Raw genomic sequence first — 70,038 nt, forward strand, 5'->3', positions numbered from 1 at the left:
ACATAGGATTTTGGCATTCTAGTGTTTAGGGTTTGGAGCTTTTTCCTAAACCAAGTTTCTAGTGTTTCCATGTTTCTCCTCTGTTACTAGCAGTTGTGAAGATGATGTAGAAGAGAAGACACAAGGATGGTTTGGCGAATCTCAGAGAGTTGGTTTCTATGGTTTCTTCAATGGTGTTCTCGGGTATGTCTTGTTAACTCTTTGGTTCTTGTCTTGTGTTGCGGAAAGAGCATGTAATGGTCTTTGATGTTAGTGGAAGTTTTTTTGGTGGTGTTAACCGTGGATGTAGCCTGGAAAGGTGAACACGTATATCTTGTGTTGTGGTTGTGTATTCTTATTTATCTTCTGTTTCTCTTATTATTTCTCCCACGTTTGGTTTAAATCGCCAATTGCCCTTTGTGATCCTGATTTCCGCTGCGCTCGGGGTGCCAATTTTCCCAACATGTTTGACAGTTCGACTACGTGCCAGAACACTCATATTATATTATGCATTACAGGTCATAGTTTTTCTTTTCCTTTCAGAGTAAATACACCAAGGTGCAGGTGTTTATCTGGTTTGTCTCTTCAGCTCCTAAAGGATGAATCTAGCTTTGTCGCATAAGACTAATGTGAAGGAGCAATTTCAAGAATGGTCTACTGACAAATGAAAGAATCTGGGATCGTAAGTGTGGCATTAAGCATATGTATTGGCTCTCCGGTGGGAGAGAAATTATAGAGTGAAGATGGACCAATAGAGGCTATCATACTAGTCTTTCGAAGGGGATCTCTACTGAAACGACTTTAGTTTGTCAGGGTGTAACCTTTAGAGAGTTAGTCACGTGCAGATATTTGGGTAAGTTTGAGCCTTGGCTATGACAGCACAAATTGTTCCAGTACTATCTACTGATATAAAAGAATAGAAAAAACAGAGTGCAAAAAGAGCCATTGCATTTCAGTTTTAATCATAAATGAAAGAATTTTTAAGAAGTTGGTTCTACTTGAGGGCTTTATGCTTTGTTGACTTTCAACATGTCTCTCTTTCGACCTTAACCCTCCTATTTGTTTTAAGCGTTATACCAACTCCTTCCATTTAAGGTTGAATAGAGAACTCTTCCCTGGAAAAGAATAAATAAAATCCTAACCCCTTCAAAATCTCTATCAGTAGCCATGGAACCTCTGGAGAGCTATACTAAGAGTGGTGATGAAGAAGAAGAAAAACCAAGAATTTTTCTTCCAACAAAATCTTCAGCTCCTCCCGTCGATCATACAATGCTTGCATTAACAGTAGCAGGTAAAAATGAAGTTCTTAATACGCCTATTATTGATCCAATTTATATGTGATACGTTGGGAAAATTGGCACCCCGAGCGCAGCGAAAATCAGGATCACAAAGGGCAATTGGTGATTTGAACCAAACATGAGAGAAATAATAAGAAATAGACATAAGATAAACAAACACACAACCACAACAAAAGGTATACGTGGTTCACCTTTACAGTCTACATCCATGGCCAACACCACCAGAAAAACTTCCATTAAATAAAAGACTATTACATGCTCTTTCCGCAACCCAAGACAAGATCAAGGAGTTAACAAGATATACCCGAGAACACCATAGAAACCAATTCTCTAACCATTCATCGAACCAACCTCATGTCTTCTCTTTTCCACGGTCTTCATAACTGCTAGTAACAGAGGAGAAACATGGAAACTAGAAACTTGGTTTATGGAAAAGCCCTAAACCCGACAAACTAGAACATCAAAATCCTCTCTCTACAAGTTTTTCTCTCACACCGATATTGACCTTCACGGTAGCACACGACCCTCCCTAACAAAGATACGAAAAATCCTAAGCACAAGGATTTACCACTCTTCTAGGTTGGTATCTACATACCTAGAGTTGTAGTCCTATATATAGAGACACAAACTTGTCCCTTAAGAACCCCTAACTTTGGGAACAAGTTTTCCTAACTTAGATCTTAAGAATTCCTGAAGTTTAGGAACTTTCTTAGAATAGAATTTGACGGCAAAACTAATTACCGACTAAGTCCCACAATTCTCCACCTCGGATCATGCTTTCAAGCATGAGACGATCACAGGAAACTACCTCCATCTTCAACCAGAGTTATTCACCATCTCTATATACCAGTAGAATTACTTTTGAAGCTCAGACATGAACTTCCATCTCCATAAAACCATCTCTTAGACCAAAAAACACCATGACATAGATAAAAGTCTTCAGATCATATTCTACTAGAAGAACACTTGTGAAATTGATCATGTTTCACAAATACCATGAAAATCTTCAATCACCATCAACGAATCCTTGCACAGACTCCACCATTTTTCACCAAGATAACCATCCAGAAGAATCACCGCTAGCTCCACCTAACCAGTAAGCTAACAAAATATTGAACTCTAACCCAGAAAGGAAGAATTAGCTTCAATATCATACTCCATCACATGTCAATATTACCGTGTATTTGAAACAAACAATCAGATATCTCACTGTCATTAACAAGCTTAATCCTTTAAGCGATTCTCAAAGCCATCACCAATCTAACATACTTTTACCACCATCACAACCAACATACTCGCTCCGAATACATACCGTGTGAATGACCATACTACCGTGGTACATTCTTTCGAGATTGGGAACATTCTTGATATAACGTGCATGCCATCAAGAAAACTTTAACATAGACTTAAGAACACAAATCTATAAAATCTCGTGCATAACTTAGAAGCGTTTGCTGTACTTGCTTCTACATGAGACCTCACGACCCCATCGTTACTTCAAACTTTGTAACCCATTATTTATAGTGTATGATTACTAACACTCTTCAAGAAGTATATATGTATTCCACCTCATTCCGCTTTATTCAACATCCCATACTACATCATAAAACCGAAACAAAGAATATACACTTCTACCAAGTTGAACCTCTGATTTGTAAATCACATCACAAATCCATCTTTGTGTAAACACGGGTTGAAACATCCTCTTTAAAACATATTTCTCCACCTGAAAAATAAATCATCGTTCAATTCTAGGTTCAATTACATCAGCCCGTCCTTGATCTTATACCAATTATTGGGAAAATTGGCGCCCCGAGCGCAGCGGAAATCAGGATCACAAAGGGCAATTGGTGATTTGAACCAAACATGAGAGAAATAATAAGAAATAGACAGAAGATAAACGAACACACAACCACAACACAAGATATACGTGTTCACCTTTACAGGCTACATCCACGACCAACACCACCAGAAAAACTTCCATTAAATCAAAGACCATTACATGCTCTTTCCGCAACCCAAGACAAGACCAAGGAGTTAATAAGACATACCCGAGAACACCATCGAAGAAACCATAGAAACCAATTCTCTAACCATTCCTCGAACCAGCCTCATGTCTTCTCTTTTACACCGTCTTCATAGCTGATAGTAACAAAGGAGAAACATGGAAACAAGAAACTTGGTTTAGGTCAAAGACCTAAACCCAACATACTAGAACACCAAAATCCTCTCTCTACAAGTTTTTCTCTCACACCGATATTGACCTTCACGGTAGCACACGACCCTCCCTAACAAAGATACGAAAATCCTAAGCACAAGGATTTACCACTCTTCTAGGTTGGTATCTACATACCTAGAGTTGTAGTCCTATATATAGAGACACAAACTTGTCCCTTAAGAACCCCTAACTTTGGGAACAAGTTTTCCTAACTTAGATCTTAAGAATTCCTAAGGTTTAGGAACAAGATTTCTTAGAATAGAATTTGACGGCAAAATTAATTACCGACTAAGTCCCACAATTCTCCACCTCGGATCATGCTTTCAAGCATGAGACGATTACAGGAAACTACCTCCATCTTCAACCAGAGTTATTCACCATCTCTATGTACTAGTAGAATTACTTTTGAAGCTCAGACCTGAACTTCCATCTCCATAAAACCATCTCTTAGACCAAAAAACACCATGACATAGATTAAAGTCTTCAGATCATATTCTACTAGAAGAAAACTTGTGAAATTGATCATGTTTCACAAATACCATGAAAATCTTCAATCACCATCAACGAATCCTTGCACAGACTCCACCATTTTTCACCAAGATAACCATCCAGAAGAATCACCGCTAGCTCCACCTAACCAGTAAGCTAACAAAATATTGAACTCTAACCCAGAAAGGAAGAATTAGCTTCAATATCATACTCCATCACATGTCAATATTACCGTGTATTTGAAACAAACAATCAGATATCTCACTGTCATTAACAAGCTTAATCCTTTAAGCGATTCTCAAAGCCATCACCAATCTAACATACTTTTACCACCATCACAACCAACATACTCGCTCCGAATACATACCGTGTGAATGACCATACTACCGTGGTACATTCTTTCGAGATTGGGAACATTCTTGATATAACGTGCATGCCATCAAGAAAACTTTAACATAGACTTAAGAACACAAATCTATAAAATCTCGTGCATAACTTAGAAGCGTTTGCTGTACTTGCTTCTACATGAGACCTCACGACCCCATCGTTACTTCAAACTTTGTAACCCATTATTTATAGTGTATGATTACTAACACTCTTCAAGAAGTATATATGTATTCCACCTCATTCCGCTTTATTCAACATCCCATACTACATCATAAAACCGAAACAAAGAATATACACTTCTACCAAGTTGAACCTCTGATTTGTAAATCACATCACAAATCCATCTTTGTGTAAACACGGGTTGAAACATCCTCTTTAAAACATATTTCTCCACCTGAAAAATAAATCATCGTTCAATTCTAGGTTCAATTACATCAGCCCGTCCTTGATCTTATACCAATTATTGGGAAAATTGGCGCCCCGAGCGCAGCGGAAATCAGGATCACAAAGGGCAATTGGTGATTTGAACCAAACATGAGAGAAATAATAAGAAATAGACAGAAGATAAACGAACACACAACCACAACACAAGATATACGTGTTCACCTTTACAGGCTACATCCACGACCAACACCACCAGAAAAACTTCCATTAAATCAAAGACCATTACATGCTCTTTCCGCAACCCAAGACAAGACCAAGGAGTTAATAAGACATACCCGAGAACACCATCGAAGAAACCATAGAAACCAATTCTCTAACCATTCCTCGAACCAGCCTCATGTCTTCTCTTTTACACCGTCTTCATAGCTGATAGTAACAAAGGAGAAACATGGAAACAAGAAACTTGGTTTAGGTCAAAGACCTAAACCCAACATACTAGAACACCAAAATCCTCTCTCTACAAGTTTTTCTCTCACACCGATATTGACCTTCACGGTAGCACACGACCCTCCCTAACAAAGATACGAAAATCCTAAGCACAAGGATTTACCACTCTTCTAGGTTGGTATCTACATACCTAGAGTTGTAGTCCTATATATAGAGACACAAACTTGTCCCTTAAGAACCCCTAACTTTGGGAACAAGTTTTCCTAACTTAGATCTTAAGAATTCCTAAGGTTTAGGAACAAGATTTCTTAGAATAGAATTTGACGGCAAAATTAATTACCGACTAAGTCCCACAATTCTCCACCTTGGATCATGCTTTCAAGCATGAGACGATTACAGGAAACTACCTCCATCTTCAACCAGAGTTATTCACCATCTCTATGTACTAGTAGAATTACTTTTGAAGCTCAGACCTGAACTTCCATCTCCATAAAACCATCTCTTAGACCAAAAAACACCATGACATAGATTAAAGTCTTCAGATCATATTCTACTAGAAGAAAACTTGTGAAATTGATCATGTTTCACAAATACCATGAAAATCTTCAATCACCATCAACGAATCCATGCACATACTCCACCATTTTTCACCAAGATAACCATCCAGAAGAATCACCGCTAGCTCCACCTAACCAGTAAGCTAACAAAATATTGAACTCTAACCCAGAAAGGAAGAATTAGCTTCAATATCATACTCCATCACATGTCAAGATTACCGTGTATTTGAAACAAAAAATCAGATATCTCACTGTGATTAACAGGCTTAATCCTTTAAGCGATTCTCAAAGCCATCACCAATCTGACATACTTTTACCACCATCACAACCAACATACTCGCTCAGAATACATACCGTGTGAATGCCCATACTATCGTGGTACATTCTTTCGATATTGGGAACATTCTTGATATAACGTGCAAGCCATCAAGAAAACTTTAACATAGACTTAAGAACACAAATCTATAAAATCTCGTGCATAACTTAGAAGCGTTTGCTGGACTTGCTTCTACATGAGACCTCACGACCCCATCGTTACTTCAAACTTTGTAACCCATTATTTATAGTGTATGATTACTAACACTCTTCAAGAAGTATATATGTATTCCACCTCATTCCGATTTATTCTACATCCCATACTACATCATAAAACCGAAACAAAGAATATACACTTCTACCAAGTTGAACCTCTGATTTGTAAATCACATCACAAATCCATCTTTGTGTAAACACGGGTTGAAACATCCTCTTTAAAACATATTTCTCCACCTGAAAAATAAATCATCGTCTAATTCCAGGTTCAATCACATCAGCCCGTCCTTGATCTTATACCAATTATTGGGAAAATTGGCGCCCCGAGCGCAGCGGAAATCAGGATCACAAAGGGCAATTGGTGATTTGAACCAAACATGAGAGAAATAATAAGAAATAGACAGAAGATAAACGAACACACAACCACAACACAAGATATACGTGTTCACCTTTACAGGCTACATCCACGACCAACACCACCAGAAAATCTTCCATTAAATCAAAGACCATTACATGCTCTTTCCGCAACCCAAATACAAGAAAAAGGAGTTAATAAGACATACCCGAGAACACCATCGAAGAAACCATAGAAACCAATTCTCTAACCATTCCTCGAACCAGCCTCATGTCTTCTCTTTTACACCGTCTTCGTAGCTGATAGTAACAAAGGAGAAACATGGAAACAAGAAACTCGGTTTAGGGCAAAGCCCTAAACCCAACATACTAGAACACCAAAATCCTCTCTCTACAAGTTTTTGTCTCACACCGATATTGACCTTCACGGTAGCACACGACCCTCCCTAACAAAGATACGAAAATCCTAAGCACAAGGATTTACCACTCTTCTAGGTTGGTATCTACATACCTAGAGTTGTAGTCCTATATATAGAGACACAAACTTGTCCCTTAAGAACCCCTAACTTTGGGAACAAGTTTTCCTAACTTAGCTCTTAAGAATTCCTAAAGTTTAGGAACAAGATTTCTTAGAATAGAATTTGACGGCAAAATTAATTACCGACTAAATCCCACAATTCTCCACCTCGCGTCATGCTTTCAAGCATGAGACGATCACAGGAAACTACCTCCATCTTCAACCAGAGTTATTCACCATCTATATATACCAGTAGAATTACTTTTGAAGCTCAGACCTGAACTTCCATCTCCATAAAACCATCTCTTAGACCAAAAAACACCATGACGTAGATAAAAGTCTTCAGATCATATTCTACTAGAAGAACACTTGTGAAATTGATCATGTTTCACAAATACCATGAAAATCTTCAATCACCATCAACGAATCCTTGCACAGACTCCACCATTTTTCACCAAGATAACCATCCAGAAGAATCACCGCTAGCTCCACCTAACCAGTAAGCTAACAAAATATTGAACTCTAACCCAGAAAGGAAGAATTAGCTTCAATATCATACTCCATCACATGTCAAAATTACCGTGTATTTGAAACAAACAATCAGATATCTCACTGTGATTAACAGGCTTAATCCTTTAAGCGATTCTCAAAGCCATCACCAATCTGACATACTTTTACCACCATCACAACCAACATACTCGCTCAGAATACATACCGTGTGAATGCCCATACTATCGTGGTACATTCTTTCGATATTGGGAACATTCTTGATATGACGTGCAAGCCATCAAGAAAACTTTAACATAGACTTAAGAACACAAATCTATAAAATCTCGTGCATAACTTAGAAGCGTTTGCTGGACTTGCTTCTACATGAGACCTCACGACCCCATCGTTACTTCAAACTTTGTAACCCATTATTTATAGTGTATGATTACTAACACTCTTCAAGAAGTATATATGTATTCCACCTCATTCCGATTTATTCTACATCCCATACTACATCATAAAACCGAAACAAAGAATATACACTTCTACCAAGTTGAACCTCTGATTTGTAAATCACATCACAAATCCATCTTTGTGTAAACACGGGTTGAAACATCCTCTTTAAAACATATTTCTCCACCTGAAAAATAAATCATCGTCTAATTCCAGGTTCAATCACATCAGCCCGTCCTTGATCTTATACCAATTATTGGGAAAATTGGCGCCCCGAGCGCAGCGGAAATCAGGATCACAAAGGGCAATTGGTGATTTGAACCAAACATGAGAGAAATAATAAGAAATAGACAGAAGATAAACGAACACACAACCACAACACAAGATATACGTGTTCACCTTTACAGGCTACATCCACGACCAACACCACCAGAAAACCTTCAATTAAATCAAAGACCATTACATGCTCTTTCCGCAACCCAAGACAAGACCAAGGAGTTAATAAGACATACCCGAGAACACCATTGAAGAAACCATAGAAACCAATTCTCTAAACATTCCTCGAACCAGCCTCATGTCTTCTCTTTTACACCGTCTTCATAGCTGCTAGTAACAAAGGAGAAACATGGAAACAAGAAACTTGGTTTAGGGCAAAGCCCTAAACGGCTAAACCCAACATACTAGAACACCAAAATCCTCTCTCTACAAGTTTTTATCTCACACCGATATTGACCTTCACGGTAGCACATGACCATCCCTAACAAAGAGACGAAAATCCTAAGCACAAGGATTTAGCACTCTTCTAGGTTGGATTATCTACAAATCTACAGTTGTAGTCCTATATATAGAGACACAAACTTGGCCCTTAAGAATCCCTAACTTTGGGAACAAGTTTTCCTAACTTAGCTCTTAAGAATTCCTAAACTTTAGGAACAAGATTGCTTAGAATAGTGTTTTACTTGTGGCCAAACTAATCACCGACTAAGTCCCACAATTCTCCACCCCGGATCATGCTTTCAAGCATGAGACGATCACAGGAAACTACCTTCATCTTCAACCAGAGTTATTCACCATCTCTATATACTAGTAGAATTACTTTTGAAGCTCAGACCCGAACTTCCATCTCCATAGAACCATCTCTTAGACAAAAAACCACCATGACATATATAAAAGTCTTCAGATCATATTCTACTAGAAGAACACTTGTGAAATTGATCATGTTTCACAAACACCATGAAAATCTTCAATCACCATCAATGAATCCTTGCACAGACTCCACCATTTTTCACCAATAGAACCATCCAGAAGAATCACCGCTAGCTCCACCTAACCAGTAAGCTAACAACATATTGAACTCTAACCCAGAAAGGAAGAATTAGCTTCAATATCATACTCCATCACATGTCAAGATTACCGTGTATTTGAAACAAACAATCAGATATCTCACTGTGATTAACAGGCTTAATCCTTTAAGAGATTCTCAAAGCCATCACCAATCTGACATATTTTTACCACCATCACAACCAACATACTCGCTCAGAAAAAATACCGTGTGAATGCCCATACTACCGTGGTACATTCTTTCGAGATTGGGAACATTCTTGATATAACATGCAAGCCATCAAGAATACTTTAACATAGACTTAAGAACACAAATCTATAAAATCTCGTGCATAACTTTGAAGCGTTTGCTGGACTTGCTTCTACATGAGACCTCACGACCCCATCCTTTCTTCAAACTTTGTAACCCATTCTTTATAGTGTATGATTACTAACAATCTTCAACAAGTATATATGTATTCCACCTCATTCCGCTTTATTCTACATCCCATACTACATCATAAAACCGAAACAAAGAACATACACTTCTACCAAGTTGAACCTCTGATTTGTAAATCACATCACAAATCCATCTTTCTGTAAGCACGGGTTGAAACATCATCTTCAAAAAATATTTCTCCACCCGAACAATAAATCACCGTTCAATTCCAGGTTCAATCACACCAGCCCGTCCTTTCTCTGATACCAATTGTTAGGAAAATTGGCACCCCGAGCGCAGCGGAAATCAGGATCACAAAGGGCAATTGGTGATTTGAACCGAACATGAGAGAAATAATAAGAAATAGAGATAAGATAAACAAACACACAACCACAACACAAGATATAAGTGTTTCACCTTTATAGGCTACATCTATGGCCAACACCACCAGAAAAACTTCCATTAAATCATAAACCATTAAATGATCTTTCCGCAACCCAAGACAAGACCAAGGAGTTAATAAGACATACCTGAGAACACCATTGAAGAAACCATAGAAACCAATTATCTAACCATTCCTCGAACCAGCCTCATGTCTTCTCTTTTACACCGTCTTCACAGCTGCTAGTATCAGAGGAGAAACATGGAAACTAGAAACCCGACACACTATAACACCAAATCCTCTCTCTACAAGTTTTTCTGTCACACCGATATTGACCTTCACGGTAGCGCACGACCCTCCCTAACAAAGAGACGAAAATCCTAAGCACAAGGATTTACCACTCTTCTTTGGATTATCTACAAACCTACATTTGTAGTCCTATATACAAACTCGGCCCTTAAGAATACCTAACTTTGGGAACAAGTTTTCCTAACTTAGTTCTTAAGAATTCCTAAACTTTAAGAACAAGATTGCTTAAAATAGAGTTTCACTTGTGGCACAAATTAATCACCGACTAAGTCCCATATGATCAACTATGGGCACCGATCTGTGGTCCAGCTCATCCTTATGCAAAGGATGGTCTAGCTCAAGCTATGAGATATCCTAAATTAGGGTTTGTTGAAAAAACCGCGATTGATACATTTGTTTTCGATGAACAAGTATGTATGTACCATAGCGAACAGAATTTTCTAATTTATTTGAAAATTTCTATAAAAACTAATAATCTGATGGTTTATATAGATCAACTTGGTTTAAAACACAAGTTTATTCTGAGTTTTGACACAGTTGTCGCTGATTGCATAGCCTGGCTATAGCTGAACTCATTTTTATTTCGCTCAATTGCAAGTATTGTCATGATAAACTTCACCAACATACGTTGCACGGATTGCAGAATCTTTACGTAGATCCTTGAGAACCTTTAAGCCAATAAACGGTAGTTTAGATAAAACTCTTTGCTTGGTAAGAAAACACCAAGTTTTATTTCTTACTAATAAAACGAACACCATAAGTTTGTTGGATGTTCCTTCCATGAAAAGAAATTAGACGTATGTAGAAGCCTGGTTTTTATATTTACGAAAATGAAAATGCAATTCATAAATCAGTGTGAGTTTTTGTGTCTTAGCCGGTATGAATGGTGTGATGTTATACATGATGTCCTTGGGGTTTTTAGTATTACATTTTTTTTTATCAGAAGGGAAGATATATAGAACTTACGAAGTACAAAGATCTTGAAGCTTAGCGAATAAGTTTAACAAGAATTCAAAAGAAAACAAAAAAAAACAATTTGCTTCGTTATATGCAGATATAATACTACGTTTTTAGTATTACGTTACGTGCAGGTGCAATTAATTACACACAGTCATGCATACCAAATATTAATCAAGCTCTTTGTTTTTTATTTTTATGTAATATATGTATGTATATATGGAATCATATAGATTTTTCTCTCGGTTCTAATCGATTGTAGTAATTGTTTCTTCGAAGATCTTCATGGCAGAAACAGGGAGACATAGACACAAGTTTATGCTTTTCCTTTCTTCTCCATGAGCCAAGAAAAAGACTACATTTGTTGGCAAAGTTGGAGGGCCTGAGAAAATAGGCCCTCCCCAACCAAAATCCATATCGTAGAATCCTATCCTAGCCCAAACACTTAGAAATAGGGTGTGATCTTTAGGTAATGGCGGCTCGTATTCTTCTAAGGAATCTATGGTCGATCTCATGTATTCGTTTGTAACCAACCTAATTAATTGTTGAATTCTTTCTATTGTTGATGACAATGGACTTTCTAGCATTTCACTCACGCTGCAGTGGCAGTTCTTTAACACGATTGCATTGCCAAAGTAACTTTCGGTAATGGCGGGTCGAATCTAGAACGAGCATCAACAGGAAAGAGTAGCCTTCCTTGTTGATCAGGATGAAGTCTTAATGATTTAGTTCTCGCTCTCCAAATGAAAGAAGTAAGTACTTCGAAAGTGGTTCACTTTTTTAGAACCCCATCGGATAAGAAATCCCCAATTACTTAGAATTCTTAATTAAAATTAGGGTTAGGGTTAGAAATCTCTAAATTTTCTTGTTTTAGGCATTAGTTTATTTTTGGAAATTGTTATGTTTTAAGAATTTTATTTTAGATTCCTAGTTATAGAAGTAGTTTCCTTTCTAGGTTACCTTTCCTTAATTTTATAGTTCAGTGGCCTATATAAGAAGGTCTAGTGTTATTAGTTTGATTATCTATGAGAATTATAAGTTTGTTCTAAGTTTCTGTGTTCTTTTAAAGTCTACTCTGTTGGTCGTGGGTAAGAACTATTAAGTTCTTATCAATTGGTATCAGAGCAGGCGTATCCTGTTTATGACCAAAACTCGAAAACAAAAACAAGTAATTATGGAGAAGCAATTAGGTGAGCTAACGGAGAAGATGGCTGAGATGACATCAAATCAAGCTTTGTTAATTGAGAGGATCGGCCAACTTGTGGAAAGCAAAGCAGTTGGGAATAATAAGGGACAAAACCAATCAAAAAGAGTTGGTAGACTCAGGATTAGTTAGGCCAAGCACGAGTCCTTTCTCTTCTCCTGTTTTGTTAGTTAAGAAAAAAGATGGCACTTGGCATACGTGTATTGATTATAGAGCTTTAAGCCAGGATACTATCAAGGATAAGTTTCCTATTCCAGTCATTTACGATCGGGTTATCATCAAATTAGGATGTATGAACAAGATATCTACAAAACAGCTTTTCGAACCCGTGACGGACACTATGAATTCCTAGTGATGCCGTTTGGATTAACTACATGGAGCTTTATTCTTTTCGAAGCTAGATTTACGATCGGGTTATCATCAAATTAGGATGTATGAACAAGATATCTACAAAACAGCTTTTCGAACCCGTGACGGACACTATGAATTCCTAGTGATGCCGTTTGGATTAACTAATGCTCCATCTACATTTCAACATCTTATGAATGATGTGTTCAGAAATCAATTAAGAAAATCTGTCTTGGTTTTCTTTGATGATATTCTGATCTATAGTCCTACCTGGGAAGCACATTTATTGCACCTTCGTGAACTAAACCTGATATTAGAAAGCCATCAACTTAAGGTCAAATTAAGTAAATGTTCTTTTGGTACTGAGAGGGTTGAGTATTTGGGTCATATCATCTCCAGAGGAGGAGTGGAAGCTGATCCTAGCAAGATACGGGATATGTTGGACTGGACGTTACCAAGAACTGTCAAGGCTTTACGATGATTCCTAGGTTTGACAGGATATTATAGAAAATTTGTACAAGGTTATGCTAATATTGCAGCACCACTTACAAAATTGCTAAAAAAGACGGTTTTTCTGTGGACAGATGAAGCAACAAACGCATTTGTTAAATTGAAAAGTGTAATGACATCCACACCCGTGCTAGCATTACCTGACTTTACAAAGACCTTCACTATTGAAAGTGATGCTTGTGGAGTAGGAATAGGTGAATTTTTGATGCAAGAAGGTAGGCCAATTGCTTTCACAAGTAAGCCACTTGGACCTCGTCATATGGGTTTGTCAACTTATGAGAAAGAGTTGTTAGCAATAGTTCATGCGGTTACTAAATGGCGACCTTATCTAATCGGGAGAAGATTTCTTATTCGGGCAGACCAACAAAGTTTAAAGTATTTTTTGGATGCTAGAGATGTAACACCGGCACAACAAAAATGGTTAACAAAATTATTAGGCTATGACTACGCGATTGAGTACAAGAAGGGATCGTCTAACAAGGTTGCCGATGCACTTTCTCGAAAATTTGAAAACGGTGAAATTTGTTCTGTAACTTATATTAGTTGTGCTTGGATGGAAGACCTATTGGCTGAACTAAAAACAGATCCGTGGATCACATATTTCATCTTTAAAGTGAGTCAGCCATCTTTCGGCAAGAATAACTTTACCGTACGAGATGGTTTAGTTTACTATAAACAACATCAACTAGTGATAAGTCCTACTTCAAGGTGGAAGGCACTACTACTAGCTAAGTTTCATGACTCTTCAATTGCTGGTCATGCTGGATATTTGAAGACAGTAAAACGTTTATCTTAGTTGTTCTACTGGTCTAGAATGCATAAAGAGGTGAGAGACTACATTGCTTGCTGTGATGTTTGCCAAAGGAATAAATATAGTACTCTTTCTCCAGCAGGATATCTTCAACCATTGCCGATTTCTATTACAATATGGACAAATATATCCATGGATTTTGTTGAAGGGTTGCCAAAGTCTAAAGGGAAAACTGTGATTCTTGTAGTGGTGGATCGACTAACTAAATATGCCCATTTTCTTGCATTAAAACATCCATATACAGCCACATCGGTAGCCCAGAAGTTTTTAGAAACAATCATCAAACTTCATGGATTTCCTCAATCTATAGTTTCTGATAGGGATGCTGTATGTACAAGTAATTTTTGGAAAGAGTTGTTTTGCCTACGTGGAACTCAGTTAAGAATGAGTTCCTCCTATCATCCACAAACCGACGGTCAAACTGAAGTGGTTAATAGATGTTTGGAAGGCTACTTACGGTGTTTCGCTGGAAATAAACCAAAAGGATGGTCATCTTGGTTACCATGGGCAGAGTATTGGTATAATACATCCTATCATACTTCAACTAATACTACACTGTTTGAGGCTTTGTATGGCATTCCTCCTCCGGTATTAGCAACTTATTTACCAGGAGAAGCGACAACCACAACTTTGGATGAGGCAATAACCAAGAGGAATAAAGTTTTATCAATGATTAAGGATCAACTTCAAGTGGTGCAGAATAAAATGAAGCTAAGGGAAGATGAAGGACGTCGGGACGTTGTATATCAAGTTGGGGATTATGTGTATCTGAAGTTGCAGCCATATCGGCAAAATTCTAATGTGCAAAGGAAGAACCAAAAATTATCTCCACGATATTTTGGACCTTATAAGATTTTGGAGTGTATAAGACCTGTGGCTTATCGATTGGACTTTCCTAAGGAGTCAAAGATACATTCGGTATTTCATGTATCGTTTCTGGAGAAGGCTTTGTTTCCTAACACAGTTGTTGGGGATAATCTACCAGAAGAAGAAGATGAGGTTGATCCAGTAATCTCCATGGTTGAACTGATCCTTGAGGTCAAGGAAAATCTTAAGGGGGAGGGAATGATAAGAAATCCCCAATTATTTAGAATTCTTAATTAAAATTAGGGTTAGGGTTAGAAATCCCTAAATTCTCTTATTTTACGCATTAGTTTATTTTTGGAAATTGTTCTGTTTTAAGAATTTTATGTTAGATTCCTAGTTATAGAAGTAGTTTCCTTTTTAGGTTACCTTTCCTTAATTTTATAGTTCAGTGGCCTATATAAGAAGGTCTAGTGTTATTAATTTGATTATCTATGAGAATTATAAGTTTGTTCTAAGTTTCTGTGTTCTTTTAAAGTCTACTCTGCTTGCCGTGGGTAAGAACTATTAAGTTCTTATCACCATCTTCCATGGCTTTGTTCTTTAGTCTTTCTAGCTTGCCGGGGTGAAAAATGAAGGATTTACTAAGGAGCTTTTCTTCCTTCCAAAGAGTATTTGTGATTGATATGTCTGTGATTTCCTCGAGTACATGGTTGAACTGTATCTTAAGTGGGGTTCGTGCTTTCAGTAAGGTTCGATCAAGGAACGGTGGTTTTGTTAATGGCATTCCTCTCGTAACTTCACCCAATGAACTCACGAATTCCATTGTACCAATTCCATCAGATACTGCGTGATTCGTGCTTAGTCCAAGAATAAATCCTCCGCGCGCACTTGAATTTGGTCACCTTCACACAGAAAGAAAAGACTAGGAAGTTAAGAAGAAAGAAAATACTCTGAATAATACATAACGTACTTAATGAAGACAAGTTCAAGAAATAATTTCGTAAAGGCAGCATGTATTATAAACCTGAACTACAATGAGAGGAGGATTTTCATGTATGTTTACTGGACCAGGATTGCCATAAACAAGTTTCTTATAAGTATCAGAATTGGGTTGCGTTAAATCACCGATCTCTTCCAACGTACAGTCGGCCTCAGACTCAATAGAAAGAGCACCCTCGCCAGTGCAATCTATTGCAAACTTATTTTTCTCATTCAACATAAGACGTCCAGCAAAAGGATAGTAGTGAACAAGAACTTTCGCTAAGCCATCTTTTAAGGCTTGAGCCGCATCTAATATTTTTTCATCAAATGTTTTTCTAAAACAATTAAAAGTTTGAATCATGTCGGCTCCCCTGTCAATGTTTGACAAGAAGTATATACGCTTTGGCGTCTCCTCTGCCGGAGGAACCAAAGTTGGTTCTCCTATAATCTTGACATCAAGATTCACAATATGTTCATCGTCAAAAGTTTCCACACAAACTTTCCGACAGTTGGAGTCGAGGTTCTCCCCCATTAGAAACAAAAACAATCGATGTTAGTTTCTGAAAAATATTCACCAAATGAAAGCTTAATGTATATTTACCTAGAATTTTATATACAAAAAGCAAAATGAAATACTTAGTTAAGAATTAGCAAAATGAATAGATAAAAGCAACTTTATTTATATGAATCTTGACAAGAAGTACAATTGTTTTCCTTGTTTATTCAACCACGCACATTAAACTCAGTTGGCGCTAAATGATATCGATACTTTTCTAATACCTTGCTTCATTAATATAGGTTGGTTACATCACATATGTGGATGAACCCAATTAATCGTAGTTCTCCTTGTGTAAATACAGTAGCACATCTGATTCAAGATAGGGTGGGGTGGCAACCTCAAAAACCTTACAGAGCTCAGAAGGTAGGGTTTCTATCCACCACAACTTCAACGTACTATAAATATAGTACTTATGAATATGATGTCGAATCTAAATTTGATTAGACAGACAGCAATCGTGCTACTTGAACAGCTGAATAATTAACGTGGCAGTGTATGCGTCGGAGAGAGACATACTTTGCTGTTACCACGTCACATTTATCAAAATAAAAAAATTAAGTAAATCTTCTTTTGTTCTTCTTCTTCACAACATGATCAGGATTTACCGAATAGTTACGATGAATACCAAAGAGTAGAGTATAGATTCTTTGGAAGCATACCTCGTCTTTTTTTTGTTCTTCTTCTTCAAAACATGATCATGATTTCAAACCCTAGACTAATCTTTCGCAGACAGAATTATCATCAAGCAGGATCGCAAACAGATGAACAATCTATGAACAAAGTTTAGAAACTGGAAGAAAAAAAAGGATCGTTTTACTCAAATTGACGATCCCACTTCTCTTAACCAATCAAATCTTTCAAACAGTTGTCATTCCGATTGGGATTTTAATGGAGGCTAAATTAATGGAGTTTTTCGTACTGATTTTGATTTTTATATATAATACTACATCAATCAATGGAGATGAAGATGAATGAGTTCATGTGGTTGGCCATTAGTGGTGGTGGAAGATAGTTTTAGCAGAAGAGAAACAGATCGAACGATGAAAGAAAGCTTGGTTGCTCATGACGTTAAACTTGATTTATCTCTCCGTAGGAACTCCAGTACTTCCATAACAAGTGCTGAGATGGCGTGCATGGGATTTGGAGGATGAAATCCTTCCATCATAAAACTTATATATATTAATTGCTTTTACATGCACATGCATGTTTGGTGGTGCCACAATTTAGGGTTGCTTTATTTTTAGAAAAAAAAACAAACACATTACAAACACTCCAACCCAAGCAAGAATCCAACGAAAGAAAAAACATACAACATTAGAAAATTAATTAGACAAGAGCAACCTACCAACAAACAGACCTAAGCAAACACAAAGATAACCATACATAAAGGATCAGAAAGGTCAAAACGCAAGAAATGAACTCTTAAGAAGCCAATGCAAGGAGTTCTTCGTGACGTTCAAATTCAACCATATCTTCCTCTTTCAAGCTTACCCAGGCTTCTATCCCATCCCCTGAAGGTGTATCGATGAACATAACACAATTTTTATAAAGTAGCTTAGAAATGCTAGCCCAACTGGGTTTTCCCCAACCAAAGTTTGCTTCATATATGGGGAACCTACACCAACTGCTGAACATTAAAAACGTCTTATGATCATCATTTGATGTCCCTTCCTTAAACATTTGATGCAACTTCATATGGTTGCATGAGATTGCAAAGTTGCTTTTCATGGCTTTCACGTGCTCATTGTCGACCAACTTTATGGAATCCTTGATCTTGGACACCAATTCTGGATAGTATTGCCTTTCATCATGAAAACCATTGTTACCGGTTAGGTTACGGGATACTTCTACAATTGCATTATCAGTCATATTCCCAAAAGTATTGTCTGGCAAAGGCGGAATCGTCCTAGTTCTCAAATTTATTGGAAAGGATGCTACGTACTGCACCTGCTTGGGATCACAAACAGCTTTTACAGCATTGTCAGGGATGACAGCATCGTCTATCTGTCTTACTTTGAATCGAAGATCCACATCCATGAAACACATCCATATAAAGGATGTTAACGCTTCAAATCGTGTCGGCATCTGCTGCTTGTTATGTTCTTGCCTATCGACCTGATCTGATCCGTTATTGGAGTTTACGTGGATGCACTTTTTCTTAAGTGTGGCTATACTAGAATCCTTGAACACAAATCTTTTAGTCAGTATCTCAATTTTATGAGGTATAATTTGGACTTCTGCAGAGTCTTTTTCTTCTTGGTGGCTGAAATTTGCTGGTGGGAAGATGGATGAAAATATGTAACAAGACTTATCAACCGCTGCAACCTTTAGTTCATCATCGTGAGTATCAGAACTAGCGCGAGCTGTTGCTGTCCAATCCTTCACAAAATTAGCGAACGAAGAGGCATCAATTATCTTGTGTGAGTAGGAGAGACAAATAACCATTCCACCACAATCAGATACATTGACTTGGATTTTTAAGAGAGCTTTGGAGTTCAAGTGTAGTCCCCCTCGCCTAAGCGCCGACGCCACTCCATAAGGCTCGTAAGGTAGGAATGGTTCCATAATCTCAATATCAGAACTGGCGAGTTGTATAACTTGAGAGACTACACTACCAACCACTCTGGCCTCGATATAATCCACACCCTCGTCATTACACTCAACCGATTTATCATCTTTTATCCTTCCAGCCAATGGATAGTATCTGGTTAATGTCTCAGCTAAAGATTTCTTGAGAACATCACAGCGACGACGAGATGGTACTGAAATGATCATGTTCTTACCGTCCTCCTCATCGCCAAGGCTGCTAGTGCTGTCATTAGTCTCCAAGTTTGGATAGTAAAGGAGGTGATCAACATACAACGGAGGAAAAAGCTGATCTAAATTGGATAAAGTGTGAGTTTTGACGTTATTGGGAGTCGGAAATGAGGGTTTAATGGACTCTTTTGATACTACTTCAATCTTCATGGTATCATTCATGTTGTGTAAATTTTTTGCACTAGGAGAAACCTAAAATTTGACGGTGAAGAGAAGATGACGAAGAAAATTTAGTGTTTCCGGGATATATTATACTAGTTGAACACCGCAAATAAACTTAGCGGACCACAGATTGGTTGGCTAAAACTTGGAAACCACTTAACAATGTTTGGACCTCATCTAATTACGGCACCTCATTTAATAATGTTTGGACTTTGGCGTCTACCTAATACATTTCAAGACTTTGGCATGGCATCGTATTTAGAAGAGGTCCATACATATTAATATTGGTGGTTGAAGAGGGTAACATGACACCTTAATGTGCTTCGACTCCGTAGCTATAATTAAACTCAAGGACTGCAAGCGGCCTGAATGAATCCACATTCGCTTAAAATTGGGCGGCAGAATATGTATGGTTCTGAGACAAGAATGGTAACATGGCACTAACTTAATCTCCATCAGTCGAAGAGTGTTAAATACTTTGGCCGATCTATGACGATACCACGATAAGATACACTGAGAAAAAGATAATTATACGCCTCTTGGCCATTGTTTTCTTTTAACCATGCATATGTCCACCGGCATGAAAAACATTCCCACCGGTAAAAAGGATGACCAAGCAACTTCGGACTGGTCTTTGCCTTTCAATAGTAAATATATCAATGAAGGCGCATACACATTGTGAGACCATCACCAACAGGGAGTTGTAAAATCTGAATGCGAGAATCAGATGCAAGTTTCTTGTTTAAATCAACAAAGACATCTTTAACGCTCTTCATATGTTCATCAAGCGAAGAATCATCTTCCCATGCAACCGTACCCGACCAAAGTGTGTTATCATAGAGAATCATTCCTCCGACCCTGACTAGTTTTAGTAGTCTTTCATGATAATTTTTGTAATTTCCCTTGTCGGCGTCAACGAATGCATAGTCAAATGATCCTTCATTCTTTGGCTGCACACGATTAATGAAAAAAGCTTAAGGTATATTAATTAATTTAAACCCGGGTATATGATGAACACTGTCGAAGACTATTGCATGTACTTACATCTTCTAGTAGTTTGTCAAGAACAGGGAGAGCAATAGACTCAATGAACTCCACCTTATGTTCTACCGTAGCTTTTTTAAAGAACGGAAGTCCAATCTCGAACTAACTTTGCCATCTTCCGGAAGTGCAAGAGCAGTGACAAGGAGTGAGTATCCAGTGTACACTCCAATCTCAATCGTCTTTTTTGCATTAAAAATCTTTAAAACTAATGACATTATTGGACCTTCATCTGCTGCACAAAGCATCACGCTCCTGCAATGAGTGTCATGCAAAGATTTGAAGATTGTTAGATCAAAATAACAAAATAACAAAACCCGGTAGAAAATAGTTGGTAAATAATATTCTAAAGATTTCATGGTCAGCCTAAAGATTTCATGGTAGGCCTAAAACACTTACCATGGTTGGGTAACAGTAATTTCTCTTAGCTCCTTTAGAACTTCAGCCTCATTTGGGTACACATTTGTCTCCAAGATATACTGTACATCAAAATCAAAAGGTAAAATACTCAAAAAGAAGAAGAAACTCGACAATGGCCAATCTTATATGTCTAGTACGTATATGTCACTCCCTCTCTGGTTTATACTCCCGCGTGTTTAAATATATTCAGGATCATAACTTTAAAATATCTCATAAATTCATCAGTTATGTGAACGAGTTACCTGATAAAGCTCTTTACTTTGCAATAAACCGGCATCAGCTTTTCCAATATCAAACACACTGAGTTTTGCTGGAGGTATTTCCATGGTTTTCTTCCAACTCTTCTTTGTTCCCACATAGATTCTCAGTGTTCCTCGTCTCGTTGTTTTTAAAGAGAGCATTCAGTCACATTTCTCAACTACTCTTCTCGGTTATGTCATGAATAAAGTCTGTTTTGCAAATGGACAATTTCGTTTTGTAACTTGTGTTTCTTTTTTAATCAGGCCAAAGTGATGACTCGGGTAAAAGTTAGTGTAGACCCGTGAACAATATTGCAAGAGTGAGTGAATCATTAAGTGTACGCCAAAGTTTATTTAAAAAAAAAAAAAATTTACTCAGTGTTCAATTATAGCACAGTTGGAGACACATTAGCGTTCGGAACTGGGAATAAAGCATACATGTTTTATTTTTATTGTTTTTATTTTGGAGCAAACTCTGTGTTTGTTTGACAGTTAGACTACGTGCCAAAACATTCAAATTACGTGCTCCAAGACATAATATCAAATCTCACTGTTACAGTGTTACTGACTTATAAAGAATTAAGAAGAAAGGATTAAAATGTTCTTCAAATGTTATGAACCAAATAAAACACGCTTAAATGTTATCGTGAAAGGATAATAGTTCCACGTAACTAGTTTCCACATAATGAACTTAAAATACAATATGGAAGGGTTACTTCACTCATTGCCAATTGGTTTTGAGTTGGATGCCCGTATTTAACATGGTATCAGAGCTAGGCCCGTACGCGGGGTGTAGACCGAATTAGTGGCTACCGTGATGATTACTGGCCATCGTGACCGAATGACTGGTCACTCGTATGACCTGTACGTGGGGTGGACCGTGACCGAATGTCACCTGCACACCCATGACTCACACGTGCGTAGGTCCACGTGTTAGGCCAAATGACTGGCTTTACACGTGAGAGAGGGTGTGAAAGGATAATTGATAGTATTTTTCAATGATGTTGTAGTAAGATGATTCGTTCACTCAGATTTGTTGAGAATTTGTTTTAAGACTTAATAAAGAAAATAAGGAAAAATATATATACAAAATTTGTCACAGGATGAAGAGAGACCGGGACTCGGGATTTCACTACTTTTCATATTTTTGTGGTTCAGTCATTACTTCTAGACAATATAGCTCAAGCAAAAGAAGTTGTGACTCTAGTTCTTTGCCAAAACTAGATTTCGTAAAAATATTATTTGTAAGTTAAAAGCATAACGCATCTGAAGTAATTAAAACTAAGCATGCGGCATCTAACAAAATAACAAGTAATTAGTAGAAATCATAAAGCAATTAAATCTATGCAAAAAGTCAATAAAAGAATTAATTCATTTACCACAATCATGAAAAGTTGCTTCCTCCATTGTCCCGGTGGTGGGGTTTAGCTTCTCATGGTGAAAACACACTCAAAGAAATTTTTCATTGCTCAAAAAGGTGCTTACAAGGATGAAAAGGGAAGAACAACAATTAAAACCGGGTTTATAACAATTATATTTGTTACAAACCAGAACGACCCACAATATGTGTCACTGATACTGTTGCTCTAATACTGCTGCCGCTGTGTCGCAATAACTGTAGCAAAAATAAGACTGTTGCCGTTGTGTCGCAAAATTTGTAGCAAAATAAGACTGCTCGGTGTGGGCCTTATGTTCTTCGTGTTCTTGGGTGCAGCAGCAGCAATGGAGGTTTCTGAAACTCTGATTTTCGTCTCTGTTGTGTTCTCTCTCTCTCCCCCAACTCTCCATCCCCTTCTATGATACCTTGTGAACATATTTATACGTAATTGCGACATTGAATCTCCTCCATTAACTCCAAATAATCTTCATTTGTTCGGGGTATTTTCTTTTCATTTTTATCACTGATATTGATTTTCACGCGTTCTGAAGCTTCCATATTGCCATATTTAACTTCTTCACACTCTAAATAGTGGTTAGGTTCTTCCAAACACGAGCAGCACACGTCTAACTCGTTGTAATCCCGTGAATATCTTCTTCCGTGTACGTGCTTCCCTGTTTTCTTCTCACGGATTTTTCAGCCAAATTCGATCGAAACAAACACCCATACCAGTTTTGTTATGACATATCACGTCTACCCACTAAGTTTCAGCCCTTTAGCCTACCCAGAACTCCTTCAAGAATCGATCGAAAACTCTGCCATTGTTGTTTCCATTTTTCCCGCCCTTTTTTTTTTCATTTTTGAATTTTGGGAAGAAGATGTCCTCCCCCTAATTCTGTACGGGCATCCCTTTAGTACTTGTCCTGGGGTGCAAATAGTATTTTTGGGCGTAAATAATAATTTTTCTGGGATTCCTTCAGCGCATTTATGTGGTGCCTTTAATACATTTCGGGGGTGCCTTTAGTACTTCACCATGGGGTGTAAAACACCAGTTTTCGAGCCAATTTCGCCGCAAGAGCTTATTTTTTCAAAAACATCTACAAAAACATAAAACACCATAATAAGTACGAAATCGAGTACTAACAATACAGAACATTGAACAAATTAGTCACAAAAATATGTCTATCAAATACCCCTAAACTTATTATTTGCTAGTCCTCGAGCAAAATTAATCTATAAAATAAAATCGAGTTATTCTCGAGAGGGTTTACCAGAGGTGTACCCACAAACCTTGACTTCTAATTGGTCACAAGTATCCAAAGAGCTATGAGGACATACATATTCTCAACCTATCTCCAAGTAACTAGAATACCAGAGAAATTAAAGGTGTCATCTCTAAAGCTGACTAAAGCAAAGGGGAGACACATCTGCAACACTGCTAGATAAAGAGATATCCGCTACACAGCTAGATAAACATTGTAAGATACGTCCACTGATTTACATCTCGCTAAGATTAGGAGAGAGATAAAGATGAGAGGGACATCTGCTACACAGCTGGACTAATTACGTGTGATGAGTTGAACCAGTGCTAGAAAGATCTTGTGCCAGATGGAAAGCGGACTAACAAAGCAACCAAAATGCATCTCTCTTCGACTCTCTCATAATTCTCAGTAGAAATAACGTCTTCTTCGGCTTCAACTGTTGATGATAAACTCTCGAACCTCGTAGAACCTTGACAATAAACTTTTCTCCTTAATTTCTTGCTTGAAACTTCTTTGTAGATTTCTACTTCCCTATGGCCTTATTGAACAAAACTTAACGATGATTTTTTTTTTTTTTTTTGTAGACAAAAATAACAAGACAAAAATTTAAATGACCATGAGAGAAGGACTTTAGAACTTGGATCTTCGCAACTTGTGATGTCTTGGTATCATGAACTTCAACAACTTATATCATTTGTTCTTATAACTTTTTGTAACTAAGTCTTCAACTTTGATTTTTGAAATATTCTTTTCTATTGTTACTTCTAAACCTTAAACGTCTTCAACTTTCTTCATATATTTTGATGTCGCTCCGCTTGTTGATGATGATAAGTTTCTACTGAGAGAGAGTCGTAATAATCCAGTAACTAAGACTACATTGTGAGGTTACTTTGTCTTTCTGGCATTTCCTCCTGACCTACTCGCCTTTCCATCATGGATGGTTAGATCCATCACGGTTACTCTCTAAAAGGAACAAGTTCTCTCCTTAATTTCAAGGATCTCAATGTCTTTTTCTCTAATGTCTCAATAGTTTGTTATCTCTAGCATTCCAATTTCTGTCTTTTCGGTGAGAAAAAGTATGTAAACTTAGCTAACCGGGTACTATGTGACGCTAGAAGTTTCAAAAATGCGACTAAAATGTTTCTCCCATACCCCCAAACTTAAATCTAACATTGTCCTCAATGTTCTAAAGATAAAATTAAAAGCATGAACAATGAGAAACTGTAACCACTTGAAGCAAAAGAGATAAGGAAAGATATTACCGTGTCGCAAGAATATTGGGTTACCTCCCAAGAAGTGCTAAGTTTAAAGTCTTCAGCCAGACATCGGAAGGAATTAGTCACCTCATAGAATCATATAGAAGTAGTCGGAATAACTGTGGGTCATCTGGATCAAAAGGTATTACCCACAAGAAGAGGAAACTGCAACAGACCAAAAAGATATCGAACATACCCTTGTTTAAGACAACTACATCTAGTTGTGTCTCAGGTTCAGGTTCTATAACTGGGTCTAGATAACAGGTTTTCATCGGTTGGATTTCCTTAAAGATAAGATCTGGTTCAGGTATTAGAGTCTGGAAAAACTCAATTAAGAACTTAGAAGCACATAAAAACAACTTGAATAATTGGGGATCCTCTAAGTCAATTAGATTTGACTCACATAGCTGACCACAATGAAAGAGGTGGTCTTCCTTAAGAAAATGTGTCGACCCTAATATCCTAAAGTGATTAGGTTTAGTCTCAAAACTTAATAACCGACACATCTTAAAATCAAAAGTTCCCACAATTGGAAGAAAATTTTTTGGTGGGAAAACAAAGTCAATCTTGGTATCATAGCCTGGGTTAACCACATCAACCAGAGGATGGGTTTCTAACAACTGAGCTTCTTTCTGGACATCATTAGGTTCGGGAAACGTGTATGAAGATAATCTTGTAAGATGGTTGAGGCACAAATGTCAAGTCCTACAGGAGGGTACTTTCTAAGAGTTAAAGCACACGGAGAATGATAATCACCCCCAAACTTAGAGTTTTCTGTGTCTCTAGAAAGACTAGTCACAACTTCCCTAATTTCTAGGTCATCAGATTCCTGAAAATGGTCAATTGCTTCTTCTAAGTCTGGTTCATCCTCACTCATCTCTACGAGTTTATCATCTTCTAAGCCTAGTGTTTCTAAATCACTAGATTCTAAAACAGTATTCTCAGGGTGAACTCTTTCCTATAAACCATCATCACAATCATATAAAGGATTATCAGAGAAAGTTTCATATAAAGGCTCATCAACTAAGGTTTTAATCATAGTTACCTCCTCCGATTCACTGATAGGCACATCAAATAATGGATTATCCGACATACTGCAGTCTAAAGGATCATGAACTACATCGTCTAAAACGGTGGTATCTCTAGTCAAATCCACATCCTTTTGAATATGTGAATAATTATTAAAATTATTTGGATTTGTACTATAAATAACACGATCATTATAAAGCTCAACCGGAGTAACAAATTCCTGATCACTATGCCTACATATTTCATGTTCTTCATCAATACTATCCTCATCATAATCATCACTATAATAACATGAAAATGATCGAACCTTATCAAAACAAGTAGTGTTACCAATTCTAACCTCGTCATCTTGATTATGTGAATAAAAACTATCCTTATTTTCGAGGGTGGTATTGGGAAAACTACACTGGAAATTAAGACTATCCTGAGCAAGTTTTTCCACAATCCTATTTGTATTCTCAGTAAATTCTTGAGGGTCTCTTCTAGAGATATCTTAGTTGACCGCTCTACGGACTCTTCTGGGAGAAGAATATTATAAGTATCTTTCATAAATAACTTCCGTGCTGACTCATTGAAACTCTTGAGAGACTCTTTTAGAGAAATAGAAGGATTTTTTTGCTCGTATGACATGTGGGTATGTGGATAGTAATTGGGCTCAAAATGGTATGGACCATAACCTTCAAAGGTTTCGCGTTCCCAATCACTATTCATACTATGGTCATAAAAAGGATAATGTCTAAGCTGCTCATTCGGATACTCATTGTATTGGCTATTATAATACCAGTTCGACATCCTAACTGCAAGGGAATTCTAAACAAACACAAATAAGGATGACTCGACCACAACAAGCCTATTTTATCTAGCAAACAAAAATCATAATGGCTCCACTTAGATTGTTTGTAGACCATCTTCTAATCCTTCGAAAGGAATTCGTTACAATTTAAGCAAACCCCTATGGAATCAATCCGAGTCAAAGTAAGTTGAATAGAGGCGAGGGAAGCTGTGTGGAGCTTTCATACCCAAGGCCTCACCGCATTACAAGGCGGCGCAGTCACGCATTCAACTCACAGAAACCATCATGAACTTCGAAGTATGCTTAAAAGAGTAACCAATATTTCTCGAATGACTTTCCTATTAAGATCGTTACCCTATCAGTCTCGTTCTAGTCCAAATTTTAAGGCTTAGGTTCGCGTAGGTTACGTGTTCCTAAGGCGGGCAAGAAGGAAACGGTGATGAAATCCGAGTCCTTATCTTGATTTGGCCAGGCCTTGCCCTTTACTAGGAAATTGAAACAACCATATTCAAATCCTCAGCATATATGCACCTTAAGGAATACAGTAAACCTGCTGACAGGGGATTCGCGGGTGTTTCGAAAAACTTACCTCCCGTACCAGACGGGCGAAGAACCACTGAAGTCGACTCGGGCCACGACTCCTATGTCATGTGCGAACCCGAGGGGCCGAGGCGATATCGTAATCGCCATCCTTCTCTGCAAACAGTTTATTTAAAAGTACCCTTCCATAGGGTTTTTAAAAAAATAAATAAATAAAAATGTCCAATGTCCAAAAATAAAAATGTCCAAAAATAAAACTTTACAAAAATAAAAAAAACTTAATTACTGTTTCTAAAAAAAAGTAAAATAAAAATTATTTACAAAATCTTCTTCTTCAATCCTTTTGGATTTCTCTTTTCTTTCCTTTTTGGGCTTCGCCTTTCTTTTCAGCACTTCTCTTTTTCTTTAGCTTAGCTCCAAATCTGAAAGCAAACAAAAGTACCAAAACGCGTAAAAAAGAACAAATAAAATAAAACCTAAAAACAAATATATAAACAAATCCGCGTCGGCGGCGCCAAAAATTGATAGTATTTTTCAATGATGTTGTAGTAAGATGATTCGTTCACTCAGATTTGTTGATAATTTGTTTTAAGACTTAATAAAGAAAATAAGGAAAAATATACAAAATTTGTCACAAGATGAAGAGAGACCGGGACTCGGGATTTCACTACTTTTCATATTGTTGTGGTTCAGTCATTACTTCTAGACAATATAGCCCAAACAAAAGAAGTTGTGACTCTAGTTCTTTGCCAAAAATAGATTTCGTAAAAATATTATTTGTAAGTTAAAAGCATGACGCATCTGAAGTAATTAAAACTAAGCATGCGGCATCTAACAAAATAACAAGTAATTAATAGAAATCATAAAGCGATTAAATCTATGCAAAAAGTCAACAAAAGAATTAATTCATTTACCAAAATCATGAAAACTTGCTTCCTCTGTTGTCCTGGTGGTGGTGTTTAGCTTCTCATGGTGAAAACACACTCAAAGAAATTTTTCATTGCTCAAAAAGGTGCTTACAAGGATGAAAAGGGAGGAACAACAATTAAAACCGGGTTTGTAACAATTATATTTGTTACAAACCAGAACGACCCACAGTATGTATCACTGATATTGTTGCTCTAAGACTGCTGCCGCTGTGCCGCAATAACTGTAGCAAAATAAGACTTTTGTCGTTGTGTGGCAAAATTTGTAGCAAAATAAGACTACTCGGTGTTGGTCTTATGTTCTTCGTGTTCTTGGTGCAGCAGCAGCAATGGAGGTTTCTGAAACTCTGATTTTTCGTCTCTGTTGTGTTCTCTCTCTCTCCCCCAACTCTCCATCCCCTTCTATGATACCTTGTGAACATATTTATACGTGATTGCGACATTGAATCTCCTCCATTAACTCCAAATAATCTTCATTTACTCGGGTTATTTTCTTTTCATTTTTATCACTGATATTGATTTTCACGTGTTCTGAAGCTTCCATATTGCCATATTTAACTTCTTCACACTCCAAATAGTGGTTAGGTTCTTCCAAACACGAGCAACACACGTCTAACTCGTTGTAATCCCGTGAATATCTTCTTCTGTGTACGTGCTGCCCTGTTTTCTTCTCACTGATTTTTCAGCCAAATTCGATCGAAACAAACACCCATACCAGTTTTAATATGACATATCACGTCTATCCACAAAGTTTCAGCCCTTTAGTCTACCCAGAACTCCTTCAAGAATCGATCGAAAACTCTGCCATTATTGCTGCCATTTTTCCCGCCCTTTTTTTTCATTTTTGAATTTTGGGAAGAAGATTTCCTCCCCCTAATCCTGTATGGGCGTCCCTTTAGCACTTGTCCTGGGGTGCGAATAGTATTTTTGGGCGTAAATAGTAATTTTCTGGGGTGCCTTCAGCGCATTTCTGGGGTGCCTTTAACACATTTCGGGGGTGCCTTTAGTACTTCACCATGGGGTGTAAAACACCACTTTTCGAGCCAATTTCGCCGCAAGAGCTTATTTTTCCAAAAACATCTACAAAAACATAAAACACCATAATAAATACGAAATCGAGTACTAACAATACAAAACATTGAGGACAAATTAGTCACAAAAATGTGTCTATCAATAATAGTCCCAGATCACTAGTTTCCGCATAATGAACTTAAAATATAATATGGAAGGGTTGCTCCACTCATTGCCAATTGGTTTTCAATTGGATGCTCGTATTTAAAAGTTATGAACCAAATAAAAACACGCTCAAATGCTCCTCTATTAGCAGTGGTGATCTCGTCAAGAGAATTAATGCTTGCACTAATGGCATAAAGAGGAGAAACATCCCTGTAGGAAAGAAATTTGCTCCAGCAGTGCCAGAGCAAATATGATCTAGCAGCCCCATATTAGGCCATGTGGCAGTTTGGGATGTCATCAAAACCATCCTTTAACCCCAGTTATATCCTAATCGGAATTTTAGTTGATAAAAATATTCAGGCTTATTTAAAGAAAAACCTATCTATACATATTGTTAACTCCTTTTATCTACCGCTAATGTAACTCATGATCTTCAAATTGTTCACTGGGGTCAATGTTCAGAACATATTGAATAAGTAATCCCCGTCTTCTTATCAACTTGAGTGAGAAAAACTTAAGTCCCAGAAACTAAAGCAAAAAAATCCGAAGGAACTTACATCCAGACCAGCAAAAATTCATCACTCCAAAATTTGTCATAAGTTAATCCCTTCCAAAACTTCCCTGTGCTTGAACCAATAATAATTAAGATTCTTATTTATCAACTTGTTATGACATTGGCTTTACTGGTGCAGCTTGCTTGTTGTCTTAGTCCACTCGATCTTGGATCTAAAACACTCAACTAACATCACATTCCAAGTAGAGAGACTCTCTGATGACGTGGCAAGGGATTTTTGGGGCGATTTTTTAGGGCAAATTCTCTTCATCTTCAATATGACTAGGGGCGCAAAATCTCCGTCAATTCCTGCAATAAGCGTAAATCGGAGAGGAGAATCTGATAAATCAGCAACTGGTAATGGTTTCAATATTGGGTATGAAGAATTTCCAAGATTATCAAACTCATCTTCAGAAATTGGTGGGGATTCTAATCCTGACGTAGGCCTTAGTGCCGAACCACGTAAATCATCGTCTCTTTATATTCTGTTCTTTACATTCCGCACTTTACATTATGTACTCTTCGTGCAGGCTTTGATCTTTATTTATCTTGTTATATGAATCTCATCAATGATAGTAGCGACAAGACAAGGATGATTCCGAAGGCTTTGAGTCGATGAATCAATACAATCACCATCCCTTGTAGTCATCAAACATATTTCATACTGTTAACTGCATACGAGCATTGTTTGTGAACACGTGGATGCCATCGTGATTCTTGTGTTTACAAGATTCGCATAAAAAAGAAGAAACTTTCTGTTTGAATCCTTTCAACATCTTAGCGTCTGACTTGGGAGCTGTAGATTTGGAGAATTTGGAGAGAATCTCATCCCCTTCTCATGAAAGAGCTGCAGCTAGAGAAGACTTTGATGATAATAATGAAGACATTGAGAAAACAGATGAAGAGATGGGAGTACAAAAGGTTAAATCTCTTGATGATATTCCTCTAAGAATACCAATGACTAGTGCTCAACAAGTGGAGAATATTAGCAAGTTTGCTGCTCTTTTAGGAGCATCTGGTTGGTGTTCGGAAGAGGGGAAAAGAAAAATCTTTGGTGAGTTAAATGAGAAATATCAAAAAACTAGGCAGGAAAGAGAAATGGAGCAATTAGGCTGGAAAGGTGATCCTATCAATGAACAGCTTGGAAGGGGCCAAAGGAAATCTGCCAAGAAGAAATAGTTTTTTTCTTAGTGTGGTGCTAATGTTGCATTCTTTGCTATTGTTTGAGCTTGGGCTTTGTTTTTTGAGCTTAGACTTTGGCTCTTGTTTGCACTGTTAAGTGCTTTTATATTTGTGTATGTTTTCTTTTTTCTTTTATCAATATATTAACCTTTCTACTCAAAAAAACTAACATCACATTCATGAGGAATTTGTTATATTTTGTGTGAATTCTTTTCTGGGATGAGATAATGAAGTATCATTATCACGATGAAGCTTCCTTAATTTATTACTAGTCTGTTGCAGAGTTTGAGAAACTTGAGTATGAATCACTGGAGAAATTTGTAAACATTGACTAATGCTGTCTAGAAAAACTCCAGCTTCCGAAATCTGATAAATATCTGTCTATATAGAAATATGCAGTGAATCAGTTAATTTAGTTGAAGGGTGTCCATATATGTTCTCTTCTAGAAAAAAAAAAAAAAAAAAACCCGGTAACTTACCGTAAATTAAATTACTTGAATCATGATTTCCTTCACAGTTGGCACATAATATGACAGACACTATTATTCCCATTTTCTCGAAGCATCAAATCATTTCAAATTTTCAACCAATTCTAGCACGAAATTGCAAGTTTCAGAAAAAAAGGTTTCGTTGAGTGTGATATTTTGAAAGTCCTAAATGGTTGCAATTTCTTAAGAAACCTACTGTGTCTAATATTTTGAAAGTCCTAAACTATTGAGTCCAATATTTTGAACGATTAACTTTGAATCGTTCTTCTGATGAAATTTCTTCTTCTTATAATGCAGTTGCGATGACGGGAAAAGTCTTCTTCTTATAAGAGATACGAAACGCGGACTTTGGGAGGGAAGAACCATAAACTACGTTTGAAAAAATTTATCAGCTAAAAATTCGATTACGATGTAACTGGGATTAAAAGCTGGGTTTGATGACATCACAGACTGCCACATGGCCCAATATGGGGCTGCTAGATCATATTTGCTCTAGAACTGGTAAACAGTTACATATTGGGCCAAAGTGGCAGTTTGTGATGATCTAAGCACTCCTAATAATTAATGTTCCTACTCCACCTACATTTTTTTATGTGAAAATTATAGGGAAACCCATTCTTACACATTTTCCTACTGTGAAACCCACTCTCACAAAATCTCACGGACGCATCCAAAATCAGCCAAATTATTTGCAGGCCCAGAGTTTTCAAAATTCGTTTATTTTCTTTTTTATTTCCCAGTTTAGCCTCACTTTCAGTTTCAGTATATCCTGTTTATTTTCGAGAGATTGATTATCGAGAGATTGATTCAATTTACTCAGCAAGATTTAGCCTCACTTGTCCTTGATTACCGAGAGAGATTCAATTTACTCAGCAAAGCTTCAGGTTCGTTCGTTTTTATTCCAATCTTGATTCTGATTTTTGTTTAATCTTGATTCGATTCTATGTTTTAGTTCCTGTAAGATTAGGATCTATTATTTTAGGTTTCCGAAACTTAATTTAGTTTTTCAATCGTTTTTTAGATCTTTTAAGCTTGTTTTTGAATTTTTGTTTATTTTCTAGGTTTTGAATTTGTTAACATCAATGTAGATATTTTCGATTAAATTTTTTTGTTTCGATTTCATGTTCCGATGTTGACATACCAATTTACTAGGTTTTTCTTCTGTTATGTTGGATTTTTTATTTGATTTGTTTTTCCATTCTTATTTTTGATATGTTATCTGTTATTGATTTTGACATCCTGTTGATTTCTCATCTGATTATGGTTAATGTAGATTGTTTGCTGTTGTTGATTTGATCTTTTAATTTTGAGTAGGGTGAAAATGCCTGTTGGTAGTGCACTAGCTGTAATTCACTAATTCAGTGAATTCTTAGCACATTTCGTTGATGTCAACACAACTTTGGAGTCTTTGAAGACAGCCGTTTTCCAGAACTGGACTCGTTTATTACCGCATCATGTCATATTTTCCTTTAATGATGGAAGCAAGTTTGTGCGAGTTGATTCTGATATTCTGCTTCAATGTTTTGTATCTCGTTGCCACTGTAAAGGTCAGAAGAACTTTGATTTACTTGTCGAAGTTGGCTGTAATTCTTCCAGAAGTCGTAGTAGAGCTTCAAGTAGTCGTGTAATAGAACCTGAACCCGAACAAGCTATGGTGAATTTCCTTGAAAATGGTTATGTGCCTGTTAACAAGGTTCTTAGGACTGAAGGTTGGGATAAATTACTTGGTGAAGTTGGTAAAGTGTTTTTTGGAGGTGTAGTAGAGGTATGTATCGTAGTGAAGAAATACGAGTTAAAAGCTGGGCGTGTTCTTGTATATAAGAAGAATGAACCTAGCAGGTTCTATGCAAAATGCTCAAAAGAAAATTTCCCTTGGGAGTATAAGGTTTGTGTTGTTGATGTTGAAAACAAGATGCTTAAGGTTAAGAAATATGAGAGCAGTCATACCCGTGGTGTTGGAACTGAAAGGCTTTTCCACAGGCTCAGCAGTAAATTTGTTTCTAGTCTGATCAAGGATGAAATCCGAAGTGATCCGAGTTTCAAAGCATCTGATTTGGCAAAGTTTTTCAAAACTAGCTACGGGATCAATGTGAAATACTACCAAGCTTACAACTGAAGAGAGAAAGTGTATGAGGATATATTTGGTGATGAAGCCATGTCGTATTCGCATCTTTCATGGTATGTAGATTCCATTCGCAGCACAAATCCTGGGAGTTGGATTGATTTTCAAGTTCAAACGGATGAACCTGAAGCGAATGAGGATAGTTCAGCTGAATTAGAAGATGAGGCACCTTCAAATAAGTTTGTGCGTCTTTTTATTGCTTTCGAGGCATGCATCCATGGTTACCGTTACCTTCGCCCCATGGTTTATGTCGATGCTACCTTTCTTATAGGGACATATAGAGGATGCCTCATGGCTGCAACCGCTATCAATGCTGAAAATGGTAATTTTTCTGATAATGCATCCTTTTTATATATGTGCATAATGTCTCATGCATTATTTATTTTTGCTTCATAATGTCTTATGCATTATTGTTTTCACTTTTCTGGTTATGCATCATTTCTGTTTTAGATGCATAAGACATTATACATTTTTTGTTTTAGGTGCATAATGTCTTATGCATTATGGTTTTCACTTATTGATTTTATGCATCCTTTTTTATGCACATGCATAATGTCTTATGCATCATTTAGTTTAGTTGCATAAGACATTATGCATTATTTGTTTTCACTTTTCTGGTTATGCATCATTTCTGTTTTAGATGCATAATGTCTTATGCATTATTTAGTTTAGATGCATAATGTCTTATGCATTATGGTTTTCACTTATTGATTTTATGCATCCTTTTTATGCACATGCATAATGTCTTATGCATCATTTAGTTTAGATGCATAAGACATTATGCATTATTTGTTTTCACTTTTCTGGTTATGCATCATTTTCTGTTTTAGATGCATAATGTCATATGCATTATTTAGTTTAGATGTATGAGCCATTATGCATTTTTTTAGCTGCACATACTTCATGTAGACGCTGGCTTGATTTTATATTTTTTTTCTGTGCAGGCTTCTTCCCACTAGCCATGGCCCTGGTACCTGGTGAAGATAATGATAACTGGGAATGGTTAATGGGGAATTTGAGTAATGTTCTTGATCATGATCAAAGGCTAATCACATTTTTATCTGATCGTGCAGAAGGATTAAAGAGAGCGATTTCATTTTACTTTCCTGGAGCCTTCCATAGTCTCTGCTATTATCATCTTAAGATGAACTTACCTATTAATGCATCTGACGAAAGGTATGGTGCAGTTATTGATTCATTTCAAGCTGCTGCTTATGCTCTTAGTCGTGAAGGTTTCCAAACTGCCATCGCTACTATTAGGGGTCTTAGTTGTGGTTGGGTTGCCGACTATATTGAAGATATCCCTCCAGAGAAGTGGTCAAATGCCTTTTTCCAGGGTTGTAGGTATGGTAGGATATCTTCTACTCTTGCTGAATCCTTCAATAGTTGGATGAAGGTACACAAGAAGCTCCCTAAAAATGCTCTTCTGGATCAGATCAGGAATTATGTGATGAGTATGATGTCAGAAAGGCTGAATACGGGTAATAGTTTCATAACAATTCTCACACCTAAGAATGAAAATAAGATGAAGGCTCTTATTGATGGGGGTTTAACCTGGATGGTTATACAGTCCGATACTCATGTTTATGAAGTGGAAGGAGGGGACAATTCTCATAGTGTTAACCTTGAGGCAAGGACATGTACCTGTCAGAGGTGGCGCGTCTATGGGTTTCCATGTGTGCATGCTTTCGCATCGATAACAATGTCTGGTTCTAATCCATATGATTTTGTTGAACCTTATTTCACTACTTCATACTTCAATAATGCCTACAGTCATGCAATTCATCCTATTCCGAACTATAACAGGCTTGAAGTTTATGAAGGTAATGATATTATCGATGTACCTAATGTTAGGAGGCCGCCAGGGAGACCACAAGCTAATAGGCATTTAAGAAGATATGAGAAGCCGCCCAGGAGAGCTATTCGTTGTGGTAATTGTTTTGAGCTTGGTCATCATAACAAGAAAACATGTACGAATCCTACCTGTTACAAGAAGCCTCCGAAGCCGCCGAAGCAGCCTAAGGGAAGTTAAAGAAGAGCAATTATCTTGTTTGTTTCTTCAGACTATTACTTTTATGTTTGAACCTTATTCATTTTTCTTTCATTAGTTTCTGTATTAGTTTTTATGAACAAGTACTTTTTCTTTACTTAGTTTCTTTTTTGTATTGGTTTTATGAAACATACTTTTTTTTTTCACTGTGTGTTTTTCTGCTTCTATCAGATAATGTTTTCATTTTTATTCTTAAATGCACAATGGATTATGCTTTAGTTTTTGATGATGCATAACTTGTTATGCATTAGTTTTTATGATGCATAACGTATTATGCGTTATTGTTTTGAATATGCATAATCTCTTATGCGTTGTTTTTCGACGATGCACGATCTGTTATGCATTTATTCTTTTAAAGATGGCGTCATAACGACTCATGGAAAAGTGGTTCCTTCATGCATCTGCATATGCATAACAAGTCATGCGTCTGCATAACAAGTCATGCACATTTATTTTATTAGGAATAACATGTTATTCAGGTTTATTTTGTTGCATAACTTGTTATTTAGATGTTTATATGTAACCTGTTGTTCCTTCATTTTCCTTGTAAGATTTATATCATAGTACAGTTAAATGAAATAAGATTGCAGCAAATAGAAGCACTGAAACCAGCATTGATATATAATAAATATATATATATATATAAACATCGACAAGATAACATAAGTTTTTCTGACAAGAACTACTGACTAAAGTTAAGTTTTCATACCAACACATTACACATAACTACTGACTGAAGTTAAGCTTCACACTAACTACTTTCCCATTAGTTTTCACTCCCAAGTTAAATTTCTCAACCTACCAACAACACACAGGTTGTTAAAACAAAGTTATGTTTGAGCCTTTCTATTATGCACAACTTCACATTTGACGCTCAGCTTCATCACATTGACGCGCAACATCATCCCAGATGTCTTCATTGGCATCTATCGCCCAACTGTTTCTAAGATCCGTCAGCATTTTCAATACCAGACTTACTCTTTTCTTGTTGTATTTTTCTACTGCATCTTCCTTTCCCAACTTCAGCCATTTGTCCCTAACTTGAGACTTCATGCTCATCTTCATATAATAGCATACAAATATAAGGCAGTCGGGTGATGACCTTGTTCAGGAACAATCTTGGTAAAAATATCCTTGTATACAAGCGGTTCCCGCTTTATATCCACGATTTGTGGTGATAGATTCAGTTCATCATATCTTTGGATCAAATACGGCATACAAGCCTTTGCCATTATGAGAGCTTGTTTCTTGCAGTTAGATTTATAGCCTTCAACACTGTTATAGTAGTTCCACTCACCCTCTGAAAAGTCATACTCTAACAATGTCCAATGTGTACCAGCAGGGTTTTCCTTTGTCATATAGTTCATCGGAATGAACATTCTCTCAACTTCAATAGGGAGATTCAAGATGAATTCTCCAACAAATTTGGCAATCCCATCTTTATCCTTTGTTTTAACAAAGAACTGCAAAAGAAATATTTTTTAGGAAAAAAGTTAGTGGATGCAATTGAAAGGGTGCACAACAGGTGTAGAAAACAATGCTGAATAACTTGTTATGCAGTTCAATCTAGTTGCATAACATTTTATGTTGAAGTAATTATATGGGCATAAGATAATATGCAGGAATGACTTGTTATATAGCAAAATGATTTTATTTTCTTGACTTACCCAAGCATCTGGCGTCATGAATGCAGACTCCGCATACCTATGTTCAACACTATCAGCCATCTTTTCATTTTGCCGCTTCCTGAACAACCTATAACTGTAGTAGCGTACTACTTGGTCTTCTAAGTATTCGTTGTTCATTAGCTGCCTTATTATATCTCCGTGAATCCGAATATCCCACAAGTACGGGTCTTCTCCTTCTCTGATACTCCAAGACGAATTTCTGCAGATGACATAAGACATAATTGATGAGATGTTTTATTCAAGTGACATGCGGCAGGACCATAAACTAGAGGGTTGTGTTATGCATGGGTTTTTTTTAAGCATAACTTGTTATGCATTTATTTCATAAGAAGCATAACCTGTAATGCATTGATTTCTTAAACAAGCATAATAAATATAACAACATTTTTTGCATAACTGAACATCCATTAAACATTGGAGCTGCATAACATGTGATGTAGATATTTTAAACAATGCATAACTAACCATGCATTAAACATTGGGAGCTGCATGACATATTATGCAAACAAGCATAAAGGTAATTTTGATGTACTTACAGGCTGTTGGCATTCTCAAAGTATGTCTCCAGTACTTCAATCATGGATGGTTCTATTGTTTCCTTGTAATCTTGAAAGCATTCCATTGTTTCCAGCGGAGGTAATTTTCTGAACGGCAAGCCAGCAGACGTACGGGGATTTTCTTCTTCAACTTTATCCTCATCAGGCTTGTCTTTTTGCTTCTTCTGCTTCCCTAGCTCACAATCTTTGAGTAGTACACTGGTTGTCCTCTGATTCCCTGTTGTCCTTTCCTTGATTCTTCTTACCTTGCTTCCTGGTTGCTTCCCATCCTCTTCTTCCTTGTTTGCTTTTCACTTCAATACTGACTTTTTCTTCAATGGTGACCTCTTCAAAAATTCTGTTCTTGGTACAAACTCCCCTCCTACGTCTTCTTCCTAGAGATTCATGTAACCAAAATGTGTTAGATATAAACAGTTTATTATGAAATTAAGTAAATAGTTGATTAAACAACAAAACAACAATATAGTAAACAGTTTATAGTTGATTAAAAATAATAAGTAGTACATAGTTGATTTGACATTAATAAAAATATCATAATAAAAGATGTTATATTTTAGGTACCAGGTTTTTTGAAATGGTCTCCATCTCAGCATCTTCATTATAGCCTTTTTCTTTTTCAGCATCTTGTGTGGCACCAGGAGTTAAAGGATTCTCAACCACCATCTCCTTCTGTGCATCAACAACCATCTCAACAGCTATTTGTTGTGGCTTTTCAGCCACTGGCTTTCTGGTTGTTGTGGTTCTTCAGTTTGATGTTGTGGTATCTCAACAGCGGGTTGTTGCAAATTTTCAGCTTGCTCTTGTGGTCCACCAGCATCATCTTTAATTATAGCAGCAGGTTGTGATAAATGCAGATTAAATGTGGGCACCACATATTCTTCTGCTTTCTTCTGAGTTTCTGGAAGAATGTCATCATCACCACAGGCCAAAAAGTCTCTTTCCTGTGCTTCAATTCTTTCTTGTGTTGTTGCTATATTTGGTGTTGTCTCCAATTCCACTTGAGTTTCTGTTTCCTTGTCGTCGCTGGAGAGATTAACAGCTTTTTCCATGTCCATGAACTTGAAAGGTGAAGACTGGATACCTTGACTAGCCGTTTGGTCTTGGCTATCGAGTCTGATAACTTCTGGAACTGATTCTTGTGTAGGTGGTTCAGTTGAAGATACCATTTCAACAATAGTCTCATTCCTTGGAAAGTTTTGGCTCAGTGGGTCGCCTGGCTTGGCTGATGATACATTGACACTAGGTCCACCTGACGACTCCTCCTGCACTTCTATGTTGCCACAATCAACGAGCAATTCCTTCACGTAATTATGCAACTTTTCATTGAAGTCTACTCCACTCTGTCTATTCCTCTCCTGAGTCTGCTTCATGTCTTTCAGCTTTGCTTCAATGATCTGCAACCTTGCTTCAGCACAATCGGGCACTACAACAAAACATGGTTTTTTCAATGAAAATATCGTCACAAATATTTGGTTTTATGTCACAAATATATTTTTCTGACGTTTTTTTGCTGTCGGGCAGTGCGTTATAACAACAGGTGTTGCAAATAATCCAACCGACGCTAAAAGCGTCACTTATGTCGAAGGTTTTTTTCAGTAGTTTTTTGTGTCACAACAAATGTTTCTTCGTCACAAATAGCTTATGCGTCACAAATACTATTTTTTTCATTTGTACTGAAAAATCCTTTATGTGACATTCGTGTATGTAACAAAAAGTTTGTATTTATAACGGTTGAAGATGTCACAAACGATCCTTATTTTCAACGCATTAATGCGTAGAAAATTGGCGCATACGCGGCGGATACACCCGTCGGTAATAAATCTTATGTATAACGGTTGAAGATGTCACAAATGATCCTTATTTTCAACGCATTAATGCGTATAAAATTGGCGCATACGCGGCGGATACACCCGTCGGTAATAAATCTTATGTATAACGGTTGAAGATGTCAAAAACGATCCTTATTTTCAACGCATTAATGCGTAGAAAATTGGCGCATATGCGGCGGATACACCCGTCGGTAATAAATCTTATGTATAACGGTTGAAGATGTCACAAACGATCCTTATTTTCAACGAATTAATGCGTTATAAAATTGGCGCATAAGCTACGGGTACACCCGTGGATAATAAATCTTATGTATAATGGTTGAAGATGTCACAAACGATCCTTATTTTCAACGCATTAATGCGTTATAAAATTGGCGCATAAGCTACGAGTACACCCATCACTAATATATGTTATTTTCAACACGTAATAACATCGTGAATAATAATTATATGCTACGTATTATTATGTCGAATAAGAATTATATTTTCCACGCGTAATTTTTGTAGATACAAACATAATATGATTTTCCACGCGTAATTTTTGTAGATACAAGCATAATATGGGCCACTTTTATAATCGTGGAATATATACACATTTGCAACACGTTTGTTGATGTTAGAGTGGGAAGTAGTTTTCATATTTTTCATAACTACTCAGAAATTGTAATTCATGAAAGTTAGACTACCGAATCTTTTCGAAAAGAAGCAAATCATTCATTAATAGAAAAGATCTACATTGTTCATTAAATGACACCACTAATTAAGAAACTTAACATTCTAAACTGAAGAAAAGAAACGATACCACTACAAATTTCAAAAGTGAAACATAAAGCTAATTTTAAAGTGAAGAAAAAAACGATACCACTTGTTGAAACATAAAGCTAAAAAAGAAACAGAGATGCGGATCTCAACTGTTGGTCCCTCAACAATCATCTCAAGAGGTGGTTTGACGGTTCTCAGGAGTACTTTGACTGTTCTCAGGAGTGCTTTGACGGTTTCCCTGCATTTCAAGCAACATTCTTCTTATATCCATTGTGTCGGTTACCAGCCCCTGTATTGTGCGATTTTGATCATCAACTCTTTCTTCAAGTTCCTTATTTCTCTTCTCTGCGTCATCTGCCCTCCTAAGCACTTCGCATAACTCCGCATTATATTCAATGCCAGACGAGCTAGGTTTTTCATACCCATGACCAAGACCCTTGACATAACCGGATCTTACACCTAGCACTTCCTCACATATTTGAGCATAGGTCAAGGGTGTTGAACCTTCAGGTGTAGGCGCAGCTCGGAGTTCAAGCATTTTACCCTACACAATAATTAACAATAAATAGCAGAACATATGCTAAAACTAAATAATAACCCTCAACAAAAAACTTAAAAGAAAATCACAACGAAAATCCTTAGATTACATAGTTTTCCTCCGCCGTATGACACGTCCAAACATCATTTTTGCAGTGGGTTAACTTGTAGAATTCAATTTGTTCAACAACTTCACCTGTTTCTGGATCACACTGCAGGTGTCCCCATAAAAAAAATTAGATACAGTATTAACCATAAACTTGTATAACAGAGACAGCACAATTACCATTTCCTCTCTATAGCGGGAAAAAGGTTTTGACCCCGTACAATGAATGGTTGTATTCGCTTGTCTGACTTTTTTTACCTTGAGTGCTACTTGTCTGCACTCAAATCCAAAGAAGACGGTTCAATGCAGATTGATGCTACATAGATATCATAAATACGACTACTACTGAAGTCTGAATACCACCAATATGACTACCACAAATAAATCTTATAAATACAATAAGGATCGAACACCAATATTACCTGAAACTCATCAGACTCAAACCAAGTGCAAAGTTTCTCCCAATCCTCCTGCTTAACCTGATGATGCGGGTTTTCCCGTTCTGTTCCATCTTGTTTGTACTGCAGGTAGTGTTTGTGAAGTGTGCATCTGAACTATCTGTACTCATTTGCTAGCATTGTGTTGACCGCCTTCTGAATGCGTACTACATGTAGATCAATAGTGAATTTTTCCTAAGTTCACAATCACCAAACAAATTTCTGTTAGCACCAGCAACAAAGAAACTACGCAAAGAGAGTTCTAATAAACAAAGCCGTAGTCTGTGCAACAAGAACATAACAGTAGGGACACTAAAATGATTCAAAAATAAGTATATGATTACCAATATGAGATCATAAAATTTCTTCAGATCTGATTTTCCAATTGACTTCCATTTGGGGCGAGTCGACCACGGTGCAAACTTTTTGACGATGATTCCTATTTCAGTTTGGAATTCAGTGGCCCAATCCCCAGTTGGAATCTTATTACCTAGTTTGATCGTTATTGTAGGCTTTTCTTTCTTTTTCCTTATGTGATCATTAAGCTTTGCATTAAGAGCATCCCCTCTTCCTGCTTTGTTAATCTTTGGCAGATCTATTTGTCAAGAGATATGGGAGTTAGATAATACTGCGTCTGCCGAAAATCAACATAATAATTCCAAGAAAATAATTTGTAGGTATGTGATTAACTCAATTACCAGTGCGTGACAACTGAGAGGCTGCGTGTGATGTGCGAGGGGGTCTAACTCCACCTGGTGCCATTATCCCTTGATTAAAATTGGTAGTACTCCTGATAATGAAACACAAAAAGTAAATGATCAACAAACTGTAAGGAAAATATATCAAAAGCATCAAGGTTAACAAGAAAGAACAGTAGACACTCAAAAATCAAATTAATAAAAGAACCAAAAATAACAAAAAAGAAAACCAGAGACTAAAAATCAAAAAAAAAAAAATGAAGAAATAAGTTCAAGGAGAAACTTTGATAAATCACCACAAGATTTTTTTTTCTCAAGTTTTCATCACAAAAAGTTCTCCCAAATACCAGTTTTGAGTCACTGACCACAAACCCAAAACAGATCTCTGTTTTGGTAGGAGAGATTAGGGATACTGATAGTTAGTATGAGAGATTAGAGATACTGATTTGCACTTACAATAATTAAGATGAAGAGATATAATTGAAGATCAAAATCAAAGGTCAAGATGGTTACCTCTTTCAAGTTCAGATTTAGGGTTTTGTACTTGAGTTTTTTTTTTGTGATACATGAAAAGAGGTTTTGTTTCAGTATAAAAGGGAAACGTGATCAGTTATCCGAAGTTTATGGCCACAATCTAGACTAAATAAAAATTTTGGCGGACTTTTTGAAATATCATGAAAATTTTGGCGGAATATCTTTTTCTTTGGCGGACTAGTAAAAGACTTTTTCCACAATTAAAAAGATTTTATCCCCAATATTTAGGAAGTAAAAATAAAATCATTAAACACAATCTACATATATTCCCAGTATATACAATCTAAATATAGCTAAATATTTAGTGCACATCTAACAAAGTGCAGTAGGAGGGCGCATCTTTGACTTAAAAAAATTCATCTCATCTTTACTAATTAGCACTTTTGGGGAAAACAAAAATCAACATAATAATTTTCAGAATATGAAACAAAAATTCATCGCATCTTTGCCATCTTCTGGTGGATCACTACCTGGTATTTTATTCTAACGAAAAAGTAGAAATAAAATCATGTTGTTCAGTCCTGATAGACCACCTTGCATTTATTGGGCATAAGTATCTACAGAACATTATAAAGAATAAACTCTTCCGAGAAGATAGGAAAACAAAATTAGTACCTGGTCGGTCTGATAAAACTGGGTTACCTCCATCCCTTCCTTCGAGGTCGGAACGTCTTCCTCCATCATATTGCTACCATTTAGTGGATCCTTAACTGGTCCTTCACCCTAATGAGCAAGTACAAATAACATCACGTCAAGCCTGCAGAGGAAGCTGATAGACCAACTAATATACAAAATTTGTTCATTACTTACGCAAAATACATGCCCAATATATTCCAGAGGAACTAGCTAAAGAAGCCAAGTATTCTTCAGCACATTCCTTTACTTTCCACACTCAAAACACAATAATAATAATGGTCCACCGTGTACACCATAGTTTGCTAGAGACTTGTAAATATCATTACTGTCACAAGCAATCAAAAGAAAGACTTCCTTTCCTGCTGGTTACATCTTTGACTCACAAGTCTTGTGTTATTCTTTTTTAGAAACCTCTTGAAAAAGTTCAAATGCTGCATTTTTGAGAGTCAAAAAGCTATGTTTATATATAGCTAGAATAAGTTTCTACAATGTTATTGCAAATATACTCGTCGAAGAAGCTTGAAAATTAAAAAAACTACCTAATAGGTCTGGAAACATTGGGTCACATCGATCCCTACCTTCGAGATCAGAGTGTCTTCCTCCATCAAAATGCTTTCTTTCTGTAGATGACTAACTGGTCCTGCATCAGTCTGAAAGCACCGTGCCACATTGATCCTTTCATTTTAGGCTGGAGTGTTTTCCTCCATCACATTGCTATCTTTATGTGGATGATTAACTGATCCATCCTATTGAACAAGTACATACAAATAAGTCAAGCCTTGAAAGGGACCTAACAAATTGCAGTATTTGATCCTAATAGACCAACCAATCTACATAATATTCATTCACTACATGAGCACTGTACAAGCCAAATAAACTCTAGACAGCTCAGTTTTATTAGAGAACGTGCTAAAGAAGCCAAATACTTAGTTCCAACACTCAGTGTAACATTAGAGTGGTCCAGTGTAGTAAACTGCATATATCTTGACTTTAAGAACTGTGCACCTATTAATATGTCCCTAGAAAAGAAACCCAATCACATGAATGAACAAGAATTATTACCACTAACACACGGAATACAATTTTCCAACTACGTAAAGTCTAGATGACACCACATGTTATCATGCAACTCATCTGGATTTACATCTTTTCTTGGCACTTCTATGTAATAGTATTGGGTTGACGGCGAAATTACCTCCTGCGCCACTGACTTCCTCGCCACCTCTTTCAGTTTTAATTTTGACCTTGTGTTGTATATGGCACTTCCACTAGTACTCGCAAGACATTCTTTGTTCTTCTCCTTCAATGCCTCAATTACCTAGTGTGCAACTAGTGTACCTGTAAACACCACTTCGGTCACAAACAAACAGAACAAATATAACAGATTACATTGGAGAATAACGGCAAAGAATTCAAAATATGCGTCTAAAAATCAAAATCAATTGATTTTAACAGATGGAATGCATCCCAAAAGGCACTTACATCTCTGTCAAGCCAATGGTTAAGGCTAGGTACAATTTTATACAAGTAAACTAGTAAGGATGTAATCTCTGAACACCATGAACACTAATTTGGTTCAATCGACCAAATTTAATTCAAACTATCATTAATTTATAATGTATGGTGTTTTCTTTCCAAAACTTAATAAGCTAAGGTTGGATTCTCACTTCACCCATTTATCAAACAGATTGTAGGCATAAGCTAACATTAAGTGCATACATGAATTGACTGGTATTACTATTCAAGAATTTTATCCAAAATCAAATGAATTTATGTTCAGGTCACCCATCAATTATATTTCCAATAATTCATAAAGGAAATTGTGAAATTCAAAATGACAATAATTCATTTAGCTAAATTTATGAACCTTAACAACAATTTCCAATATACTTCGTTTTTCAAAGACCATCCTTTTCTTTTTACAAGACAGAACACCATGAACACTAATTAAGAGCAGTGCAATTAAAATCTAAATTAGAGTGTGGTGATTGTAATATACATACCGAGCTTGCTTCAGAATCGCCATCAACATAACCAGAAGCAACAAAGATTCATTAGCATAGGATCAAAACCACCAGTATCATGACCCGGTTTGTACATGCAAAATAGAATTGATAAAACCCCATTCTTCTTAATTAAACCAGGACCCAAAATCACTTTAACCCTCTTCAAGAATCTTCTAGATCTCTCAGACTTCCTTTGTTTTTGATTTGAAGCTGAGTATTTCTTATCTTGACTACACAACACCGAGCATATGGAAGTGGAGAAGCTGCCACGTACACCAGTTAGGATATACGTGTCGAATAACAAGAAGGATTATTCTTCTTAGTTTCTAATCCACAATGCTACACGTAGCAATAGTGTCTTTGGTTTTGTCGAAGGAAAATACATTCGCTGGGCTAACATCAACTGCAGTGGTGCGAGTATAATCAAAGAGGGAAAAAAAGACCAAATTTTGGTTTAATCTGGTATGTGACGCTACGGTGGAAAAACTAAATTTGGTCAGACGTACATTATACGTTCGCCTGGTGTGGGACGTGGACTATACCAACGCCTGGTGTGGGACGGGGATTATACGTTCGCCCGGTGTAGAAAAAAAAATGGGGCGGAGGTATTAAGCCCGCCCATGCATTTGAAATTTGTAAAGAGTGGGGCGGAGGTATTAAGCCCGCCCCACACAAAAGAAAAAAAAAATGGGCGTGCATTATACGTTCGCCTGGTGTGGGGCGTGGACTATACGTCCGCCTGGGTGGGACGTGGACTATACGTCCGTCTGGTTACGGGGCGTGGACTATATAAACACCCGACTATATTTGGATTTGGTCTTGGTCGCCGACCAAATTTGGTCTGGATTTTAGTCTTTGATCAAATTTTGATCGATGGTCCGTCCCACTACGCCTATCCACTGGACACTATATTTGGGTTTAGTCGTCCATTGTGGACGCCCTAAGAGCCTCCACAGTTGGCGACTAAACCCAAATATTTGGTCTTTTGAACAGACCTAGTGGGACGTACTATCGATCAAATTTCAACGACTAAAACCCAGAGTATATTTGGTCTGGTTTATACATCTGCTCCACTCTTTAACAAATTCAAATTGCATGGGGCGGGCTTAATACCTCCGTCCCATTTTTTTTTTTTGAATCTCCCTGCACCGGGCGAACGTATAGTCCCCGTCCCACACCAGGCGTTGGTATAGTCCACATCCCACACCAGGCGAATGTATAGTGTACGCCTGTTCAAATTTAGTCTTTCCACCGTAGCGTCACACAACAGACTAAACCCAAAATTTGGTCTTTTTTTCCCTCTTTGATCTTTGGTTATACTCGCACCACTGCAGTTGCTCTAAGGTCATACAAGTACTTAACGTGTAACTTTTGCTAGTTAGATATATGTATCTAAAATTAACGAGGGCACATGTCCTTTTTCAATAATCCCACATTTCTTAGGCCAACGTAGGTTGGGTGGTTAATAAAATCTGGATAATTTTATCCATGTAGATTGGTTTTCCCGGTTAATTAGGTTCCTATGGAAATGAACAAACACAAACATTTGTTAATGATATCTGTGTCTGCCCGTCGTGTTCGTCCGTTCATGTGTCCTTATTTGCGTATATCATTATTTGTGTATCGTTTACACTTGCATATGCCATTCATGTATATCCGTCATACCCCAGTCAACTATATCCGTTACTCAACGAGTATACCATTCATGTGTGTGGCTTTTATGGATTTTATTGATTTTAATCATTCAATTCGATGCAATCGCAACATATCAAATTATTTTTATTGAAATATTATGCCATGAGTCCATTCACTATGTCAGAGCCAAATTTCACTTAACGATTCATTTGTGTCCATCAAAGTCGTGTGTCCATGTGTCCATAATTTTCGAATGTCATTCATGCATATGTGATGAGTGCTAAAAAGTGCATATTTATATATATTTTTCTTGGCATTTAACTCATCTTTTGTTCATTAATTCTACATTTTATCCCATATTATGTATTTTCATTGTTTTCAAGAATAAATATTTTTATTAATTAATTTTGTATTTTTAGGTACTAAATAAAGCTTGGATGAATTGTTGAGCGAAAAGAGCAAAGAAACGGTCAAGACTCCCGCAGGAAGGCAGCAAAAAATGATGTTTTCAAGAGCCGGATAAACTAGAAGTGGGCTTGAAGAGGAAGAATTATTCTTAAAGAAGATATGGGCTTGGCATACCCAAGGCACAAAACCCTCACCCAAATCCAATTCCTATATCCATACCCGTTTCCCTTTCTAGCCGTCAGATTGGATCATCTCAGCATCCTACGGTCGCTTCATCGTCGTGCATCGAAGTCTGAAGCTCCTGTCAAACACTACAGCACCTAACTCCATCTTGAGCCGTCAGTTTCGTTGTATCGGGCATCCAACGGTCGCTTCCCGCTTCCTTCCATCTCGCCGTTAGATCGATCCATCATCTTCGCATCCAACGTCTCATCCTCGATGTTCATCAACAATTGCTAAACCCCACTCAACACCCTAGCATCTAGGTTTATAACCCAAAACCAAACAAACCCAATCCATTTTCCATCGAGCCGTCTCCTTCTTTCCCTTTCTCTTCCTCTACAGACGCCATACCACCACCATTTCCACCACCTGCTCCGCCACCAACTCTCTGTCACCACCTCAACCATCATCATAACCACCACGTCCATCAAAGGAACCTAATCCCATCATTTTCCCTTCTCCTTAGCCACCTATTTTCTCAATTTCTGCACGTTTTCTATCAGAAACCCTAGCGTGTAAAATTGGGAAATTAGGTCGAAATTGAGAAGCAATTGAAGCGTGGGGAGCATCAGGAGAAGAATTGGAAGCATGGGTGAGAGTTATCATTCGTTTTCAGAGAGTTGGTAAGGAGTAATTTTAAAACCCTAATTTCACTATTTTGGGGAAGAGGGTGTTAACCCTAATTTTGGATTTGTGTATAAATAGGGATGATGGGTATGTGTTAGAGGTATGCCTGGATTAGCCAGAGCACCCTTTGGAGGACTGGATTAGCCAGTGCTCTCCACTGTTAGGTTTTGTAATCTTCTGTTTTAATTCCAAGTTTCAATTTCAATTACTCTTTATATTTATCATGTTTACAATTACTGTCAATATGTTCTAATTACTCTTGCTAGGGCTTAGATGAAGCCTGAAGACCTTGTTGGGTAGCAAAATCTTAGTGAACACTCTTGTAGGTTTAACTGAATTAGGATGTTAGTGTTCTTGGTGATTGAAGTCACCTGTGATTGAGTGTGCTGTAAGAAGACACTCAATGCTAGGGGTGAACTAGAGAATTTAGGGACTTAACCATCCACATTTAACTAAAGTATGGAAGTTATGAAGCTTAGGGATCAAAAATCACCTGTGATTGAGTGTGCTGTAAGAAGACACTCAATGCTAGGAGTGATGCTAGTGAGCTTAGTTAAATTAACTCTCTATCTATGTATGCCCTGGATTATAGGAAGGCATGAGCCTCCACCTTTGTCCATTAGGGACAAGAGCATAAACTAGATTGATGCTGCCTAGCTAGGCCATAAGGTGAATTCAAATCCCCTAGTGCATTTACTGCTTAGATTCTCTGCCTTAGGCTCACTGCCTTTGTTTAACTCCACTGTCACTATCACTGCCACTTAGTTTACTGCTTAGGATAATCTTAGCTTAGGAAAGTAGGAAAGCTTCAACTCACTCACCTTGTCCCTGTGGAATGACCCTGTTATTGCACATACATTGCTACAACTGACCCTGTGCACTTGCAGGTATCACTGTAGGCTGTCTTTGCTCTTATTTTATACATATCCCAAAGCCTACCAAGTTTTTGGCGCCGCTGCCGGGGACTTGGAATTGTGTGGTTGCTGTTTGTCCTTGCTTTCTTTCACTTGCATATCTTGCATTTAGTATAATCATTTAGCTCATCATAACTTGCATTTTCATCTTTGCATAATTTTTCATCTTTGCATCATTTTCCCTTGATGTTCTTGCTGTTCTTAACAGCTTCTGTTGTTTTTCTTTCCTTGCTCATTTGCTTGATGTTGCTCTTAGCTTGCAGCTGCACTTGCATCATTTGATGTTTACATTGCATTCTTGCTGTTTGCATCTTCATATAGTTGTTTGCTTGCTGTTCTTGCACAGCATCAGAGCATCTTCTTGCCTGTTGCTTTAGTGCACTGCTGTGAACTGCTTAGCCCATTTGCACCTTTATTGCTGAATCTGCCCATGGTGCTGCTGCTGCTTGCACTGCCTTTGCTGTTGCTGGTGAACTGGTGGAACTGAGGCTGTTACTTTCCCCTGTTGCTGCTAACTGCTGCTGCCTTCTGCACCTGTTGTTGTGCTGCTAAGGCTGAAACTTGCTGAACCAAAGCTGCAGCTAGAACCCAAGCTCAACTGGGCTGCTGATTTGTACCAAGCCAAACTGGTCTGTAATACAAGCCAAAGAAGAAAGACCAAAGCCCAACTGGGCCTTGAGTGTTGAAGCCAAAGCTTAGGATGATCCAAAGCCCAACTGGGCTTTTGCAACCAAACAGAGCAGCTGGGCTGTGCTTAAGCAAGTAAGCCTAAACCCATTAAGAGAACCCAACCTGTGGGCTTCCATTTTTAATTTGTGGGCTTGTAATAATTTTTTCCATTTTTCTGTTGGGTTTGTAATTAATTTCTTGTGAGCTTGTTTGTTTAATTGCTTGTGGGCTTGTGGTGTTAGATTGATTTGGGCCTGTAGCTTTAAATTAGAAAAACTGAACTTTTAAAAGCCCAACTGGGCCGCAGACCAAACAAGCAACAATTGGGTTATCTCAAAAGCTACATTGGGCTTCAGTTTGCATACACATTGTGGGCTTGTTCACCTTCCCTTGGCAAAGCAATTTCTCCCAGCAATGTGGGCTTGCTCCCAATACTAAAACCAAAATTTTTGCTCCCAATTAAAAAAACCAATTTTTTCCCAAAAATCCAAACCCATTAAAAAACCAAATTTTGGGCTTTGTAACATATTTACTTAGCTTTTGAGCCAAATCATGTCTAAATCTTGGTCTACAGTTGGGGAATACAACAAATCCCTTAGAGAACTTGCGTATGGACATACTCCACGTTATGAACCTCCCATAGACCATGATGTCAATATTTATAGGAATTATTATGGACATTTTCAAAGTCCCGAGCCTCAATACATGAACCCTAATAACTATTCACACATGCATCATTCATCACAACGTGAAAATGAACATTTTGCTAGTGCCTCACCCACACAATCATCACTGATCGATCAATTAGAAGCTCGAATCGCAGCTTTAGAAATGCAATCACATGAGGAATCTGTCACATCTAATTTTCTTAGGCAACCTGAAATCTATGCATGTCCCGCATGTGGTAGTTTAGACCACCCTGTTGAGAATTGTCATATTTTGCATAATTTTAGGCAATCTAGAGAAAATCCAAGGTATGAAATGCCCATAAATTGTGAGAATGGTAGTCATTGGGACCATAATCAATCCTTTGAGGGTTGCGATCAATATTTTGTAAACCCTAATGACCATGCACACATGTACCATTCACCACAATTTGAACATGAAGAATTTTGTACTCCCATGAATTTAGACTCCACCACAGAAGCTTTCAGATCGGTGAGCAAAACTTTGATAGATCTACATCACGAATTCAGGCATGTTTAGATCAGATTTTGCTTCACCTACAAAAGGAGGAAATTCATGAGGAAATGTATGTTGTCCCTAATGAAGTGTCTAGTCCCATTCATGTAAATGATGTTGAATATGAACCTAATTTAGAGGAACATGAATCGACTAATGACACCACCACTGTTAATGAGGAACAATATGCATGCTACCATGATGATGATTATGATGATATGTTAGAAGAACATGAAAATATTGTGGAACCTGTTGGTTCAAAAACATATGGCTTCTCGCCCTCGAACTTCATGAATGTTGTTCTTTCTACTACTCATTGTAATTCATATGATTTTGATATTGACATGGGATTCGTACAATTATTCTGTGAAGATGAGCATGACATATGAATAGTTGAATCTTCTGTAGACACTAATGTTAATATGCATGAAAATATATTTGATGTGTCTGATTCTCTACCTAGGTCACATTGTGATATTTCTCCTGATTTGCCGATGCATGAGAATAAATCTGTTGATGATGTTGATGACTCTGATTGTGATCTTGCCAATTTGTTTGATGATTGTGAGCATGTTGTGACACGTGTAGAATACTTAGGAGATGTTGATGTGATTAATAATGATGTGCCTATCGCCCTACATAAGTCACAATCTGATGGCCTTCCACCCAACCTAGATTTGGTTTGTACCCATATTGTCAAACCGACTTTTCTGAGAGTCCCTAATCTAGTTTTGGAACTGTGTGCTTCCCAAGTCCTCTTGGACTATTTTGCTTCTAAGTATAATACATTTGAGGAACCACAGTTGGAATTAGCATGTTTGCCCGTCCCTAGCACAGTTCACTTTGAGTTAGACCTTGTACATGATGAACCCCCAAAACTGCGAGATTTCGTTTCCAAAATTTTATCTGTTGAAAAATCCAGGTTTGGGGGTAGCTCATTTTGTTTCACAGCTTCACTTGCATGCCTATCATATTATTATTGTGTGAAGCTGTTGAAATGTCTACACTTCGTCGTTTGGGTTGATCCTCAACTCTTTAGATTGTTAGTGTATGGTGAATTTTTTGTATATAATCCAGTAGATAAAAATTTTAAAAATACTTTTGTTCCTTTTGTATATATTTTGCTAATCCAATATGATCTCGGCTGACATATGTTGGATTCTTGCCTTGAATAACGGAGTTCTAATATTGCTTTCGCTGAAATCGGGTATTCTCTTTCTTTTTTCTCTACTCAACATGATCCTCTTCACATGTTGTATTATAATTTTGTTCATATTTTGAAACATTGAGGACAATGTTTAGTTTAGGTTTGGGGGTGAAAAGTAGATACTTTGATAATATGCCATAATTGAAAACAAGAACTCCTTCTTTTTGAAAAAAATAAAAATTCCAACTCAAAATAAAAAATTAAAAATTGAAAAAAACATAAAAATGGAGCTCATTTACCTTGAAATTTTGACTCTTGTGCAAATATGTAATTATTAGGAGTCTTAGTCTAGATATTTAGGCACTCTGATTCTAGCACAATTCACATAGTGATAAGAAACTTGCACGCACACGATCTACCAATACATGTATAGCCTCATCCTTGAGGTGTTCTATCGGAAGTCACGATTGCCAATCACTTTAGAATACTGAACGAAACTTGACTAGCTTGTTCTTTGGTTGGTTGGGATAGAAGGTGGAGGTTACATTAAGAAAGACAACCATCAAATTTAACTGGGTGCATCAAAAAGGGCTACCTCTTGCAAAGTGTCATGTAATTTTTTTTTTCTTTTTGCTTATGTATCAAAAGTGTTACCTTGTTAAAAAAAAAAAAAAAGTATTTATCAATTCCACCCTCTCTTGTTCCAAAAATAAAAGAGAGTAGTCAATGTAAATAAGAGTCATGTAAAGAGTCATCTTTTGTTGTATTATAGTAAGCAAGGAAGGGTGCATGCGATTGATGTACAACGCGAGTAATTGTGAAATACCTCCAACTCATTCATAATTCTCGTAAAGTCCGGACAGCTAGCTAGATTTCGACCTTGGTTCTTAGCCTGAGAAACTATCTCTTGGTGATTAGTAGTCATAACATCCGATCTTTCTTTACACATGTGTAGATACACTTTACACTCTTATCACATGTCTTTATTTGTTATCAGTGCTAGGATTGTGCCTTAGATAGCTAGATTGACATCTCCATTTTGCTGTGAGCTTAAACTGTCTTGCACATGTCATATTTGATGGAATATGAGCTTATATTTTGTCCTAGAACTTTGTAGGTACGTTCTAATCAAACCTTCACGAGACTTCACTCGTCCACTAGGGACACTTAGTGGTTTAAAAGGCTTAGTGCATACGCTAAATGCATTCGAGAGACCAGCGACAGTGGTATAGGTAGGATTTCCTTAGTTTTGTTTTACTTGAGGACAAGTAAAATTCAGGTTTGGGGGTATTTGATGAGTGCTAAAAAGTGCATATTTCTATATATTTTTCTTGGCATTTAACTCATCTTTTGTGCATTAATTCTACATTTTATCCCATATTCTGTATTTTCACTGTTTTCAAGAATAAATATTTTTATTAATTAATTTTGTATTTTTAGGTATTAAATAAAGCTTGGATGAATTGTTGAGCGAAAAGAGCAAAGAAATGGTCAAGACTCCCGCAGGAAGGCAGCAAAAAATGATGTTTTCAAGAGCCGGATAAACTAGAAGTGGGCTTGAAGAGGAAGAATTATTCTTAAAGAAGATATGGTATTGGCATACCCAAGGCCCAAAACCCTCACCCAAATCCAATTCCTATATCCATACCCGTTTCCCTTTCTAGCCGTCAGATTGGATCATCTCAGCATCCTACGGTCGCTTCATCGTCGTGCATCGAAGTCTGAAGCTCATGTCAAACACTACAGCACCTAACTCCATCTTGAGCCGTCAGTTTCGTTGTATCGGGCATCCAACGGTCGCTTCCCGCTTCCTTCCATCTCGCCGTTAGATCGATCCATCATCTTCGCATCCAACGTCTCATCCTCGCTGTTCATCAACAATTTCTAAACCCACTCAACACCCTAGCATCTAGGTTTATAACCCAAAACCAAACAAACCCAATCCATTTTCCATCGAGCCGTCTCCTTCTTTCCCTTTCTCTTCCTCTACAGACGCCATACCACCACCATTTCCACCACCTGCTCCGCCACCAACTCTCTGTCACCACCTCAACCATCATCATAACCACCACGTCCATCAAAGGAACCTAATCCCATCATTTTCCCTTCTCCTTAGCCACCTATTTTCTCAATTTCTGCACGTTTTCTATCAGAAACCCTAGCGTGTAAATTGGAAAATTAGGTCGAAATTGAGAAGCAATTGAAGCGTGGGGAGCATCAGGAGAAGAATTGGAAGCATGGGTGAGAGTTATCATTCGTTTTCAGAGAGTTGGTAAGGAGTAATTTTAAAACCCTAATTTCACTATTTTGGGGAAGAGGGTGTTAACCCTAATTTTGGATTTGTGTATAAATAGGGATGATGGGTATGTGTTAGAGGTATGCCTGGATTAGCCAGAGCACCCTTTGGAGGCCTGGATTAGCCAGTGCTCTCCACTGTTAGGTTTTGTAATCTTCTGTTTTAATTCCAAATTTCAATTTTAATTACTCTTTATGTTTATCATGTTTACAATTACTGTCAATATGTTCTAATTACTCTTGCTAGGGCTTAGATGAAGCCTGAAGACCTTGTTGGGTAGCAAAATCTTAGTGAACACTCTTGTAGGTTTAACTGAATTAGGATGTTAGTGTTCTTGGTGATTGAAGTCACCTGTGATTGAGTGTGATGTAAGAAGACACTCAATGCTAGGGGTGAACTAGAGAATTTAGGGACTTAACCATCCACATTTAACTAAAGTAGGGAAGTTATGAAGCTTAGGGATCAAACATCACCTGTGATTGAGTGTGCTGTAAGAAGACACTCAATGCTAGGGGTGATGCTAGTGAGCTTAGTTAAATTAACTCTCTATCTATGTATGCCCTGGATTATAGGAAGGCATGAGCCTCCACCTTTGTCCATTAGGGACAAGAGCATAAACTAGATTGATGCTGCCTAGCTAGGCCATAAGGTGAATTCAAATCCCCTAGTGCATTTACTGCTTAGCTTCTCTGCCTTAGGCTCACTTCCTTTGTTTAACTCCACTGTCACTATCACTGCCACTTAGTTTACTGCTTAGGATAATCTTAGATTAGGAAAGTAGGAAAGCTTCAACTCACTCACCTTGTCCCTGTGGAATGACCCTGTTCTTGCACATACATTGCTACAACTGACCCTGTGCACTTGCAGGTATCACTGTAGGCTGTCTTTGATCTTATTTTATACATATCCCAAAGCCTACCAATATGCTATCCTCTATGTCCAGACCCCACACAATGATATTCGTGTCCGTTCGTCCATGTGTCCACTCAACGATTCATCCATGACCATCCAATCCAAACGCCACTCAACGATATTCGTGTCCGTCCGTCCGTCCGTCCATATGTCTATTTACTATGTCAGAGCCAAAAGGTTTGAATTTCTAATTTCTTTAATTTTACACGAATTCGTTCAAATTTGATGTCATTTTTTTCTTAATCCAACAATTTCACCAGAAACATCCAATCTCACTACATAAAACATTGATTTGTCCAATTTGGGTTCTTAGTTTATCCATTGCACTGATATTCTGTTCAAATATGGTGACTAAAATGTATTTTATCTACCAACCTCAAAATCATTTTATGTATATTCCATTTTATCATGTTTAACCGATTTTCTTTAAAAAGATGAAAGCTGCTTTCATTTTTTTTACTATTAAAGTATGAACTTTTGATTACAATAATTCAATTCGATGCAATCATAATAACTCAAAAGGATTGAATTTCCAATCTTTTTGTTTCTTACTAGAATTCGTTTACCATAAATTCATCCAACATAACCATATAACTACGTTTAGTTGAGCATCTTGGTTCTTCTTCTATCCCTTACTGTGAAAGAGGTATCATCTTGTATGGAGACTAAAAAGTATTCCATGACTAACACCCAAATTCAATTTTTTTTATTTCATCAACTTCAGTTGATTTTTCTTTAAGAATTTCTATATTTCTTTCAAATTATTGCCATTAAGTACCAAATTTTGATTTTAATCATTCAGTTTAATGCAATCGCAACATATCAAATTATTTTTATTGAAAATTATGCCTGGTTTTAAAAAAAATAATTCTTTATCCTCTCCATATGCTTTACCTTTAAAATATTCTCTTTCCTCAACTAGTCATCTCCATTTATATTTTAGGATCTCCATCAGTTTAGATTTGTATCTTATACAGATTGTGAAGATCTTATATAAAAATATTATTGCCAACCTAGCACTAGAAAAACACAAAATGGGAGGGAAATTTTTAGCTAAAAGGAGGTAAAAATTAAAATTTCAGCTAAAATGTAGTTATTAAAAACTCCCACAAAAAAACAGGTAAAAATAAATAAATCGTGTTACAATACCTCCGTAAAAAATTCCATCTCTGTCTCATCTATCAACACGTGTCCATCTCTATCTCGTCTATCAACACGTGTCCGATGATTTCTATTCTTTCCTCAACTAGTCATTTCTGTTTCTATTTTAGGATCTCCATAAGTTTAGATTTGTATCCTATGTAGATTGTGAAGATCTTATATGAAAATATTATTCCCGACCTGGCACTAAAAAAACACGAAATAGGATTTATCCAAACAAATGGGAGGGAAGTTTTTCACTAAAACAAAATTAGAATTATGTTTTGGAGGTAAAAATTTCGCCTAAATATAGTTATTAAAATATCCCACCAAAAACAAGGTAAAAAGAAAAGAAATCGTGTCACACTACCACCCGTAAATAATTCCATCTTCTGTCTCATGTTATCAACACGTGTCCGATAAGTACGATGAGTTCTTATCTCAAACGATTCTCTTCCATTCTCTTTCTCGAAAGATAAACTTCTTCTCAAACGATTCTCTTCCAAAGATAAACTTCTTCTAAAATTCTATAGCAAGGATTCAACATTTTAGTGTCGTTTCTCCGCTGCAAGACCGCTATAACATTCTTTTTCTACTGCTCGAGCACCATCACCATGGCACCACCTAAATCATTCAATTCTATAAATCTGTAAGAAATACACTCTGTATTTTTTAATTTTTTTTTTGTACTTAACTTTGTTGTAAGATGTGAGTTTTATTTCGATTCGGCGTTTAGTCAGTTAACGTCTTCTAATTTGGTGTTTAGATTGAATACTTTTAGGGGTTTGTTTCAGTTAGGGTTTTAAGATTGCATTGAAAAGATTCATATGTATTAGCTCGGTCACAGATCCAAATTGCCTCTAGACTAATTTTAAAATCAAAAAGAGGGGGAAGACTAATTTCTATAGGCAGGAAGTGGAGGTTGATTTGCTCAATGATTATAACTTAATCTAGTCTGAGCACAGCAAGTTTTAGCTTCTTTGTCAAAAGAATGATAGACAGATGTTTGATAAAATGCTTAAATGATAGGTTTGTCTGTCAGTTCTGCTTGACAACAGTTTTGACCCTCTTAGAAATAATACTAGCTTAAGGTCAGTTCTGCAATTGCGGTGGTACTCTATGTAGGGTTTTTTGCTGGGTTTTTTTGTACTTCAGGCCACTATATTTGCTTCAGAACAAGAGCAGAACAATTAGGGAGTTTTTAAGGAAGATTAAAGATCTCTTTACTTGGAGATGATGATCTTCTGGTTTTGTTGGGACATTTGGTTTTTATTTCATTAATTATGCTTACTAGTACTTGGTTTGGATATAAGCTTCTGTCTTTTGTTGTTATATATAGTGAAAGATCATTGTTTAACTTGGTACCTGATTCTTAATCAATCAAAGACATACGCAGCCGAACGTATAATTAAGATCGACAGTTCAAAGAAATAGTTTATTTTATTACATTAGGTGGATAAGGATATCAATGTGACTATGTTTTGCAGTGTCATGTACTGCGCTAAGGCACAATCTTCCTGGGAGTTTCGCTAGATTACTGTTTAATTTATTCAAATTTTGATTGATTCATTATACCTTACTTTTGATCTGGTGTATGACAATTGCACAATGTGTCGCAGGTTGAACACTATACATTCTCTGTTGCCCTAAATAAAGATATCATATTGCGAAGGAGAACCATTTAATTTTGAAGCTGAATCATTAGTCTGGTAATGCCATCGGAAACCATCTATTTCTTTTCTTATTTTCTCATCGATCTGGTTCAATGAAACTTGTTGTAATATCTATTAGGCTTATATGGCTTTTGGATGCATATCATTGAACAACAACCAATCGTCCATTTTTATTAACTTGCTTTTTTTGTTCTTGTAGATGCCGAATCTCGTCTATGCCACTACAATTGAGAACACCTTATGCAGTATCTAGGACAGTAAAAACTAATGATATGAGCATGATCCAAGAGTAAAACAGTACTGTTTGCTGGTAGTCACATACCCACTGTTTAACTCATCTAAAGTTGTTTTTATTATTGTGATAAGCGGCCTAGCAGCGACTTAGTGTTCATGGTTTCAACTTGATATACACTCTGAGTCTAATTTCCTTTGGTTGGGTGCAAGGAAAATTTTCAGACACGTATGGTGGTAATTTTTAAATTTCCTTTGGTTGGAATGCTAATTTTACAATCATTTTGTTTAAAACTAGTGGATGCTACGGGATTGTGTGATTTATGTTGCTGAAGAGTGTCATATAGGTGCAAGATTCATCAAAGAAACTAGAAAGTTGGCTTCAAACTCTGCTTTCTGACGGACATGGTCGTATTTGGAGACAAATCAAAATAAAACCTTGATTCCTTTCAGTTGCTAAATGATTATAACTTGGTTAATTTTGAATAATATGAGAACTGGTAGTATTATTATACTTGGTTAATTTTGAAATCTATATTATTGTTGAAATGGTGTCCTATAACGGTGTTTGTGCCCCTTATCCTAATCCTAGAGAAGTCCCATCAGCTGCAACTTGTATTCTTTGAGCCAATATATCTTGGCATCCAAACATTACGCATGGTGTCTTTGGTCGCAATGCTAATTTTACAATCATTTTGTTTAAAATTAGTGGATGCTATAGAATTGTGTGATTTATATTGTCGAAGAGTGACATATAGGTGCAGGATTCAACAAAGAAAGTAGATTATTGGGTTAAAGCTCTGCTTTCTGTCAGGCAGGGTCGTATTTAGAGAAAAATCAAAATAAAACCTTGTCGTTTGCAGGTGTTTACAATAAACTCCCTGTTCAAGGTCTTAGATTTTGTTAGAGGATCACATTCCTTACTTTCACCAGATCTGTATTCTGACTTGGTTGTATGAATTTAGCGCTTGTGTATGTGCTTAAAATATTAAAATGTTATTACTTTAGGTGGATAAAGATATGAATGTGACTATTTTTTGGAAGTGTTTAAGGTCATGTACTACGCTAAGGCACAATCTTCCTGGGAGTTTGGATTATTTTTTAATTTTATTCAAAATTTGTTTCATTATACCTTAATTGTTATTTGGGTGTATAATGATTGCTTAATGTGTCGCAGGATGAAACTATACATTGTCCGGTGCCCTAAATAAAGATATCAGATAGTGAAGGAGAGCCATTTACTTTTGAAGTTGAACTATTAGAATCTGGTAATGCTGTTGGCAACCATCTATGCTCTTTTCTTATTTTCTCATGGATCTGGTTCAATAAACTTGTTGTAATGTGTTAAGCTTATTTGAAAAATTCAATGCATATCATTCAATAACAACCAATTTGCTGGCAGCATACACTGTTCTTATTTTCCATTCTTTTTTCCTGTATTGGAGTGCTGAGTCTAATTAGTTTGTTGTTCAGGAACTGCTACAATATGGATAAGAGGTGGATGCAAGGAAAATCTAGGTTGCATCCTTCATATAAAAGAGGTCTTAATGAATTTATCAAGATTGTTCGCGATCACAAAGATAGCATGGCAAGGACTCGTTGCCCTTGTGCCAGATGCAAAAATGGTCATTTGGAGCCCATCCAGGTGGTTGAAGATCACTTGCAAGATTTTGGAATACACAAGGATTATACACTATGGATACACCATGGAGAAGATTATGAAATTGTCTCTGATGATGACGATGTTGATGAGGAAGAAACACAAGGTTATACAAATAATGGGGTTAGTGAACTTCTTAAAGATGTGTGTGCCAGAGCAAACAACAATGAATGTTCAGGTACACAAGACAGTTGTGAAAACATAGATATGTTTGACAGTCTCTTGAAGGATGCCTGCGAGCCTTTGTATCCTAATTGCAAGAATTTTTCGAAGTTAGAGTTTGTTATGAGGTTGATGCATATCAAGATAATGAATCACATGAATAACAAGTCATTCCAGATGATCCTTGATTTAATTAAAGCAGCATTGCCTGAAGGTGAGACACTTCCAAACACCTATTACGAGGCTAAGAAACTATTGAGGAACCTTGGACTTGGTTATACAGTAATTCATGCATGCAGATACGACTGTGCACTTTTCTCAACGACTACACAATGTCGTGAATAATTGGATATTTGTGACAGATTTTGGTGTTAACAATATACATGATTATTTGTAACATTTCTGAAATGTCGATTATAGAAAATAATAGTAATTTTAAATTAAAAATTAAAAAATAATAATTTTCCCACACTTAAAAACGTTGCGAAAAATCATATTAATTTTATTTATTTTTTTATTTTAAAAATAAATATTTGCGACAGAATAGCAGGTGTAGAAAGTAACCTATTCTGACACTTCTGGGGATTTAGCTAACACAATTTTTTTGTTACACTAAAACTGTCACGCATAATTAATATTTATGACGTTTTCAATGATGTTGCAAACATAATGTCACAAATACGTCTGTTTGTTGTAGTGGGGGGGACACGTTTATTGTTCAATGATCTTAATCGCATCCAGAAATGCTTCTTCATACTTGTCCCTGTTCTCTTCAAGATTCATTGCGACGAGATCATATATCTCTTTCCTTTTTCTTGGTTTTCTTGGTTCACAAAATTCCATCTCCATTGCATTGTACTCATCTCTAAATTTCTCATTATACTGCAACATGATTAATGACACTCATCAAAGGAATGCATAAAAAATATAACAACATTTTTTATATGCATAACCTGTGATTCAGCTAATCTAAACAATGCATAACTAGTCATGCACTTAATATTGGAACTGAATAATATGTCATGCATTGATTTTTGTTAAGGTGCATAACTTATTATGCATTTAAAAACACAACCCTGCTTAACTCCTTTTCAATCATTTTTGAAAAATGCATAACCGGTCATGCATTCATATATTGGGCTGCATAACATGTTATGCATTGATTTATTAAGGTGCATAACTTATTATGCAGTTATCATTTTTTGCTAACGTAACTTATTATGCATTCATTTTTAAGAAATTTAGAGATACAGTCATAGATGCATGAAGGTCAATTATAAATCATGAAATGTTCACAAACAGGTACCTTTAAGAACTTAATATTCTTCTTGAGCATTGCTTTCTTCATTGCTGCCAAGTCCCACTTCGCAGCTCTCGGTGTAGCATTGGAAATACCTTGACGATGTCTGATGATATCTCATCTATGTTAGAATGCTCAGCCAACCAAATATGCAAAAAACAATAACTAATAAGATATTTTGTATCCAAGAAAGTAATATTTATTGACAGATGTTATGAAAGTAAAAAAAAAAACTAACTCACAAGAGAATATATAGTGCAACCACTGCAATTCCTGATATGAAGATTGTTTCTTTTGACAGTCTTGATGCTCTCCATCAGGTGTTCATGAATAAGATCAGGAAAAGAGACAGTGTCCATGGTTTCCAAATCCTTAACCAAACCAACATACGAGACATCTAAATTGTCTCCACTTGAGCGACAAAAGAACAAGACGACTAGCATGTAAAGGAAGACACCTTCCTCTTCATGACCTTTCTTATCAAGTTTTTCCAACACCAGCCTTTCAATATCATCTATCCACACCTTTGTTACCCGTGCTTTGGGATCTTTGCAGATAAATCCTGGCTTTGTTTTGAATGGGAATTGCTTGACGAGGGGATGTGACTGAGTCAGCTCTATCTCTGCCTTCGAAGTCAGAATTTCATTTCCTCTGTCTCCTTCAATTCTTGGAATCAAAAATGTAATAGCAAGCTCACTAGACGTTGATGTTATGGACTTGTTTTCAGACAACTTGAATGAATGTTGATTCAAATCTTCATGGTCATATGATAGAAAGACTTTATCCATCAGCTTGTTGCTCTTACCATCCAAGTATGCCATGTTTGCAGCATATAACCAGTTATAGAACTTTCCAAACACACACACATTCATCATGTTATCCTGCAACGGATTCAAACCACCTCTGTCTTTTATCTTACTAAACAAGTGACCTACCCTAAGGAAACCTGCTCTATAAGTACCTCCTTGAACTGCAGATTTGGTTTTAGGTTTAACTACGTAAAAAAAAGAACAAAAAAAATGCATTTTAGAACTGCTATTTTAGAACAACAAAGGAATGCATAACAAATATAACAACATTTTTTTTATATGCATAACCTGTGATGCAGCAAGTCTAAACAATGCATAACTAGTCATGCATTTAATATTTTAGAACAACAAAGGAATGCATAACAAATATAACAACATTTTTTTATATGCATAACCTGTGATGCAGCAAGTCTAACAATGCATAACTAGTCATGCATTTAATATTTTAGAACAACAAAGGAATGCATAAGAAATATAACAACATTTTTTTATATGCATAACCTGTGATGCAGCAAGTCTAAACAATGCATAACTAGTCATGCATTTAATATTGGAACTGAATAATATGTCATGCATTGATTTGTTAAGGTGCATAACTTATTAGGCACTTAAAAACACAACCCTGCTTAACTTATTATGCATTTAAATGATAAGAGAAGTTTGTTAACTGATGCATAACAGGAACAGGAAGGAATTCAACGCACCTTGTTTATAGACAACACATTGCTTATTAGATTCAAAGCAAATCTTACCATCTTCGGCATCATTTGTATTATCATCCTCATTATCTGTATCATCACCCAATACTTCCTTTGGTGCAGCTTTGTTTGCTTTCTTTGCCTTGATTTGCATCACCTTCAGTGTTTCGACACTATCAATTTCTTCTTGTTCATCTTTAACATAAGTAGGTAAAATCACATTGAGGAGAAAATTATGTTAAAATCGAAGAAGAATAAAGTGATAACTCAAAAAAAATTATGGGTATTCAGGATGAAACAATTTTCTTTTTAGGTTTACTCTTTTTTTCTGGTTCATCAACGGCAATTACTGTAACAAAATTTAAGATTAAAAAAAAATAAATTAAAAAAAAAAACAAAATCAAACACTAACAGATGAAGATAATGATAAATCTCACCGAGTTTTTTCTGTGTCTTCGACTTCATTTTTCTTTTTTCATCTGAAGCATCAAGAACAAAAATTAAAATCGAAAATCAAATGTACCGAATGCATGCAAGAATAAGATCGATTAAACTAGTTTTAGTACCTAATTTCTTATCTTTTGATTTCTGAAGACGTGTTTTTGTCGGTGTTTCATCCATTTTGGTTCCACTGAATTCTAGGGTTAAGTTTTTTTAGAGTTTGAAATTGATTTTTAGGGTTGGATCAACTTCAATAATCAATCATCCGTTACAGTGTTTATGGAGGAATAGGAATAGAAAAACGGATGAAGAAAAAATGAGAAGAACGGATGAAGAAAAAAATGAGAAGAAGAGAAAAGAAATGGTTCCGACCGTTTTTGGGAGTTAATAAAACTTCCCAGAACCGCTGAAGGGTAATTGAGGAACTCTGCACGTTTTTAATAATTTTAAATACTGTTGGGTGCGACTGTAGGGAAAAGTAATTCTGGACCTGGCGGTAAGAAAAAAAAATTCTGGGTCTGCGCCTAAGTTCCCCTTTTTTTTATTATTCGAAGGAATTTTTTTATCAAATAGATTGAACTGATACATAGTTTTTATCCTTAACCAGTTGACTCAAGATCTGGAGACTTCGTCAAGTGCATTATTGCACTTATTACATAACCAACATCGCCACTTGGTGAAACACTGAAGCTTAATGAAGACGCAAACACAATGTGAGGCCATCACCAACCGGGAGTTGTGAAATTTGAATGCGAGAGTCGGATGCTAATTTCTTGTTGAAATCAATAAATACATCTTTAACCCCTTTCATCATTTCATCCAGTGTTGAATCATCTTCCCAGGCAACTGTACCTGACCAAAGTGTATTGTTAAGCAAGATACAGTCATCACCTAAAGAGTCTCAACTGAGTCAGTTGAAGACCGATTATAAGGCTAGAGTCATACGGCTATCTTTTAGTATTCGTTTGTTATCTTTGAATAAGTTTCAAATCTGTAACAACTTACTGTGTAATTTTTCAAGTATAAATAACAGTCGAATCCACAAGATTAAGTGTGGAAGTCATTCCTCCGAATATCTGTTCTAAGTTGTATTATCGTAGAGAGTCATTCCTCCTACCCTCACTAGTTTTAGTAGTCTCTCGTGATAATGCACGTAATTGTCCTTGTCTGCATCGACGAATGCATAATCGAATGATCCTTCGTTTTCTGGCTGCATGCGGTTTGCGGAAAAAAGCATAAGGCGATTAAACCCGGGGAACTTGATGCATAAAATCATAAGTATTGCTAATATATTATGCATGTACTTATATCCTCGATTAGTTTATCAAGGACCGGGAGAGCAACAGACTCAATGAACTCCACTTTATGTTCTACCCCAGCTTTTTTGAAAAATGGTAGTCCTATCTCGAACATTGACCTATTTGGATCAACAGCTATGATCTGCCGTTGCATATTATGTATATCAGACATAATCAAAACATGAAATAAGATTATAAATAATAATCAGGATTCAGATATATTAGATTTCTGGGCACTATTTAGGCTTCTACGTGGATTTCATACTGGCCTTTTCATATATTATATTGAGAACGAATGCTAATACGAGACTATTAGTCCTAGGAACGCAGTATTCCCGATTTAATAGTGATGGGATCCAATTCAATACTTCGAACATCAATCAACTGTCTAAATAAAATGATTAACACAGACAAAAAGTCCGGGATTTCTCTTGCGGCAAATCTGGTCGTTGGCTGAATAAAGTAATATAAAGATAGAATTTAAACTAACTTTGCCATCTTTGGGAAGTGCAAGAGCAGTAACAAGGAGTGAGTATCCATTGTACACTCCAATCTCAATTGTCTTTTTTTGCATTCACAAGCTTTAAAAGCAGAGACATTATTGGACCTTCATCTGCTGCGCAAAGCATATAACTCCTGCAAAGTAATGAAATACATTAAAGATTGTTAGATCAAAATAACAAAACACAGTAAAATACTTGGTAACACAAAACACACTAAAATACTTAGTAAATATAAAAGACTTCATAGTATAAACACTTGCCGACGTTGGGTAGCAGTAATTTTTCTTAGCTCCTTTAGAACCTCAGCCTCATTTGGATAAACATTCGTCTCCAGGATATACTTTCAAAATCGAACGGTAAAATTAACTGTTAGGACTTATCAAAGAAGATGAAATTAACTAGACGATAGATTACCAGATTCTTCTTAACGTTATGAACCAAATAAAAATACACAAATTAGCCAAATGATGCATCTTAGGTACCCCATAGGACAAGATTCTCTAATCCATTGGAAAAATACTAGTAATAAAAACCAAGCCGATGGTTATCTAGATTAATTAAGCCACGAACGAATGAGAAATTGATTTGATTAGTTAGTCGACTACCTGATAAAGCTCTTTGCTTTGCAATAAACCAGTGTCAGCTTTTGATAAATCAACCACACTAAGTTTCTTGGATGTTCCTTCCATGGTCTTCTTTGTACGGTGAAATTTAAACGAATAAACATTCTCATTCTTATATAAAACTTATATATGGAACTATCTCCCCCCTTTTAATGGGAGCAGGGACAGTTAACATTGGGCGCGGATCCTCTGTACCCAAAAAATGGTGTACCCTCTGTGCCCGCCAATTAGAATTTGACATATGTCTAACCTTATAAAGATTTCTTAACACCATATATTCTTTCCATATTTTACAGATGTAAATAAGGATGGAGAATGAAAACAACTTAAACTACTGATACCAAGTTTGATCAAATATACGTGATCAACATCAAACGGAAATTAGTTTGGTGGGAATTTGTTTCACTATATAACTGTGGTTTGGACCTTAGTAAAGATAATTGACAAGAGTGAGACCTTTGGAGGCATAATTAATCTTTTGAATGTGATTAAATTTTGATTTAGTTAGAAGATCAAACGAAAGTCAAACTATATATAGATGCAGTCTGGTATAATTAAAACCGTCAAAAACATGATTTGATACTGATTTCTTTCAAACAAATATGGAAATTATTTTTTAATCTCATTACAAATCATATAATTAAAGGATCAGTGATGAATTCAAAACAAACAGAACTTATAGCTAGTCGTCCTGTTTTTGTTTTAGGATGGGAAATACAAAGTTTCATTCGGTTTTAGGTGTGTGGTTTCTTATAATAGAACAGAGAAGAAGATTGAAAAATAATGGATATTGGAGAAGAAAAAAAATACAGTTTTTTCTCCAACGCGTAACGAAGATTCGAGAGTGGAAATGTTAATAAGGTAAGAATATACACTGGTAGGAAATGTTAATAAGGTAAGACAGATGTCAAATTTTAATTGCCGGGCACAGGGGTACACCAGTTTTTGGGTACAGAGGATCCGCGCCCGTTAACATTTGAGCAGGGACTAAAATTCAGCCGTTAGATCCAATGACTTCATAATTCAGAGCCACTCGATTGTTTGACTTTCAACATTTTAATATGATGAAGGCCGTTCATTCAAAAAGGATCTCGGTGTAATATAACTAACTCTCAGAGGGCTTAGAAGAAATAAGATATTGTAATGATGGGTAACGCGCAAATGCGCGTGCACGTCTCTTGTGAAATTTAATATCTGCAGGCTGCATGAATTTAACTTACACTGCAATATAATTTTCGTGGGCTCCTCCAAGTTTGAGCTATTAGTGCAAGGATATTTAAAATGTTTAGAGGGAGGGACAGCCTCATAATCGCTCCGTCCATATCTGGCCCTTGTTAGTCGTATGTTTCATTCATTTATTTTCACCACGTTTTAAGTATATATATAGGCCATTTTGTCTTGCTAAGTAAAGGCTCCATTTTGATTGCGTCTGAAGTATATATGATGGACAAATCTGGTCTCATGCTTTGTAGTTACTAGTAATATAGATATGTTAAGTTATGATCCATTATCCTCTACATGCTGAGAGATATCTAGTCATGTAATATGCCCTGTTGAATCTGGCTTGGTTTGTCAAGGCATATTAGTAAGTCACGGTCGTGTGTTCTTATGCTAACCCAGCTACTTCTTATGCTATGTAACCCAACTTCCATTGAATATAAGAGAGTACCGAATCTACCTGGTGCATCAAAGGATCATGACAGGATTTACGAAGAATATGGATTTTATTATGATTCCCAGCGTGAGAATTTTCAAGTGGTACCCTTAGCGGAGTTTTTGGAGAAATATTGGAGTAAGGTTCATGTCTGTACACTTAAATCATATTCATGGAGAAGAGTTGATGGCGTCCAGATAGATGATGATTTTGATGATACAGGAACATTGGATATGTCTCGCCTGCTTGTTAACGGTTCCCTTCACACTGGATAGTGGATAGTATACGAGGATGGAAGCAAATTGAATGGAAAAAAAATGAAGTGGACCTACTTTTAATTACACTAGTTTGCCAGCTGTATTCGAAGTGGAAAACTGAATTGACATTAATCTAACCGTGTGTGAAATGATCGGGCGACTAAAAAGCAGTTTGCTTGTTAAGCTGTGCTGCACACTGCTTTTTTAAAGAACGATTTTTTGGGGCCATGGTTTTTTTTTGGAGACCATGGTTTTATTTTGGGTAAAGGTATTAGAAGTAATTTTAGGTCACCCCATATCTAGTTATTTATTTAACACATAATCTATCCTCTTAATTAATTTTAGGTTATGATTAGTGAATGATTTAGTTAAAAAGAATTAGTGAGATTAAATTAAAAGATGGGTTTATTATTAGTTGAGTAGAATTATTGAGAGAGTAGAGTTAGAGAAGATGAAGGAGAAAAACATGGAAAATAAATTTTTTTTCCAATTCACTAAGTTTGAGTATTCAAACGAGGAAAGCGCATCTGATTCTTCATCTCCATACTCTCCTAGAATATTTGTTAATCTTCAAAATGATCCGGATTTGAACTGGATTTTGAACAGTTCAGTTACTTTATATGAAGAACAAGTAACCGAACTCATCTGAAGCTGTAGTTCGGTTGCCCCGTGAGATGAAAAAGTAACCGAACTCATCTGAAAGTGTAGTTCGGTTACTTGTTCCAAACACGCAGGTTACCGAACTTTCTAATAATTTCTAGGAGTTACAGCGTTATGTTCGGTTGGTTCGCAACTAACCGAACTTTGGTGTACAATGTTCGGTTGGTTTGCAAACTGCATGCACTTTTGATCTAACTGAACTTTACGTAATATAAGAGTATATAAGTTTACAAAGTTCAGTTCTTTCGCAAACTTGAACCTAACAGCTAACCAACCGAACTCTGAGTTCGGTTTCCGCGATAAAATTGTGAAGTTACCGAACTTAACAAACAAACAAAAATGTGAAGTTCCAGCATTTATTGGCTAAGTTCGGTTACTTTGTAGTTTTAAAAATTTTTGCGAACAAACCGAACTCTATTGGCTAAGTTCGGTTATTTTGGAACTCAACATAGTGGCCACAACAACAGAGTTCGGTTAAAATGGATTTGTCTTTTTTCGGTTCTAAGGGTGGAGTTCAGTTACTTTATAATTTTAAATTTTTTGTGAAACAACCGAACAGAGAGTTCGGTGACTTAGTTTTAAATCCAATAGAACCGAACTGTTCTTTGTTTTCTTCATTTTCAAGAAGTTCGGTTAGTAAACTAGGGTTTTTTGGAAAATCGACCTAACCGAACATGGCTCTGTAACTCCTATTAAAACCCTATTTTTATGATTTCTATACGATTGAAGCAATCAAAATCAAATTAAAGCGAAGGATTTGTTGAAAAATATCTCCGGAGTGGTCCCATGGCAGAATCAGGTTGCGGCTGGCGTCTTTTATACTCGATAAAATTATTATGTAACCAAACTTAATTGTGATTGCATTGATGTTGTTACATTTCTTAAATAGGCGGTGGTGGTGGTGGTGGGAGGAGGTGGTGGTGGTAATCGGTGGTTGGTGGTGGTGATAATCGGAGGTGGTGG

General features: G+C 36.7%; 2 protein-coding genes and 2 pseudogenes across 6 annotated transcripts; all 4 read right to left on the reverse strand.

The window, feature by feature from the left end:
- Positions 1-18,152: 18,152 nt before the first annotated feature.
- Positions 18,153-19,709, reverse strand: LOC113352193 (vinorine synthase-like). The gene has a single exon (XM_026596042.1). The coding sequence runs from the start codon at positions 19,707-19,709 to the stop codon at positions 18,153-18,155; it is 1,557 nt and encodes a 518-aa protein (XP_026451827.1).
- Positions 19,710-20,365: 656 nt separating this feature from the next.
- Positions 20,366-21,496, reverse strand: LOC113352194 (annotated as a pseudogene).
- A 19,440-nt stretch (positions 21,497-40,936) lies between these two features.
- LOC113349414 lies at positions 40,937-46,151 on the reverse strand. 5 transcript variants are annotated; one of them, XM_026593385.1, is made up of 11 exons: positions 45,952-46,151; positions 45,144-45,286; positions 44,527-44,694; positions 44,123-44,379; positions 43,928-44,035; positions 42,779-42,870; positions 42,425-42,675; positions 42,066-42,275; positions 41,824-41,917; positions 41,648-41,749; positions 40,937-41,544 (listed from the first exon to the last, which is right to left on the reverse strand). In XM_026593385.1, exons 8-11 carry the CDS (start codon positions 42,209-42,211, stop codon positions 41,173-41,175), a joined length of 714 nt encoding a protein of 237 aa, XP_026449170.1. In that variant the 5' UTR covers positions 42,212-42,275; positions 42,425-42,675; positions 42,779-42,870; positions 43,928-44,035; positions 44,123-44,379; positions 44,527-44,694; positions 45,144-45,286; positions 45,952-46,151; the 3' UTR covers positions 40,937-41,172. The 5 variants fall into 5 exon arrangements, with proteins under 5 accessions (XP_026449170.1, XP_026449172.1, XP_026449173.1 ...); XM_026593387.1 differs by having other exon boundaries at positions 44,488-44,694; XM_026593388.1 differs by having other exon boundaries at positions 45,144-45,298.
- Positions 46,152-64,771: 18,620 nt separating this feature from the next.
- Positions 64,772-66,577, reverse strand: LOC113349415 (annotated as a pseudogene).
- Between the last annotated feature and the right edge of the window lie 3,461 nt (positions 66,578-70,038).

Source organism: Papaver somniferum, chromosome 2 (assembly GCF_003573695.1).
Source record: "Papaver somniferum cultivar HN1 chromosome 2, ASM357369v1, whole genome shotgun sequence".
In the NCBI taxonomy this organism is placed as follows: domain Eukaryota; kingdom Viridiplantae; phylum Streptophyta; class Magnoliopsida; order Ranunculales; family Papaveraceae; genus Papaver; species Papaver somniferum.

What these genes read in the sequence shown, in the direction of transcription:
- LOC113352193 (XM_026596042.1), bottom strand. Translation starts at nt 19,709, where the DNA reads ATGAATGATACCATGAAGATTGAAGTAGTATCAAAAGAGTCCATTAAA.
- LOC113349414 (XM_026593389.1), bottom strand. Translation starts at nt 42,211, where the DNA reads ATGAGTACAGATAGTTCAGATGCACACTTCACAAACACTACCTGCAGT. An exon ending in CCCGCTATAGAGAGGAAATG is followed by an intron (nt 41,750 to 41,823) that starts GTAATTGTGCTG and finishes GGACACCTGCAG; the next exon opens with TGTGATCCAGAAACAGGTGA. An exon ending in ATACGGCGGAGGAAAACTAT is followed by an intron (nt 41,545 to 41,647) that starts GTAATCTAAGGA and finishes ATTATTGTGTAG; the next exon opens with GGTAAAATGCTTGAACTCCG.